This window comes from Nilaparvata lugens, chromosome 13, assembly GCF_014356525.2.
Source record: "Nilaparvata lugens isolate BPH chromosome 13, ASM1435652v1, whole genome shotgun sequence".
In the NCBI taxonomy this organism is placed as follows: Eukaryota; Metazoa; Arthropoda; class Insecta; order Hemiptera; family Delphacidae; genus Nilaparvata; species Nilaparvata lugens.
Window position 1 is genome coordinate 29,521,015 of NC_052516.1, and position 63,918 is coordinate 29,584,932.

Genomic DNA, 63,918 nt, shown 5'->3' on the forward strand with positions numbered 1-63,918 from the left:
CCACACTGCCAAAGGACGCCGTGCTTCTACACTGCAGATGAGAGTCGCGGTGCCTCCGCACTGCAAGGAGACGCTGTGCTTTCACACTGCAAAGGGGACGCCGTGCTTTCGTACTGCAAGAGTCGCCGTGCTTCCACACTGTCAAGGACGCCGTGCTTCCGCACTGCAGGCTAGAGTCGCCATGCTTCTGCACTGCAGGGAGATGCCGTGCTTTCGCACTGCAAAAAGGGGACGCCATGCTTTCGCACTGCAAGAGTCGCCGTGCTTCCGCACTGCCAAGGACGCCGTGCTTCCACACTGCAGGATAGAAGGGTAACACAGAACACAGAAACACACAAAACACAGAGACACACAAAACACAGAAACATAAAACAATACTAAAAATAATAGGCTTCAAGGAGAATCAATTCCCCACGAACATTCTTTCCAAGGACAGTAAAGTACTGAGTGTAAGACAACTCTACATCCAGGCTATCATCATGCGAATGAGGAGAAACAATGAACACATAAGACTGGCAGATCATAACCATCAAACAAGGCAGAGAAATACATATTCAATAGTACCAAGGATGAACACTACATTTGGGCAAAGAAACTACACATATTTGGGACCAAAAATTTATAATTCAATACCAAGTTACATTAGGGAAGAATTCAATAGACACAGGTTCAAGAAAAGTTTATTTTCCTGGTTGGTTGATATTGGAGTGGAAAATTGTGAAAATTTAGTTAGACTGTAAATATTGAAACTATTTATTCTTCATTCCACTCTACTGTTTTTCATTTTTCTAAAAATAACCTTTCTTATTATTATCCTTAATAGAACATTAATATTTATTACTAATTCCATAATTTTGTTTGTTTGTATTATACATTTTTACTAATTTTATTTAAAAAACTTCAATCCCATATCAGTGAATGAAGTTTGTAAATAGTAATTATTACACGCAATAAGCAACTAATTACTATACCCCAACACATATAATATATAGTGGGGTGTATATTTATTCATTGAAATTATCATTCATTCATTGTTGAAACACTGCTGATTTATGTAGTTATATTACAATACTATATTATCAATATTCTAATGTTGCATTCAATCTTCATTTAATAATAAGTTTTCATAATATGTGAATTTGTTGCATAATTGGCTGTTGTACTGTAATTTATTGTAGATTCGTGTATGAACCAGAATGTATTGTAACTTACTTGAATAAATTTGAAATTTGAATTTGAAATTTGAACAGCACCTCTGACTGGCTCTGAGAGCTCAAGTCATCGCAGTGTGTACACGCCTGCTGATTTGCCAGGAAACTGGCCCCTGCTTTTACACTAGGAAACAGAGCTTGTGGTCTGCTGGGGGGCTGTGTTCGCACACAGCGAGGCACGAGGATTTTCGCCCCGTCCAGACAAGCCGTGCTCGCGCACTGCAGGATAAAGAGTAACACAGAACACAAAGCCGGACTTTCGCCCAACAAGCCGTGCTCATGCACTGCATGCCGTGCTTGCGCACTGCGTGCTGTGCTTGCGCACTGCCGCAGTGCTTCCACACCGCGAAGGTGTGCGTCCGCGTAATGACAATCCAGACACACACTGACCGATGTGTCATGTTTGCACACAACGTTCGGATGAGCTAGCAATCTGGCTGCAGTGTTCTCACACTGCTGTGGTCAATCTCGCACACTACCTTTGCCAGGCTTCCGCCCTGCGGGCCGGGTTTTCCCCCTGCATGCCATGCTTGCACAACTGCCTAACTTCGCCATGCTTTCACACTGCATTTGCCGGGCTTGCACCCTGCGCGGCCGTGCTTGCGCAACTGCCAAACTTCGCTGTGCTTGCACACTGCATTTGCCGGGCTTGCGCACTGCCAAACTTCGCCGTGCTTGCGCACTGCATTTGCCGGGCTTGCGCCCTGCGCGGCCGTGCTTGCGCAACTGCCAAACTTCGCTGTGCTTGCGCACTGCATTTGCCGGGCTTGCGCCCTGCATTTGCCGGGCCTGCGCCATGCGCGGCCGTTCTTGCGCAACTGGCCAACTTCGCCATGCTTGTGCACTGCATTTGCCGGGCTTGCACCCGGCGCAGCCGTGCTTGCGCAACTGCCAAACTTTGCCGTGTTTGCGCACTGCATTTGCCAGGCTTGGGCCCTGCGTGGCCGTGCTTGCGCAACTGCCAAACTTCGCCGTGCTTGCGCAACTGCCAAACTTCGCCGTGCTTGCGCACTGCAATTGCCGGGCTTGCGCCCTGCGCGGCCATGCTTGCGCACTGCCAAACTCCGCCGTGGGGCGCTTACGGCTTTACCCAAGCCCGACGTCCATCGGGAAGTCGCACCCTCATCCTAGGGCGCCCGGAGCAAGGGCGCTTTCCAGAGCGGAAGGATTGGTGAGTCACCTTCTTGACCAAAGGTCGGTCCCCAATGGTTACGAGGGCAAGGCCTCGTCCGTGGTCGGCGGCAGTCAGGCGGATGGGCGGTGGAAGCGGAGTCCCTTCCTCCTCGTCCTCGGAGGAAAGTTCCATTATTTCAGGTACTCCATGGTTGGCGGTGGCGGTTGGGCGGGGAGGTGTCGGCGGTTGGCTTCAGGAGGCTGGTAGCCCACCAGCACTCTCAGGAGGTCTGCGTGGTCTGGCGGAGGCTGCCCCCCAAGCCTCGGTGAGGCCCCTCTCCTGAATCCAGCACGGGGCGGGGAGAGTCGGGGTTGCCGGCCGAGTCGAGGTGCAGGGAGGAGTTGTGGGTTGCACAAACTCCTCAGGAGTCGCCGGAGAAATGGAGAAGTTGCCTCCTCCTCCTTCCAGTAGGGCATCCTCATCCTCCGTAGGGATTTCTGGTATCTCCATCAGGGAGCTGGCGGCAGCAGAGGTCGAGGGGAGATGAACCTCGGCTCGGTCTGAGCCAGCAGGGGTTTTGGAAGAAGACAGATCCCCCGTGACCACTACAACGCGGTCGCGTCCCGTTCGCAGAGTGGGGAGGACCTCGAACAATTCGCTTGAGGCAGCTTCCACCAGGGTATCTACAGGAGGGGTTCGACGTTGAAGGAGCCGGAGAAGCTGCTGCCCAATAATCCTCTCGGCTTGCCAGCGGGTCAGGCCTTCTCGGACGTGTTGGAAACACTGAACGTCCCATTCCTGGACGCGTCTAAGTCTTTTAACTTGGCAAAATTTTGCCATGACGGCGTGGACCGCATCATGGTCCTCAGTGGTGGTCCAGTGTCCCGGGTCAAGGATGGTGGTGAGTGCTTCCTTCCGATTCACTAAAGCGAGAGCGATGCCTCCTCGCCGAATCAGAGGAAAACCAAGGAGGGTGTCGTCGCTCCTCAAATTTTTCAATACTTCCCGAAGTCCTTCCGGGGAGCGACCCGCATGCCGAGTACGTAGAGCCTGGAATGGTGAAAACCTTCCCTTCTCGGTCAAGGACAGCCGCTCCATCTCGCGGAGCACTTGGTCGGTGAAAGAGGTGCGGAAAGATTGCATTCTCCACAGGGCAGATTGAGAAAGGAAAACGAAGTAAAATCGAGAGGAAGGTGATAAAAAGAGAAATGAATGGCGCTGAAGAAATGAGGAAGCCGACGAGGGCGGTTATCAATTCAAAGAAAAATACAATACAACTAACTAGGGAGAAATGCAATAGGAAACGAGACAGAGTTTGTATAAGAAGTCGAAGAAAACAGTACAGTGATGAGAGACTCAAAAGAAATATTCAAAAAAAAATCACAGTGTCCAATGATAATAAGCTGCTCTACACTAGCCGGTAACCTGATGTTGACTGCACGGTAGCTCACAACAGACTGACAGAGTGGAGTCGGAGGAGCAACAATAAACAGGAGAAAACAGGAATAATCTGGAATTATTGGCTTGAATAAAATGAAAAACAATGCAAGATCGGACGAGAATAATCTGTATAATAGACAAAACAAGTTGATTATTTTATCTTATCGCAAGCGACGACCGCTCAACAGTCACGTAGCACTGAGATTCAGATTAAACTGGCAGAACTACAGAATAGGATAAACGCCGTTTCCTAATGCTCATTCTAATATGAGAAGATGACAAAGTCTTCTCTTATTAATTTCCTTAATAGAATTGACTTATTGAAGATGAAAATATAGCCACTGAAAATGTCTACAAGCACAGGCCGTGAGAAACTTGGATCCGTCTACCGAACGTGACTAAATCACAATTAGAACAATAGCACAATAGAACTTCGACTACTGCAATACCAATACAGCTCCAGCAATCTTCAAACCGAGATGGAATTGAACGAGTTGAAATAATGAAGATTTTATTTCACTTATTACAGGCCTTCAGGTCTTCTTCATTTCCAATAAAATATTGGAGCAACTGAATCATATTTGAAACCAACAAAAATAAGATTGTAGTGTATCATGACTCCCAATCAAACGCAACTTATTCAATTACTATGAATAATCCATTGCAACATAATTTACTTATATCCACAGAAAAAAAACTCCTGTTATTGACTGCATCGTGATTTACAAATTACCATGGACCCAAGCAATTATCGCCGGTTTCATTCTATGATCATAATAAATATTTAATCCATAACCTCATGGATAAATAATTTTATTCAGGATAATCTGACAACTAATTTACTCCAACGACTTAAATCGTCATACAGTTCACAGGCTGCAATTGACGACATGAAAAAATAAAATAGTACAAATTCCATCTTTTTAACCCGTGCTTGGTAAGGGGAATTGGATTAGGAGTTCCAAGACGACAAAATGGCGATTTTACTGGAGATGAAAGAAAAGAGTAACAAGATTTTTCCGACTTAACAGATAAAGCCCAGAGACTAATTATCTGATTAATTAAACTTAAATGGTGAGTTGCCACTCGCTTAATTTGACTCTGATTAAACAGGACATTTTACTCGGAAAAATTGTTATTATTTTGCTACCTTTAAATATGGGCCTAATATCGATGTATTTCTCACAAACAAGAAATAATTATTTAATCCTCCAATATCACGGCTAGTTTCAACTAGTACCAATGCTATTAATTATCTTGAACCCCATAATTCTGTCGTCCTCGAGTCCGGTGTCCAAAGGGTGATGGATGAGGATGAAGGGTGATGGCCTCCAGGCATCGGGCTAGTGGCGTCAGATCGAAGATCGTCTTTCAGCCCCGCACGGCAAGGTCAGATGTCCGATCACTGGCCATCTCGGTCGGCGAATTCGTAAGCCCTCGTTCGAGAGCAAGGCATATTTACAGCACGATCCTCGAATGAGTATTCAAGAATACACACACACAAAAAAAAACCTGCAACACAAGTCACAACTACTTAGTAATAAAATAACAATATAGAGGAGCAAATAAATGTACAGACGAAACATTTTCTGTTTCTCAGATTACAGAGAACAAACGATTTGGCAACAGTGCTGAGGTGGAAAAGGATTGAGCTATCTGCTTTGTCCAATAACAGACGAAAATAACAATTAACCAATGTTGATCAGGTCCTGACTTGAAAAATTGAATCCCACTACAGTTTATAATGTGTGAAGGAAGTTTGGAATAGTACACTGGTGCTTAGAAATATGAAAATTATGGAGGCGTCGAGCCATATTTACATATTCATAAAAGCTTATTCATTTATTTCATTGATAATCACAAATCATAATCATAATAATATGAAATATGATTGAAAGAAGACCACAGGCATTGCCCAAAACTGTCTCCTCCCAAATTTTTACAAATAAAAGTTTCAAAAAAGAATGAGGTTAAGATTTCACTTTTCACTTCAAAAGGTCCAATTTCCACTTCAAAACTAATGACTAAACTAAATATTTCAAATTATTTATAATAATGATATAGAGGAACAATATAAAAATATTGAGTAGAAGCACTGGTTACTCATAAACTAAAATTTTTAAACTAGAGATATTTCGTCAGAGATATTTCTGGAGAGCAGTGTCCAAGATTGAAAAAGACAGATCAGCTGTCAAAATACTTCCAGTTCAATAATGTAAGTTCATAAGTAGTCTTGTTCTCCATATTAGTGTATTATTCCCTTATATCGTTACTAGCCGTCAGGCTCGCTTCGCTCGCCATATCCGTCTAGCCAGGGGGCTCCGCCCCCTGGACCCCCGACTGGATCGTCTAAGAATGAGATCAGCAGGCTCGCTTCGCTCGCCTGCATTTTTCATTTGAGCATTTTTATCATATGTTAGGACAATCCAGTCGGGGGTCCAGACTAAACGTCTGGCTAAACGCATATGGCGAGCGAAGCCAGCCTGACGGCTAGTAATATAATATTCCCAGGATTGAAGTAGCAGTGCCCAATCAATTTTTCCGCGATAAATGCATTTAAATCTTCAACTTGGTGCCAACCTAACAAAGTCAACTCAACTTAATGCCAACCTGACAAAATTATTATTTAGTTCCAGTTAACACTGTTTCGAAGAGGTACTCTATCTAGATTATAGTTCTATAGTAACATATGATATGGAAAATTCCAATTATAATATTAAGAGATTGGGAGAAGAAGAATATACATGCTAAAAGACGAGCTTTAAACCCTTAAAAACAACCCTTAGAGTTGAAATATTGCCAAAAGATTTCTTAGTGCGCCTCTAAAGGGCCAACTGAACATACTACCAAATTTGAACGTTTTTGGTCCGGTAGAATTTTAGTTATGCGAGTGAGTGAGTGAGTGAGTGAGTGAGTGAGGAGTCAGTCAGTCAGTCAGTGAGTGAGTGCCATTTCGCTTTTATATATATATAGATTATAGAGATTATCATGAACGTATAAGGATGTGTATAGATGGCTCAACCCCTCTTTAATGAACATATTCATCAAGCCTCAGTGCATCATAAACCTTTTCACACATAATATTGTATACTACAGTGAGATTCAAGGTTTAAAGTAGAAACTTGATCAAAATTGGTTTGCTATTTTTGTCTGTCATTGAACAAAGCAGATACTTAATTCTTTTCAACCTCCACACTATTGCAGTATCGTTTGTTAGCTATGAAGAAATATAATCTGATAAACAGAAATAAAAACTACCAAAATATTTCATCGAATTATTCTAAGTTATTATTGAATCATAAATATATGAGTATATTTTCTCGACCAACGAAATATGATTCATCATTATTGACAACAAGCATTTTTGATATTATATCACATATGCAGAGATGGATGAATCATGCAATCTGCTCCAGAAAGCGATGTGAATGATACTTGGCAACCCTATGGTCCTAAACGATGGAAAAACCTTCTTTTTAATCATTAAGAAATTAATTATAATTAATCAAAAATAATAATCAATATCGGGACACTGAGCTTCACTCGTTATTTATATTTATTGATAAACAGAACACAATTCTCTAAAATGATCGTGATTATATTTTACAGCTGGTTATACGTCAGCTTATGAATTTCGGGGATGCGATATTTTGATTTTCCACAGAATCACTCGCTCACTTTTCACTATCCACAGACGACGAAAGACTCAGCTATTTCAGCCAAGGACGAATTATCCTTTTAATGTCGTTCAACGAGGTTTCCCAAGGAAGAGACCTAGTGCAATCGAATCTTTATATCATAAACCTACTATGTTCCAAGTTTCGTGAAAATCGTTAGAGCTATTTTTGAGATCCGTTGAACATAAATAACTATGAATATAAATAAATATAAATAACCAAATATAAAAATATATACAGATATACAGAAATTGCTTGCTTAATATGATATGATTATAATTATCATAGTTGGAATTTGATGTAATGTAATTTTGATGATTGTTGGATCAAAATTGATTTGGGCCAATTCTGTTGTTCCTTCCCAGTCATATTTATATGATTTGTGATTCTGTCCACAAATAAATAAAAGTTTCTTAAAATTTTAGTGCTGATTCGCAATATATTTATCAGTTCGAATTGTATACAAAGAGTTCTCCTCTACCAAGGACAACACCGCAATAGAGAGAGAGAAGCGTAAAGTGAATAAAAAGCTCATATTTGCTTGTGGGCGTCTGGCTATCTCTCAAAATAAATAACAGGATATTTGTATGCACCTTCTCTTTCTATTTTTCTTCTCCTTTTTCTCTCGTTCCCATTATTTACTGTTTTACTATAGTGTAACACAATACTTTCTTTTGAGCCACTAATCCTCCCTGCTCTTTATCCTCTGCTTCGATTATTTTCTTCTTACCCTTCAATTCAGTTTCTTAAACTAATATTTTCTGTTTATTTTCCTCTTCTTTGTCTCTCTCTTTCCCTGCTTTATCTTGCTTACATCCTTGTTCTTCTACTCCTGTATATTCTTCGTTAACTTTACTTCTGTCTGGTTGTTCTCAAAATTCTTTTATTCTCTATTCTTTCCTAATCTCTTCTTTATACCATATTCCCAACATTTTTTTTATTTACTTCCTCACCCTTTTCCAGCTCCTATTTTCTCCTCATTAGTTATCGAACTGTCTTCTTCTCCTTCTTTCTCTTTTATTATGCATCTCCATGATCGTCCTCATTTCTATTATATTATAGGCCTATCTATCCCTTGCATGCCTCCCATTGTCTATCTCCCTTCTTCTTCTTGTCCACCCTAGCAGTTCTCCACACTCACTCCTTCTTCTTAATCTATTATTCCTGTCTTCTATTCCTTTCTCTTCTCTTGTCATCTTAAACACCTCTCTGCATCATCCTTTATCACTTACTCCCCCCTTCCCTCCTCAAACGAATCCTCTCATCTTCTTTCTCTTTCTCCACTTCTGATCTCTTATTCCCTCCTCTCCACTATCTTCCCTCACACACCCTTTCGTCTCCTTCTCGATCATTCCCTTCATCTTCTATTTCTCTCAATCTCTTGCTCTTCTCATCCGTTCTCTCCGCCATCCTATCTCACTCACTCCTCTCTCTTCTTCTCAATCTATTTCTTCCATCTTCTATTTCTCTCCTTTCTCTTGCTCTCCTTTTTCCTTCTCATCTCTATCCTCCCTCACTCTCTTTTTCCTCTTCTTCCTCTTCAACCATCCCTTTCATCTTCTATTTCTCTTCATTCTTCTGTTCTCCTATTCTCAACTGTTCTTCACTATCCTCCCTCACTCATTCCTCTCTCTTTTCAATCCATTCCCTTCACTTTCTATCTCTCTTAATTCTCTTGCTCTCCTTATCCGTTCTCTACATCATCCAATCCCACTCTCTCCTTTCTCTTCCTCTCAATCTATCCTTTTCATCTCCCATTCCTCCCACTTTCCTCTTCTTCTCAATCCATTTCCTATTTCTCTCCCCCCTTGCTCTCCTAATCCGTTCTCTCTCACTCATTCCTCTCTTGGTCTCAATCTTCATCTTATATTTCTCTCCTTTATTTTGCCTACCCTCCTTATCCGTTCTCTCAACTATCCTCTCTTGATTATCCTCTTATCCATTATAAGATTATCCATTATCCTCTCTTTATGTAGATGCATAACAATATTATCTATAGTTATTCCAAATTGCTTTTTCGTATCATGTACAGTTCAATAATTTTATCAGTCTATATTATGTGAATTCATCTATAATTTTGCCTTATCGTGAGTTATTGTATATAAGTGTATAAGCCAGTATATAATGTATAGTTTGTGTAAAACAAGTTGAGACTTGGCCCTCCATCCGAAGAAATTACAGGGTTGCCAAATCGTGTAAAATTGCAACTTTCTCGAATTTCCAATTCAACCTCAGAATTGGATGTATAATATCATTTCCGATATCCTAGTAGTGCTAAAAAGTTTCAGGGTTGAAGGATTAAAAGGAAATTTAATTTTTATGATGAAAACGTCAGATTATGGAAACATCGCGAAGATTTGTTTTTCTTTTGAATATCACTTCTCTCAGAATCATTTAGCGTCGTGAGAAGTAATAATTTTATATCAAATAAACGGGGAGACTGTCTTCATTCTATTGGTGTCTGGATCATTTTTATCTGACCCATAGATATTTTTCAATTAATAATTATGTTCGTCGATGTCGAGACATTTTGAGCAGAAAACATGAAATTTTTGACATGCTGGAAACTTTTTTGTTTCGAAAGATAAGTGGGTAGTGAAAGCGAGGAAGTTTCTCAGAATTAATTGAAATTGTTTTTTCAATTGTCAAAAGTAGTCGGAAGATCGTGTTTTGGTCTCAAAGGAATTTTAAAGTTAGAAGAGTGGCTGCATGGTATGCATTGTGTACCAAATTGTATGCTAAAGGCTGGCAATTTACAAGATTATTATTTGACTGAATTATTTCAAACACAAGCAGCTGAATGCCTCTAGAAAGGCTGTAATGAAACACCGCTTGGATTATTCAAGGCAAGGTTGTCATTTTCACTATTATTATGATCATCTGGCTTGCAGTTGCTGAATTTTTCAATCGTTCTGTATTTTGAATTTGTTGATCCCAGCTATTGATAGCATATGGCGGCACACCATTCAGCCGCTATCCTTGTCCTGAGAGGCCAAAATACGTTCTCCCGAATACGTTTGACAATTGGAATAGTTATTTGTGCAACTAGTGCGCAAAGTGACAGTTTGCTGCACCGAAAGAAACGTTTACGCCCGAGCCGTAGGCGAGGGCGGAATGGTTTCTTGAGTGCAGCAGAGAACTTTGCGCACGTATTCCACATTAAGTTTTTCCTACAGTTACGATTGAATATGAAAAGTGGGTAATTATGGGTGAAATTGTCTGAAATGCATCAAATGTTTTTCTGTGTAATTTTATTATTGATAAAAACCTTAATCCTAAAATCCTAAAGTCCTCGTTGTCCTTGGTTATAATATATAATACTAATAATTAGCGCGTTGTGCTTCGTTGCACCTCTGCTCACTATAGCAGCCACAGCAGTCACTGTTACCAACTCCATTTTGATTTTGCTGCACTGTTGCTTCATATAACCTACTAAGTATTTTGCGTTGCCATGTTGCAAATCTGGAGTGCAGAAAATTTTTCCCGCACTAGAGCGGAAAAGTGATTCTTTGCGTTCTGTAATCAGTGCAGCAATGGCCACTTTTCAACGTAACTGTAGGAAAAAATAATTTCAATTATTTCTGAGAAACTTTCTCGCTTTCACTACCTACTTATCTTTTGAAACATAAACGTTTCTAGCATGTCGAAAATTTCATGTTTTCTGCTCGAAATGTCTCGACATTGACGAACATAATAATTATTAATTGAAAAATAACTATGGGTCGGATGAAAATGATCCAGACACCAATAGAAAGGAGACATCTCCCCGCTATTTTGAAATGAAATTATTACGTATTACGATGCTTCATGTTTCTGAGAGAAGTGATATTCAAAGAAAAACAAATCTTCGCGATGTTTCCAATTTTATCATAAAAGTAGAATTTCTTTTCAATCCTTCAACCCTGAAGCTTTTTTAGTACTACTAGGATATCGAGGATGATATTCTTCATCCAATTCTGATGTTGAATTGGAAATTTGAGAAAGTTGCAATTCTACACAATTTGGCAACCCTGTAATTTCTTCGGATGGAGGGCCAAGTCTCAACTTATTTTACACAAACTATAATCTACATAAATGGAGTACTCAATCAATCAATCAATCAATTTCTCATTCATCGCTCTCCTCTATTTATTCCCTCCATGCTCCATATTTCTCTCCTTTTTTCTTTTCCTGATAATTTTTCTTCAACATCCTCTCTCTCTCACACACACTCCTTCCTTCTCCTTCCGAAAAATTCCCCTGATTCTGTATTCCAGAATGCCAGTCTTGCAGCGAGGCAGCCACCATCAAAACATTCTCAACTGACATCGCTCTCTGTGTTGTTTTCTTTGTTGCTTTTTTGCATGGAATAACATGCGCACAAACATGCAAAACAATAGCGACATCGAAACGGGTTCAAGTGATGAAAAATATAATGCCGGAGGCGTTCTTCGTCACTACAAGCCATTCGCTACTGCTTGATGAATAATATAGGAGGACTGTGATGTCTCTTTTCCTTTTTCCCTTCTTTCCTCCGCTTCACATCTCCTCCTCCTTCTCCTCCTCCTCCTCCTCTTCATCCACCCCCTCCTCCTCATACTCCTCCTCCTCATCCACCACCAACACCCCTCCTTTAGGTCATCCTCCTCCTTTTCATTGATGTCTCCCAATTCATTTTTCCATCCTCTTTTCTAAATTCCAATATCTTCTCTTTTGGCACCTCCTGTTCCTCTCCTCTCACTCTCAGATAATGTTCCTTCACTTTTTTCTTGTTCTTCTTCTCCTCCATCTCCACACCTCATTCTCCTCTTCTCTTATTCATGTCTCACCATTTCTCCATCTTCTTCTTTCCTATTGTAGCTCCTGCTCCTGTTTCAGTTCATGTCTCTTATTCTCCCTGCTAAGAATCTCTTTTCTCCCACTCTTCCTTCTCCACTTTTTCCTTATTTTCTCTCTTCATCGCAATTCTCTGCCCAATTTTATCCCCCATCCTTTCCTATCTTCTCCCTTTTTTACCCTCTCTTACACCTTCTAATGAAATCTTTGTGATTATTTCTTTCATTATGAATATTCCTCCTTCCCCCACTACTAAATTAAAAAAAATCTTATGAATCCTGTTCAGAAATAATTCTTCTTTCATGTGATGTAAGATTCCCCATCATTACTAGAGAGAGATTCAAGTTGTATAGGGTAGAAGTGATAGGTTTGTATAATTTTGAAAAACCCTTAAAAAATACCCCTTTTTTGAAAACTCATAGCTCCGGAACCAAAAATTGTAGAGTCCTGCGCAACCACTCAATTCATTGGAAATTTTATCATCTTTGATTTTATTAGGTTTTTGAGATTAAATGAAAGAATTGAAAAAGTTAGAAATTTTGGGGGTTTTTGAGGTGAAGCCGCCCTCTGGCATGTCAGCAGATTTCAGATTCGAATTCTGCGCCCCAAAATACATAATATGGAACTGTCGAGAAAAATTCTTTCGGGGCTGTTTCCTGAAATACGACCATTTGACTGGACTATTTTTCTATTATCTCTTCTAGAAAATCTCTTTTTCCTACAGATACCCTGAAAAGTGACCATTTGTGCACTGATTGCAGGCTGCAAAGAATCACTTTTCCGCACTAGTGCGCAAAGTGAGTACTTTGCGTACTCCAGATTTGCAGCATGACAACGCAAAATAGTTAGTAGGTTATATGGAGCACCAGTGCAGCAAAATCAAAATGAAGTTGGTAACAGTGACTGCTGTGTCTGCTATAGTGAGCAGAGGTGCAACGAAGCACAACGCGCTAATTATTAAGTAGATATTATAATGGAGGACAACGACAGCACAGTGCCACCACAGCACACACCACACAGCTGCCCCCCGCCATTCAAACACTACTACATTATTCAGCCAATTTTACCCATAATTACCCACTTTTCATATTCATGGTAACTGTAGGAAAACTTTAATGTAAATACGTGCGCAAAGTTCGTTTGCTGCACTCAAGAAACCATTCCGCCCTCGCCTACGGCTCGGGCGTAAACGTTTCTTTCGATGCAGCAAACTGTCACTTTGCGCACTAGTTGCACAAATAACTATTTCTATATCCGTCCTACATCCTCTACCTCAAAAATATTTATTCACTCCTCATTCGCATTTGAAAATCTATTCTCCACACAATCTATTATTCTTCATTTATCGTTGCCTTTATTACATTAATTCTTTCTCTTATGGTTGATTGTACATCTCATCAGTCGTATCTCTTTCTTCTACTGGGAGGGTTGAATTCGAGGAATGAGTGAGAGAGAGCGCCGGCTCCGCTCAAACTCTGCCCTCAGAGGCTTGAAATAAAGGCAGCAGTACAATCCAATTCTATTGGATCTATTCTCTCTCTCTCACTTCACCACCCTCTCACTCAATTTTTTTTCAATTCTTCTTCTCACTCAAACCAACCTCCTCTACAAACCACATTACATTTTCTTTATTCCACGCCCTCTCCCTCCAATCCACCTCACACTCGACCTCCTCCATGTTATCCATTACCCGTTCTTATCTACACCATTTTTCATTTTTCCATTGTTCTTCTTCCACTCGTCTTCCTCCTGCTACTCCTCATCACCATCCTCCTCCTCCTCCTACTCCTCCTCTTCCTCCTCCTCCTATTTATCCTCCTCTTCATTTCCATCCACCACCTCCTCCTCCCCTCTCTTCCTCCTCCTCCTCCTACTCCTCCACCACCTTCTACTCCTATTTCTCATCCTCTTCATTCCCCTCCTCATCCTCATCCTTTCCTCCATTCCTCATCATCCTCCTCCAACTCCTACTTTTCCTCCTCCTCCTCCTCCTCCTCCACCCCTCTCTTCCTCCTCCTCCTCCTCCTCCACCCCTCTCTTCCTCCTCCTCCACCCCACTCTTCCCCCTCCTCTTTCTTCTCCTTCTCCTCTTCACGTCATCAGTTCCTTTTCGTTGCAAAACAATCATACCCACCAAGATTATGTCAAACGATGTGCGAGAGAAAGTGTGAGGGAGATTCTGGAAAGCATTCACTTTGTGACTGTGGTAAAAAGTCTTCTTTAATCATACCAAATCCCAGACGAGTGGAGTTTCTTTTTTATTTGTTTTAATTCTCTCGTTTATGATAGCGGAATAATGATGACGTCAAAAAGATGTTGCTACAGGAGTTGACTGCGAGAGAAGTGAAAAGCATGATCAAAATGTGGAGACCAATCCACAGTCCCTTCTGTTATACGACTGAAACTGTAAATATAACTTATTGACACATACAGCCAAGAAGCTAACATATATCATCAATGATCACTAATATTATAAAGGAGGGAATTGGCTTATATATGTACGAGATAGTAAATACAGTAATGACCCTCATCACTTATAAACTGATTAACTTGCAATTTCACATGAAGTTTCTGAATTCACTGAGAATGGATGTAAGCATATTTCCATTGCTATCAATCATTCTATTTCCAATTTCATGACAAGAGAAAATTAATCCAATTTGTGATTGAAAGTTTACGCTACAGTAAATACTCAACCATTAGAGCTGATCACGTGATTATTAGTACGCACGGCTCATGAATCAAAGGTTGCGGGTTCAGGACCAATCAAATTTTTAACTCTGATGGAGTTTATGCCCATAATTTTAACAAAATGATAAATTTTTTTATGGTTCCCAGACATGGGTAGATTGCATTTCACTACACAGAATTTCCCCCGGTGCGAAGCAAGGGTTACCTGCTAGTTATGAAAAAGAACAAGTACAGTAGAAGATTGGGACAACAGATTGTTGAAAAACCATTAATTCATTCATGGACTTAGCATTTAATGATTGTGTCATTATTGTGGAAGTTCATTGGACCCAACCCTATCATTTTTAAGCAAGGACATTCAGAAACAGCTATCTCTTGCAATTCATGAATAAATGGACTGGAACTGGATTGATATAGAATAGAATAGAATAGAATAGAATGACTGCCTTTATTTTATACCTGGGAGGGCGAAGTTAGGGCGCAGTCGGCCCTCTCTTACACTTAACCCTCCAATACAATACTATATATAGAGATTGAGGGAAAGAAGAGATAGATAAATAGATTAATAGTGGCCCAGATGGAGATAATGTATAGATATAGTGGGAAGAGAAGGATAGATAAATCTAAAACTCACATAGAGAGAGGTAGAAAGAGAACTAGCGAGTGTGTGTTTCAAAAACTAGCAAACCATAGGGAATGGATTCATAATATAATATTTATTCAGACATATAGTATTATAATCTCCCAATTTTCTCTTGATGAATATTCCATATCATATATGTGTGCGGATCATTTATATTTACTTACGATTCCAGCAAGTAAATATTCAATCATTTGAAATATCCTCATTGATTTCATGGTGACTGTTGAAGCATGAAATGTTGTAGGTACGAGTCACGCATGAAGCAGCAGCTCGGTTCACATATTTGTCAAGCAATTCGCGTTCAACATTGATTGATATTGATTAGATATTAATCAGTACTCCACTCAATCTGATTGATCTCAACTCAGCAGTTCACCAACTCCAGTAGTAATCACACATTTCATAGCACTCACTCACTAACTCAAATTCGTACAATGTGAAACTCACATCACGTTTGATTACTAGAATGGCGAATTGCAGCCAAAGTTATAGTATTTGATATACTATAGTTTCCTATTATATAATATAGTCTGCAAGTCGTCATTCTAGTATTACATTTTTTATATGTTTGAATTGGATTGTTTTTTCGATTGATTTCTACAGTTATGCAGGCTTAGAGGGATTGGACTCACATATAATATACTATATTATACAGGGTGATTCACGAGGATATGCGGTAACTTTGAGAGCTCATTCCATATGTAAAAATAATGAAAAAACTTATATAAACTAGGTCCGGAAATGTTTCGTTAGCGAGTTATACAGGGTTAAAGATTTCGCCTGGATTTCAGTTCCGCTGAGTAAATGAAGACTCTCTGAAATTCTGGGAAGTTAAATTTAGGGCAAATGCCATTGTTTCTTATGGTTTTTACCTGAAAAATTGATTAGAACAGGTCCCAGAACTGTAAGATGAGTAGTTTGAGTAATCCAGTGTAAAATGCAAAAACATTGAGTAAAAAAACACAATTTTTACATTTGGCCAGCAATCGCTTTGTTATTTTACCAATAAGCTGATCAAATTTCAGAACAAAACTTGTAGAAAATTTAATTCTAAACAAAACGGTATGATTAAAGTATACAGAAAGTGAACAGATAATCGATTAAAGGAAGTTTTATTGAAAACTGTAATGTAAAGTTATGCAATAAAATTACAGTAAATGCTCAAAAATGTTGCCATTAACATAGTCTGCAGATCGTCATTCAATACTCTGAGCAGCTTCTCTTTGTCTCAGATACAGAGTAACGGCCAGCAACGGTCACAGTTATCATATCGTTATTCAAAAGTATTCTTTGAGTATCTATAGTGGGGTCCACGTTATAATGGCAATGTGTGTGATTTGCAATGGTATTGCTATCCTTGTGTATCATTCAATAAAGCAGATGGCGCTATCTCTTTCACTCATTGCAAGGTTGCCACATCGTTTATCAACAATGTGAAAATTCAACTAATTGAAAAAATAGGGTTAAGGGTGAGGTTTTATTTAGGTTATATTTAATAAGTTTCATAAGGATAGGTAATGTTTTGCTTTGAAATTGCAATATGCTAGAAGGGGCTAGGGTCAAGGTAGAGTTATGTTTTTTGTTGTTTCAAAAGTGGAAGGATAGGTTAGGGGGTTGGGATTTTACTTTGAAATCCAAAGTATTGAATGTGAAAGAGTTAGGGGTTAAATTTTTTTGAGTTAAATATGATAATGTTTCATAAGGGTAGGTTAGGTTTTTGCTTTAAAATTGCAATATGCTAGAAAGGGCTAGGGCACAGGTAGAATTATGGTTTTTGATATTTCAAAGGTGAAAAGATAGGTTAGGAGGTTAGGATTTTGCTTTGAAATTGCAATATGCTGGAAGGGATTACGGGTTTTTAACAAGATTTATGTTTATTGTTGTTTTAAATATAAAAGGGGAGCTTAGGGGGTTAGGTTTTTGCTTAGAAATGACAATATGCTGACTTAGTTATAGTATTTTTTAACATTAGTTAAATAACTACCGTTATATTTTATTAATTATATCATTGGAAAGTACTCTTTCTTTTATTGAATGAAATGATGATATATATTGATTATTATATCGAATTTAATGATAAATCATCTTTGGATAATAATACTATCATCAAAATGGAATAACGAATGGCTCCAGTTACGGTGCTCGGTAACCATCAACAAAGAACGTTACATTCAAAGAACTGACTGAATGGAATGGGGAAAAAACCGTTTCTAACGCATGCGCGATACGGTGCTGTCTGAGACCGAGAGTGGTTGTTAACTCCACCTAGACCTAGCCCCTTCTAGCATATTGCAATTTTAAAGCAAAAACCTAACCTATCCTAATAAAATATTATTAAATATAACCTAAATAAAAACTAACCCCTACTTTTTACATTTGTTGAAGGAGACAAGGATAGCAAACCTATTGCAAATCGTACACTACCATTATAACGTGGACCTCACTATAGATACTCAAAGAATACTTTTGAATAACTGTGACTGTTGCTGGCCGTTACTCTGTTTCTGAGACAAAGAGAAGCTCCTATTTTGTACAGAGTATAACAACTTCTCTTTGTCTCAGAACAGAGTAACGGCCAGCAACAGTCACAGTTATTCAAAGTATTCTTTGAGTATCTATAGTGAGGTCCACGTTATAATGGTAGTGTACGATTTGCTATAGTGTTGCTATCCTTGTCTCCTTCACAAATGTAAAAAGTAAGGGGTTAGTTTTTATTTAGGTTATATTTAATAATATTTTATTAGGATAGGTTAGGTTTTTGCTTTAAAATTGCAATATGCTAGAAGGGGCTAGGATCTAGGTGGAGTTATGTTTTTTGATGTTTCAAGCACAGAATTACAAGGAGTTTTATAGGAGTATTATAGGAGTTTTCTCTGTTCCAAAGGTAAAAGGATAGGTTAGGCGGTTAGGATTTTGCTTTGAATCACATGTTTGTGAACATGTTCATGAAATGAACCACATGCTTGTGAACATGTTCATGAAATGAACCACATGTTTGTTTTGTTCTAAAGATGACAAATAAATCTGATGTATTAAATGTGAAAGGGTTAGAGTTAGGTTTTATTTAGGTTATATTAATAATGTGTTATTAGGATAGGTTAGGTTTTTGCTTTGAAATTGCAATATGCTAGAAGGGGCTAGGTTGCAGTTAGTTTAGTTTTTTGATGTTTCAAATGTGAAAGGATAGGTTAGGGGGTTGGGATTTTACTTTGAGATCCAAAGTATTGAATGTGAAAGGGTTAGGGGTTAGATTTTTTTGAGTAAATATGATAATGTTTCATAAGGGTAGGTTAGGTTTTTGCTTTAAAATTGCAATATGCTAGAAAGGGCTAGGGCACAGGTAGAATTATGGTTTTTGATATTACAAAGGTGAAAAGATAGGTTAGGAGGTTAGGATTTTGCTTTGAAATTGCAATATGCTGGAAGGGATTACGGGTTTTTACCAAGATTTATGTTTATTGTTGTTTTAAATATAAAAGGGGAGCTTAGGGGGTTAGGTTTTTGCTTAGAAATGACAATATGCTGACTTAGTTATAGTATTTTTTAACATTAGTTAAATAACAACCGTTATATTTTATTAATTATATTATTGGAAAGTACTCTTTCTTTTATTGAATGAAATGATGATATATATTGATTATTATATCGAATTTAATGATAAATCATCATTGGATAATAATATTATCATCAAAATGGAATAACGAATGGCTCCAGTTACGGTGCTCGGTAACCATCAACACAAAGAACGTTACATTCAAAGAACTGACTGAATGGAATGGGGAAAAAACCGTTTCTAACGCATGCGCGATACGGTGCTGTCTGAGACCGAGAGTGGTTGTTAACTCCACCTAGACCTAGCCCCTTCTAGCATATTGCAATTTTAAAGCAAAAACCTAACCTATCCTAATAAAATATTATTAAATATAACCTAAATAAAAACTAACCCCTTACTTTTTACATTTGTTGAAGGAGACAAGGATAGCAACACTATTGCAAATCGTACACTACCATTATAACGTGGACCTCACTATAGATACTCAAAGAATACTTTTGAATAACTGTGACTGTTGCTGGCCGTTACTCTGTTTCTGAGACAAAGAGAAGCTCCTATTTTGTACAGAGTATAACAACTTCTCTTTGTCTCAGAACAGAGTAACGGCCAGCAACAGTCACAGTTATTCAAAGTATTCTTTGAGTATCTATAGTGAGGTCCACGTTATAATGGTAGTGTACGATTTGCTATAGTGTTGCTATCCTTGTCTCCTTCACAAATGTAAAAAGTAAGGGGTTAGTTTTTATTTAGGTTATATTTAATAATATTTTATTAGGATAGGTTAGGTTTTTGCTTTAAAATTGCAATATGCTAGAAGGGGCTAGGATCTAGGTGGAGTTATGTTTTTTGATGTTTCAAGCACAGAATTACAAGGAGTTTTATAGGAGTATTATAGGAGTTTTCTCTGTTCCAAAGGTAAAAGGATAGGTTAGGCGGTTAGGATTTTGCTTTGAATCACATGTTTGTGAACATGTTCATGAAATGAACCACATGCTTGTGAACATGTTCATGAAATGAACCACATGTTTGTTTTGTTCTAAAGATGACAAATAAATCTGATGTATTAAATGTGAAAGGGTTAGAGTTAGGTTTTATTTAGGTTATATTTAATAATATTTTATTAGGATAGGTTAGGTTTTTGCTTTGAAATTGCAATATGCTAGAAGGGGCTAGGTTGCAGTTAGTTTAGTTTTTTGATGTTTCAAATGTGAAAGGATAGGTTAGGGGTTAGGATTTTGCTTTGAAATCTAAATTATTAAATGTGAAGGGGTTAGGGGTTAGTGGTTAGGTTTTTTCTGGATTATATTTAATAATGTTCCATAAGGTTAGGTTAGGTTTTTGCTTTTAAATTGCAATATGCTAGAAAGGGCTAGGGTCCAGTAGAATAATGCTTTTTGATATTTCAAAGGTGGAAAGATAGGTTAGGATTTTGCTTTGAAATTGCAATATGCTTGAAGGGAATAGAGGTTTTTCAAATAGTTATGTTTGTTGATGTTTTAAATGTAAAAGGGGAGGTTGAGGGTTCGGTTTTGTTTTGAAATGACAATATGCTGACTTAGTTATACTGTTTTTTAACATCAGTTAAATAACAACTGTTATATTTTATTAATTATATTTTTCAAAGTACTCTTTCTTTTATTAAATAAAATAATAATAAATTGATTATTATATTGAATTTAATGATAAATCATCATGGATAATAATATCTTCATCAAATAGAATGACGATTGGCTCCAGTTACAGTGCTCGGTAACCATCATCACAAAGAACGTTACATTCAAAGATCTGACTGAATGAACGGGAAAAAACCCGTTGCTAACGCATGCGCGATACGGTGCTTTCTGAGACCGGGAGTGGTTTGTTATACTCTGTACCAAATTACTTCTTACTTGGGATGGACATGCGCAGCAGAAGAAGTATACAGCGGGAGGGATACAGAGGCGTGATGTCGCCGTTTTGAAGTGGCCAGCACTCTCCAACTTCTAGTGACTGTTCATGTGCTCATGCTACACATGCGAAGTTCCCTGTCTGAAAGCAGTCAGACGAATGACAAATTAGCAACTACGCTTCTACCTATGACTCTATTAATCACTTTATCTATTGGCTGATCTCCCTCCATTTCTCTGCGCCGCATATTCCTCCAAGTCAGAAGTAATTTTGTACGGAGTATAGTGTTGAAACTGTATTTACATACAGCAGTTAGTAATGGATAAGTAAATTCAAGACTTCTATAACTCGAATAAGCTTCCACAATCTAAAAAATAAAACAAAATGAATCTTGTAGCACCCTTTATTCTTTAATAAACTTTAACTATTTTGAAGTTTATTAAAGAATAAAGGGTGCTACAAGATTTATTTTGTTTTATTAATTTAAAAGCAGCCCATGTCAATAAGTGTTCCACAATCTAATAATAACTCCACGCTGACCTACATCAATCATTAATAATTGATAAATGTTCGAAATTCGGGAAAGAACAGTTTTGGGCTGAGCCTGTTGGTACTTCCCCAATCATTTTAATGATTTGTGTTTTGTGTATCATTGAATAGATGAATAAATAATTATTGTTGTAATAGTTGATGGCAATTAACATGAAATATCAAGCATCGGTCTAAATGACATACGTGTATTCTATTCCCACATGATTATATATTTTATATTACCAGAACAATCTCCATTTGAGTCCCTGCCTTAAGAAGAATGGCAACGTTGCGAAGTACGGGTCAAGCTCGAGTTGAGAACAGTGGAGAGTGGAAATACATAGATTTATTCTGATTAATTCTTATATAACTATTTTCAACTGTTCCGAACTACATTAAATCTGAGACATACATTTGGAGAGGGACAGTTATGGGCATAAGGGTACAACCACACTGAAAGCGGAGCGTGGCGTGCCGTTGAGGAGCGTCGTGAACAATATCATGTTAAGTAATGAGCTAAAACACACTGGAAGCGTCTATTCGCAGAGCGGAGCCACAGAGAAGAAAGAATTAAAAGAAGTAGAAGAATTCCTCCTACTTTGTGGCGGAGCGGAGTGTGGCGTCAAACTTTGGAACAAGCTGGTTTTTTTAGAGCGTCTACAAGCGGAGCGTCAAAGCGTCAACGTGCGAGTGCCCTACTAATGTACATACTATTGTAGTCTACTCTTGTACATAATTCAATTCAATTCAATTCAATTTATTCCACCAAAACACAAAAACTTTACAAAGATGTGACAATCAGAAAAAAAACAATAATTATTATTCTAAATATCTATATCATCTATCTGTAAAATACGGCTGGAGGTGAAGAACTACTGGCATAAGTGAAACACTTGTTCGCCAGTAGGAGTAGAGACTTACCGTAACTGTTTCTAAATCTTAAGCTAATAATTTAAAATGAAATATTTTTATTCAAACAATGGTAAGTATATTTGAAATAAATGCTATTAATTGTGAATCAATCCAGACAATAGTGAATAGTTTTAAAAGCTGAAGAAATTTTTGAACTCATAAAATATTAAGATGGAAATAATAGTTGTGAAGTATCCAGTTTTTAATATTTATTGGTACAAACTTAATAGGTACACCGACGAGCTCGTTCGGGATGCAGTTTACAATCTTTGGAGCGATGTATACCAGCTGCTTACGAATAACCGTTAAATTCGAATCATAAGTAACATATCTATGTATATTGTATCTTGTTCTATGAGTTACATTGATTCTTGAAAATGAGCTTCTATGTTTATTGAAATATTTAAATATGCTAAGCACATAGAGTTGACGGATTGACATGACTCTCAATTCACTGAATGCAATTTTTGAGGGGAACAATATGGGTTTATTCAATATGGTTTTTATGATCATTTTCTGTATAATGAATAGTGGTAACAAAAGAGTGTCATAAGTACCACCCCAAACCGCCAAGCCATAATTTAATAGAGATTGTACAATTGCAAAATAAAGCATTCTCAACTTTGATAAATCAAGTATCGACCTCAACTTATAAAAATTATAGGAGACAAACCTTAGTTTATGGCATAGGTATTCAATATGCCTTCTCCACTTGAATCCCTCCTCGATTATCAAACCCAACTATTTTATTTGACTAGTCCTTTCAATCTCAGGACATCTACAGGGAGCATCGTCTAATAAATTACAATTTAAATGCAATTTAAGTGTACAATTTGTCTCTTCATGTCCAGAGATATTTCTTGAAAAGGCGATATATTTTGTTTTTTCAATATTCAAGCTTAGGGAGTTAACATCTAACCATTTCTTCAGAGTGGAGATGCCTCTGGAGGTGGCTCCATAGACTCTCTGCCAGGTGCTCTCTCCAAACAACAGCACAGTATCGTCAGCAAATGAGAATACCACACCTCCATTCAGGTCTAATCTGAGTATCTCATTTACATGAAGAAGTAATGAGATTGGTGATAAGACTGTTCCCTGAGGGAGACCATAACCGGAGAGAGGCAGATCACTCACACAGTCATCAAGTGTAAGAATTTGTGATCTATGTGCAAGGTAGCTATGGAACAATCTCAGAGTTGTACCTCTGATTCCTGCTCGATCCAGTTTTTTTAGTAGTTGGTTGTGAGCCACAGTATCGAAAGCCTTGGCTAGATCAAGGAAAACCGCAAGAGTTTTCTTTCCCCTATTTAACAAATCTGCCACAGAATTTGAGAAATGGATTAGAGCATCATCAGTACATTTATTTTTTTGAAATCCAAATTGGTGGTCTTCTATTATCCCATGTAAGTCAAAGAATTCAATAATTTGAAATTTTATCACTTTCTCCATTATTTTCGTTAATGAACTAAGCAAACTGATTGGTCTATAGTTCTCAGTGAGTTTTTTATCACCTGATTTGAATAGAGGTTTGATTTTGGCGACCTTGAACAATCATGATAAATAATAATGCAATTGTTTTACTACATTTCCTACCACCTAGTACACTAGTATATTAATTAAATGTTCACCCAGATTCCCCTGTGATGTGTATTATTTGATTATTCAAAAGAGAACATTCATCTATTGCATTTTGGAATCAAAAGTAAGGCTATTCTAATCCATTTCATTCATATTTCAATGATATATGGTTATCTTAGTGTTATTACAAGTTTTACTTAAGCAGATATTGGATTCCTCCCATGAGTGACTTGTTTTTCCAAATCGGGCTTCACTTCGTCAAAATATAATCAAAGGTTGAAGTTGACATTCGTATTTATTTAAAAATTGGGACTCATGCTTTCTTAACACATTAAACAAATAGTGATATTCAACAAATAGTCGACGATTTAATTTAATTTCATTAACTCACTCTGTTCTAGAGTATTAGCTAATATTCAATACTTTAAGTAATTATTCTCACAAAGTAATGTCCGTGCAAAAAAGACAACGCCATTTTCAAGGCCTTTGACGCTTGACGCTCAGACGCTTCGCTTCCTGTGTGTATCATGAACGCTCTGACCACGCCACGCCACGCTTCGCTCTCAGTATGTTTGTACTTGAGTACTTTGCGCATTCCCTTCAGTACACAAATTCGATGGGATAAAATAATATTCGTGATAATTATTCTGAAAATTGTTTCTTCCACCTAATTCCTGTGAGTAGTGTCATAGAGAAACAATAGCATAATTGTTTTTTTATTATTTCTTATGCTATTATTTCTCTATGGTAGTGTACACGTGTTTACTAAATTATCACTTCTGGGAACAATTTTCTTAAATCCATTTGTTAATTCAGAATTCATTCAATCATCTCACAGGCTTAGCAATAATTCAACCTGATCAATCTTAGCAACAATAGTTCGGATCAAATAATGAGGTTGCTAATAAATAGTGAAACCTACTTTCTATTGTGTTCATGGTCAGGCTCGATGATTGTTTGTTGATAAGAAAAGCTTGTTGGGAAAATGGGACAAGAATTTTCCGGTGGGAAAAAGAGGGAAAGGCGTTTTGTCAACTGGAAAAACATTACAAAGACCGGACACACAATTTTCTTTGTGAAAGCCGGCGAATTGCTTTGCTTTGTTCACAATTGAAAATTTCATTTTGTGCCGGTATTCAGGGCTCCCCCTCCCCACAACCACCAACCAGAACTTCCCCCTCCACAGTCATTTCTCAACCCCCCCCCCACCAAACAACGCCTGGATTGACTCAAACCACTGACATAAAGAAGGATCACAACAATCACCTAAAGGCAAGTAATTTTTCTGTCCTTTTATTTTTCGTCCTCCTACATTTATATCTTTCTCACTCTGTGTTCCCTCTCTCTCTTTCTTTTACCAGAAATCTCTCACACTCTCTACCCTTTGTTAATCTTACTTCTCACTTTCAAATTCACATAGCCTATTCAATTCTTATCATCTCATGCACCATTCTCCACCTCATTACTCAAGGACAAATCTTCAGTGTAAATGAAATCATGGACCCATTCAATGTGAAAACGAGTCTTCATACAATCGGAAGTGGGTGGGTCTAGTTTAAAAGTATCGCAAGGCGTGTCTCTATAATCCATGTCAATCATTCAATAAAATTGATCAATGTTATACATTTAAACTAGAGAACTTTGATTGAAACTAACAGAACTATAACTAATATTATATCAAAACTTATATAACAAGATGTGTCTCTATAATCAAAGTTAATCATTCATTAATGTTGTAAATTGAAACTTATAATCAATACACTTCGGAAACAATATAGTACCCGCAAAGAAAAAACTGAGCGCGGATACGAGTTGCTTTTTTCGTACAGCAGTGTGATTTTAGACGTATGATTTTGGATGTGGAGATGAAACTGCAGAAAAAACAGATGAAAGTCAAGTGAAACAAAAACAGAAAAAAAAGACTAACGGAGATTTCAAAACTCTATACACGCGATTCGACAATAGACAAACACACACAAGTGGGATCACCAGTGGGCTCATAAGCCTTTATCCAGTCGTGAAATTCACCAGCCTTATGTTTATCACAGCTAATTTTAATAATATTATCAGGAACTGTTTGTAAGATTTTATTTACTCTAAAATTAATTGACGCCTACAAATTTCTAGGTCAATTCTGTCCTGTTCAACTGTCTGATTTCTGAGATTATATGGAGTTTCACGAATAGTAATTTCAATATTTTCCTTTTTACATGTTGAATTAAACTCTTAATGTATAATTTTTTAATTGCAAAAACATCAAATGTTATGAACAATTCAGCACTCGGGAAACGTCTTTGTTTTCCAAGAGCCGCTCTTATTATATACTTCTGCACAAGAAATAACCCATTTATGTAACAGTTTGCCGCACACCCCAAGCCAGTAATCCATACTGCAAGATGGACTGAACATATGCAGTATATAGCAATTTTGCAATACTCTTATTGTTTATTAAACTGATTCTATGGAATCTGTAAATCAAGTATTTCAACTTCTTACATTTATCATCAATGTGATAGTTCCATCTTAGATGTGCATCAATTATAACTCCAAGGTATTTAGCATGGTCAGTTTCTCCCAGCAATGGACACCGGCACGGGGTAGATGTGGACGAAACACAGGATGAGGCATGTATTTGTAGGTTTATATTTGTGGGTTGAGTACTGATGTTTGGTGAGAAGGTTATGAAATTACTTTTTTATAGTTAAGTGTCAAGGTGTTATTATCTAACCAGGATTTGATAACCTTCAGTCCCTCCACTGCTAGGTCATTCACCTCCTTCCATGACCCACCCGTAAAAGTACTGTGGTATCATCTGCAAATGAAATTAGAGTTCTCTCTTCATTGCTGAACCTGAGTAGATCATTGACATAGATGAGAAATAATATTGGGGAAAGTACAGTTCCCTGTGGTACTCCATAATCTGTTAAGCTAATTTGATGAGATTTATTTCAACAGTAATGACCTGTGCTCTGTTTTTTAGATAATTTTCAAATAATTGCAATTGTTTGTCTCGAATCCTATATTTTCTAGCTTTTTCAACAATTTTCTATGTGGTATTGTGTCGAATGCTTTGGACAAGTCTAGGATACAGTGAGTGTTTTCTTTCTATTAACAAAATTATCCGTTACTATTGATATTAATGTGATATGGCGTCCTGAGTGTTTTTACCAGCCTGAAAGCCATATCGATTTTTATGGAGTATTTTAAAAATGTTTGCAACTATAACTTTATTCTTTATTCATTTATACAATATTACATCATCAAAATGATAGGGAGAGGAAAAAATGGTAACCTTGTGCTACTCCTCTCTCAAATTCAGATAACACATAGTCCGAAATAGGTTAAGTCTTGTAGTTCTTCAATTCACAAATTTTTTAGTCCTCAAGTATTTTCACAAAGTAGATTTTCAAATTTAGATGCTTCAAAACTAAACATAGAAGAAATATTCTACATTATAATAACCAAAATAGGAAATCACTTTCACACAGTAGCCCACAGACACAGTATGCACAGACACTTTCACACATAGCACAGTTTGGGCTACACAGTAGTCTATATAAGCGGGCTACTTGATTGAAATATTTCAAAGTGTTTAATAAAAGGGTACTAGAAGTTTTTATATTGTTTTTTTTTTCAAAAATAGGAAATATTCTCATATTGATTATATAATTTTGAAGAGTTATCGAAAAACAAACCTAATTCAAACTAATGTTCGTTTATAGTATTGAACTTGCCAATTTATGTGGTTATGCTGCAGTCATCTTATTACAGTATTATGTATTTCTAAATTCTTGACTTGAACAACTATTCGATATATTATGATGAATTCTCAAAAACTTTTCCCATAATATGAAAAATCCTGGAGAAATTATTTAGCGATGGAATAGTTATTTGTGCAACTAGTGCGCAAAGTGACAGTTTGCTGCACCGAAAGAAACGTTTACGCCCGAGCCGTAGGCGAGGGCGGAATGGTTTCTTGAGTGCAGCAGAAGAACTTTGCGCACGTATTTCACATTAAGTTTTTCCTACAGTTACCATTGAATATGAAAAGTGGGTAATTATGGGTAAAATTGCCTGAAATGCATCAAATGTTTTTCTGTGTAATTTTATTATTGATAAAAACCTTAATCCTAAAATCCTAAAGTCCTCGTTGTCCTTGGTTATAATATATAATGAATAATAATTTGCGCGTTGTGCTTCGTTGCACCTCTGCTCACTATAGCAGCCACAGCAGTCAATGTTACCAACTTCATTTTGATTTTGCTGCACTGTTGCCTATATAAGCGGACTACTTGATTGAAATATTTCAAAGTGTTAAATAAAACGGTACTAAAAGTTTTTATATTGTTTTTTCAAAAATAGGAAATATTCTCATATCGATTATATAATTTTGAAGAGTTATCGAAAAACAAACCTAATTCAAACTAATGTTCGTTTATAGTATTGAACTCGCCAATTTATGTGGTTATGCTGCAGTCATCTTATTACAGTATTATGTATTTCTAAATTCTTGACTTGAACAACTATTCGATATATTATGATGAATTCTCAAAAACTTTTCCCATAATATGAAAAATCCTGGAGAAATTATTTAGCGATGGAATAGTTATTTGTGCAACTAGTGCGCAAAGTGACAGTTTGCTGCACCGAAAGAAACGTTTACGTCCGAGCCGTAGGCGAGGTCGGAATGGTTTCTTGAGTGCAGCAGAGGAACTTTGCGCACGTATTTCACATTAAGTTTTTCCTACAGTTACCATTGAATATGAAAAGTGGGTAATTATGGGTAAAATTGCCTGAAATGCATCAAATGTTTTTCTGTGTAATTTTATTATTGATAAAAACCTTAATCCTAAAATCCTAAAGTCCTCGTTGTCCTCCATTATAATATCTACTTAATAATTAGCGCGTTGTGCTTGGTTGCACCTCTGCTCACTATAGCAGCCACAGCAGTCACTGTTACCAACTTCATTTTGATTTTGCTGCACTGTTGCTCCATATAACCTACTAAGTATTTTGCGTTGCCATGTTGCAAATCTGGAGTGCAGAAAAATTTTTCCCTCACTAGAGCGGAAAAGTGATTCTTTACGTTCTGTAATCAGTGCAGCAATGGCCACTTTTCAACGTAACTGTAGGAAAAACAAGTTTCACTACAAATTGAGCTTGTTTGTTTATAGACACTCTAACCGAAACATGGTCAGAACTGACCCAAACCGAAACATCCGGTCTCACAGACCGGGTCTTGCTTAAAGTATTTGATATATTTTCTACGTAATATGAATTCAAATATTTTTCATTGGTAAATTTCGATTAGAGTAAAGTATCTATATATATAAAAGCGAAATGGCACTCACTCACTGACTGACTGACTGACTGACTCACTCACTCACTCACTCACTCACTCGCATAACTAAAAATCTACCGGACCAAAAACGTTCAAATTTGGTAGGTATGTTCAGTTGGCCCTTTAGAGGCGCACTAAGAAATCTTTTGGCAATATTTTAACTCTAAGGGTTGTTTTTAAGGGTTTAAAGTTCGTCTTTCAGCATGTATATTCTTCTTCTCCCAATCTCTTAATATTATAATTGAAATTTCCATATCATATGTTACTATAGAACTATAATCTAAATAGAGTACCTCTTCGAAACAGTTGTTAACTGGGAACTAAATTAATAATTTTGTCAGGTTGGCATTAAGTTGAGTTGACTTTGTTAGGTTGGCACCAAGTTGAAGATTTAAATGCATTTATCGCGGAAAAATTGATTGGGCACTGCTACTTCAATCCTGGGAATATTATATTACTAGCCGTCAGGCTGGCTTCGCTCGCCATATGCGTTTAGCCAGACGTTTAGTCTGGACCCCCGACTGGATTGTCCTAACATGATAAAAATGCAGGCGAGCGAAGCGAGCCTGCTAATCTCATCCTTGGACGATCCAGTCGGGGGTCCAGGGGGCGGAGCCCCCTTGCTAGACGGATATGGCGAGCGAAGCGAGCCTGACGGCTAGTAATGTATATTTCAGTTGCAAATTGAGTGATGGAAGGATGGAAAAAAATTGGAAACATTGATATGTAATAACTGTATAATGTTGGATGTAAGAAAACACACAATACAAAAATCCGTGTAAGATATACTATCAGTTACTACTCAGAACAATAATCATGGAGAAATATTTTATCAATATAGGCTTTATAGCAAAACTGAAAGGTAATCATTGAAAATAGTATAATGTTTCTCATTGTTATCAAGAAACTTGTTTGAGCAAACGTTTTCAGCCTCCAGTTTCATTATTAGCAAGAAAAGTTCATAAATAACTATAATGGTCGGAATCATCTATTTTGTGACACTTCATTGTGAAGCATCCTATTGATACAAGCTCCAAAGGTTGGGGCTTGTATGGTTGATAACTCATCCATTGTCATCAATTTTCCTGAACCAACGTTTACTAAATTACAAAAATTAGTTTTTCAAATAAAATACCGAAATAATGAAGAGAAAAACATTAGAAAAAAATTGAATGCTCAAAATATCTGTTAGTCGAAACATCCGGTATTCTAGACGGTCAAAAATAAACGTTATCCGAAAGATCCGTAGCTGAGACCGGTACGTTTCCAATAGATTGATAACCGTGAGTTGGGGACTGACGAGCATTGTTGGAGAATGTTGAGGAATAGTGGGGGAGAAGGTATTAGAGCGGGCAGTAATTTTTGATTCACAATTTTGCCACTATAGAAAAAAAAATTGCCTCTGGTCTCACAGACCGGTGTTTCGGTAAAAGTGTAAAGATTGGGAACAGCAAAACATATAAATTTAAAAATTCGACCAAGTCACTGTCAATGTTGTAGAACCGTTCCATAATGAAATATTTGACAATATATGTGCATTATTAACTCATTAATGGAAATTCATGTAATCCTCGAGTATTGTGAGGAAAACTCTTGTGGGAAACGTCCTCTGATTCTCGTCCAATGAAGAAAATTAGTTTTTCACCGCCCACTTTTCATGTGAGTGGCCAAACTATATTGAGATTCGCATTCGAACTATCAGCATAACTTATATATAATATCAGTGCTTCCCATTTAACCAATGCAGACAATTTCAGTTGAGTCAAACTATGCTGAGATAGTCCACTATAATCTGGAAACTCAATTATCTCATATGGTCACTCAGTCTGGTCCATGAACTCAAGTTATAATGATGAAACTTTGATGTTGCTTCCCATGAGGAAACACTATATAATAGCTTTGTTGTAGTTCTGACACTGTGTTACTTGTAAATAATTGAAAAAAAAAACACTTACTTTTGTTGGAGTATTGAGGAATGCATTTCACTCCTGAGGAGGAGCTTCATCAGCCTGACACCAGGGGCGCTTGTTTCTATGGGTTGGATTGTGATCAGCCTGATCACATTGATCACAATCATGATCACAATCCAACCCATAGAAAGCAAGCGCCCCTGGTGTCAGGCTGATGAAGCTCCTCCTCAGGAGTAAAATGCATACCCCAATTCGCCAAGAAAAGTTAGTGTTTTTTTTCAAATATTTACAAATATATGTAACACAGTGTCTGAACTACAACAAAGATAAAACTTTCCTATGATAGGCCTACAAGCAGAGACAAATAATCTAGGTATCTTCACTAGGTATGATACAGGTAACTATGATCGAAAAGAGGGAATTAAGTATACATTGTTCACTTGGCTATTTAGGGCTACTTAAATGTACAACTAATATTGAAAGCATCACCTTTTCTATATTCATTTTCCACCACATGTTTTGAACATTTCATAGAGTTATTTCACTTTCCTTGCCCTATTTCCTTAGGTAAGGAAAGTATTGCTTTCCAAAAAAATTAAGGTACCCAAATTTCCGAATTTCTATATTTTTAAAGGTTTCCTGGGATCAAAAAAGTGTTTTCTGGGTATTGGCATCGAGAAACAATAGCGTAAGTAGATATCCCATAGTATAGGGCGTTTATGTCGCAACTTTCACTGTTATCTCAAGCCGATTACTGTCGATTATTGTAAATTTTTACTGTTTTGGCCGTGTGAGAGTGTATGAACGGCACAATTTGAGAGACTGCCAGCGTCACATAGCTTCATGGGAAAGGACTACGTGGACTTTCGGCTTGAGATAACAGAAAAAAATACGACATAAACACCCTATACCATGGGACATCTACTTATGCTATTGTTTCTCTATGGTATTGGTCTGTAAAAGTGTGTGTGTGTGTGTGTATGATTGTATGTATGTATGTGTACATGATATCTCATCTCCCAATCAACGGAATGACTTGAAATTTGTAACTTGAGGTCCTTACACTATAAGGATCCAACACGAACAATTTCGATCGATGCAATTCGAGATGGCGGCTAAAATGGCAGAAATGTTGTCAAAAACAAGGTTTTCGCGGTTCTCTCAAAAACAACTCCAATGATTTTGATTAAATTTATACCTGAAATATTATAAAATAATATGCCCTCTCATTTTTTAAGTGTTAATACTTGAAAATTATTCAAAAATATTGTTGTATGAGTAGTACAGTACACATTCTCTTTTCTGTGCTTGATACAATAGATCACATACACTCTGAAACAATCAATTTATTTATAATATAGTTAATGTCCTTCTTTGAGCCACAGGACTTAACGTCACTTCACTACGAAACGGGGTTAAAAAGAAAATCGAAAAGTTGACGATAAATTTTGGTATTTAGATATGGTACGAAACACGACACACGATATAGTAGCTACCGGATACTATTGATATCATTAATTTGTGCAACTGTTATATTTATAATAAACTTTTTGTGTAGTTCAGAAGTTGATATTGTGGTAATTATTCATATTGAATGAAAGATACTAAGAAATTGTCAAAAACCGCAGATTTATTGATACTTAGAAAGACCGGTTTCGGTTATTACACCATTGTCAATCTCTGATAAACTAAAACTGAATATAGAAAAACTAAAACTAAAACTAATACAAGAGCAGCAGAATTTATTCTAGTAGGCGAGTACTGCTATTGGTCAAGGGCATGAACACCTGCCATTGGCCCAGCTAGACAGTCTCCTCCCACTCAACGGTGTGACAAAATGGCGGCTTAAGCAACAGAATCTCCATGATAACAAAAATTTACTTTCAGTACAAAATAAGAACCAAGAAAACAAGTGTGAAAGATAAAAACAAATATGTAAATGGGAAACCTATTGACCAATGTATGCTTACAATTTTATGATAAAACTAAATTCGTAGGTTGAAATGGATCTGGTCATTTTCATTCGATTTATAATATATGGTACATAGATTTATTATTATACTAATTACTCAACCGTTAGTAGCCTACATGAAATTACGTATTACACATGCTATATTTAGCAGTTTTGACGTCATTTCTGAATCTGTGATAAAGTAGGCCTATTGTCTTTTTTTCTTTAGGGCTACTTAAATATAAATAGAAATACAAGTCTCAGTATTATTATAAATTATTTTATCACATCACGCCGTTTTTTTTTTACTTGAAAATGGCAATAATGTCCGAAACATGTTGTGATAAAATAATTTCAAAGGATACTGAGATTTGTATTTCCATTTATAGTAGGCCTATTATATGTTATAATATTATCCAGTCATAAAGTCTGATTATTAGACTATCTGTCATGAGTCTGCCAGCTTGATTCAGGATTTTATGACAGCCTTCCACTTGTTGGAAGACTGCAATTTGACTTTGATGACGCAGTCATTATTTGATTTATGACTCCTGACAGGAAGAGGAACGCTAGAATAGGCTTTGACGCCCAAATCTCAGGCATCAGGCACTCAATGCGTTATTATCAATCACTCTCTCACTCTCACCTGTTCTCTCTCATTTATTCTCTATCTCTCTCATTCTTCCTATCTCTAATCTAATCATCTCCCTCTCACTCTCTCTCATTCACCCTATTTCTAATCTAATCTCTCACACGCTCTCTATCTCTCTCATACTCCTCATCTCTAATCTTATCTCTCTCAATCTCTCTCTGTCTTGCCTTTCACCAAAATTGAGTGCGTCCTATTCAACGGATTATGATCGAATCCACGAGCTTCCCACTAATAATTTCTATGGCCTTTTATCTTTGCTTCCTATTTCCAAACCAGTATCATTCTTTTACTCCTCTATGGTTCACTCAAAACTGAAAGTATTTTATAATACTTGTGGAAACATAACCTATTTTTTGAAAATTTTATTAATTTATCAAAATTTGGGAATGGAATAGATTTGGGCCTAGCCTGTTGTTCCTTCCTAATCATATTTATATGATTTGTGATTCTGTCCACGAATAAATGAATAATGAATAACATTGATTGTATTTTAACGAATAACATGCAACTGATGCCGGAGGTTTAAAAGTTCATTGGGAAGGACATCAGTGTGCTTCAGATTTGGAAAAAATTAGTAGATGAATACATGTCTTATTCTTTTAATTAGTAGAAAATAAAATAATATATATTTAATACAATTAAAAACAATCATAAAATCAAATAAAACAATCATAATTAAATATACAACAATTCATTCATATTTATTCTCCCACCTGAGAGCTCAAACAATGCCATCAGAAATCATTATCAGTATTCAATGAAGATCCTAAAACTATTTCGAGGTGAAATTAATAATATTATCAATTTCAGAAGTTATTTATTCAGCCAAACCAGTTTAGATGCTCTAAGGACATGATTTTCAGCATTTTCATTGGTATTTTTGTGTTGGACTGAGGAAAATAAATAAAGGTTCAGTTGGATGAATGGATTAGTAGATCATCATAAGGCGTGGCAGCATAATATAGAGTAAAAATACGAATCGAAATTAAAAAAAGTGTGATTATATAATGGAAATAAACTTATTAGGTGAATAAAATCAGTAGGTATATCACTATTAGCTCTTCCAGTCTTAAATTGGGTATGAATAAAAACAATCCTTGGATTCAGATTATCTGATTATTTATGCTTGATGATGATTTATTTTTATTTTGTTGTCCGTCTTGTTTTGCCCTTCAATGTAAATCTCAAAATCATAATTCTATATTAGTCTTAAGTATGTAGGGACAATTTCTAGAGTTCACATATTACTGTTATATTACCAATTGATTTTTTGTATGGTCTATATTCTCATTATCATTGATGATTCATTATCACCGATAATTCTGTACCTCAGAGTTAGAAGGGCGTAAGCCTCAAACGGCTCATTTCACAGGAGAGCCCAAAAAGTATTACACTCCCAGCCGGGGCTAAAAGAGCGTAAGTCGAATCAGTATTACAATTACATGTGAATTATTGGACTCACGTTGTTTCAGTTTTGATGCATACTGAGCTTAAGCTCTTTCAGCTCTGGCTATCTTCAAAACAATCAACTGCAGAGGACTTACGTTATCTTACATCTGATGAGTTCGAAAAACTGAACAAGACCCGGCACTAAAAACAAAATTTTGTCAAAAAATGGATTTTCGCTCCTCTAGCTCTGTGGTACAGAATTGATAGCTTGTGTCACTCAATAATTATGGGGTTCCGATTCATATTTGATTATATTCATTATCTATGATTATATATGGTACAATATTATCTTCATTACCATGTTATTTCAAGTGTTGACTCTTTTATGATATTATTATGTTGCCAAACCTGAAGTTAGTCTACAAGAAATATTCTTCATCCATGATCCTCATTCTAACTCAAAAAATTCACTGAAGATGTTGCCCGAAGCAATGATACTATTTTGGTTAGATTAATAAAATGTGGAACTGACAAAATCGTATTCGATATCATTTCACCCTCATATAATAGGATAATTAAACATCGAGTTCCAAGTCTTGAATAAACGTTAAATGAAGTATTGAATATGTTGTGCTTCTATGGAGACGTTCTATAACATCTTTTCGTCAAGTGTAAAAAACTATTTAATAGTCTTGTGTCATATTTGTTCGAAAAATCCTGCTGATTGGCTTTATCTGAATGACGTCTATCTAAATAGTCCTAGATATTTCATTCCCCTACATTTTCCATTTCAGTGTCATTCGGTTTTTTTTTCTTCTGGAAATTGCGGTAAAGTCTCAATGTCAAGTAATAGATTAATTCAACCAGACTCAGAATGCAGAAGCCGTTAGTCAATCCAAGTAGTCCCCCACAAATACCTGAAAAAGAAACGGTGTTCGAGGTGAAAACTGAGTGAAAAATATAATTTCGGCTAAGAATAGGTTACATTCTTCTTCTTTCGTTGAAGGTTTAGGCTCTTGCCTGTTCTGACTCACAACAGTGACTTATATATATTGCAATACATTACACAGTCCATTACAAAATAACTGGAAGAATGGGTTTGTGTATTTTTAATCGAGATTCAAGACATGCACTTTGATATAACCAGAGTCCAAAGATGATTTGTTAATCATTTTTATTAGTTTGATAGAAATAGGCTACCGGTACATTTTTTCAATGGTGAAATGTTTTCTGAAAAGCTTGTACTTTGGACATTGTATTTCAGAAAGTCATTTTTGAAACACAGTGTATAAATACCAAGAAAGCGTTTTATCAAGTGCCTCGTCATGGAAAACAGCATAAATAATTCTGTTATTATCAATTATTTGAGAAGATACTTGAGGACTGAAAATTTTGTGAATTGAAGAACTATAAGACTTGACCTATTTCGGACTATGTGTTATCTAAACCTGGGAGAGGAATAGCACAAGGTTGCCTTATTTCTCCTCTTCCCATTATTTTGATAATGTACTTATTGTATAAATGTAATGAATAAAGTATAATTATTACTGATATTGCGTCCATCTGTCATTTGAGGCACAGTGGAGTGCCACACGCCCACACCAAGAGACAAAGTTTAATATTATTCATGAATCAGGGTTTGTGGAAATGCCCGTTATTTGTACAGGTTTTGTATGTATTATTCCAATAAATGAATGAAGAATACATCGTAGGTACATTGGTTCCAACAAATAATAATGAATAAACAAATGAGAACCAGCAGAGATATCCTAGTTATGGATTACGACAGGACCTCCTATATACTACCGGACCTGAGCCTAGAAAAAAAGTGGCCGCCGTATGTGGTGGTCTTATAGAAATTCTTACTGAGAAAAAAAAACACTAATTTGCTTTTGGAGAGCGTTTCAGTTCGTCCAGTTCTCGTTTGAAATATCAATTTTAAACTGATTTGAAATTACGAACTGAAATTTCGACAAACTGAAACGCTCTCTAACAGCTAATTAGTGTTTTTTTCTCAGTAAGAATTTCTATAAGACCACCACATACGGCGGCTATTTTTCTTTGTAGGCGCAGGTCCGGTATATAGGAAGTCCTGATAACTGCTGCTATAACTCTTATGACATTAGCTGAAATAAATCTTGCTGATTATCTAAGAAGTTCGCTTTAATGAACTTTTATGATCTCTCCACAACTTACCAAGGAAATCAGATAGTCCGTATAAAGCACTACGATGTGTCGCAATGAACTGAGCTTCCTTGAAATTAATGAACAATCTTGAATAGCTGAAAAGGAAAAAGTTGGTGAGTTAATGAAATTCCAATATTTGATATTTAAACGGTGTATAGGTGATATTTATATGGCATAAGTTCATACATGAGCAAAGTTGAACACTTATAGAATTAAACTGAAAAAATATAACACTGGGATCTGGTGCATCCCAGCATATAGACCTATTCTATTATAATAACTGTGAATTTCGATAATTTTCGAAAATGTCATACATAAATCTTCTTTGTTATATTTCAATTGCCTGTTACCACTTACAGAAGAATCTTCCAAGAGTTTTTAATAGCATCTTACGTCACATGGACGGGAAGGGGCCGTTTTGCAGGCGAGAATGACTGTTCCAGTCGAGGCGTCAGCCGAGACTAGAATTTCATTCGAGCACTGCACAAGACATTCACTTACAAGTAACGTACACTACTTTTTGGTCATAATAATAATCTTAGAAAGATTAATTGAGAAATAGAAAACATTACCTGTTTGTGCTGAAGTTATTACATGCAATCTATAAACATACCCTAGTTTACGAATCCCGAATCAGGACTTTTGTGGAAATTGACATAATTTCCACCTGGAGCGCTAAAGGTGGTTTTTTGTATCAGTTTTGCTGTTCCTATTTCAGAACTAGGGAGCATACTCGACTGTAAAGAGAACATATGGTTCCATTACAGTAGAGTATGCTGTAATGAGAATCATATGTTTATTCACGGAGTAAAGAACACTCATTGGTATGTATTCTGTGGCTCATTTGTTCTGCAAACAGCTATATACTGGCTTGATTTCGTGCATGTATAACAGCTGGAATTGAATGAGTATGACATAAATGTATTTTGTCTAGTCTCTTATCTATATCTTGTAGAATGTATTTGTTTGAAAATTGTTATAGTCATTTTTATAATAGGTCAACTATTATTCACATTGATTTGTTTGATATTCTGCTCTGACCGAGTACCAACACACTGAGATTCAGTGCAAATACATGACAATGATGCAAATCGAAATTGAAGTGAAAATTACCAACTCTTTCTTCTAACTGCAATAGAAATGGTTGAGATGTGGTACATCCGAATGTTATGGATGAAGGTTAATTAATTGATAAATTGACAAACCTGTAACCTGCTTTTCTCCATTTTCTAACATCGATAGGTCCTTGAGATGTTTCAGCGTCATATTCAAGTGAGGTGCAAGATTGCAAACAATTGCAGCTTGAGTCAACGCCTACCTCCTTATTCATTGTTGCAAGTGACTCAGTAATCATTTTCCCTGAAATTTTTAACATGATATACAGGCTGACTTCAATAGAGATCAACTCGTGAATCATCTAAGCATGAGAAATAAGTACATAATGAAATTTAATTGTTATAAACAATACAACACTGAAAAGCTATAACTAAAATCGGCATACAAATACGAATTGGAACTGTATTTACTCGAAAACATAAATATTAACACCGAATTAAAATGACACAGAAATTATATTTTAAATCAGAGTTTCTTCATAACTGCTCTAGTTTTAATATTGACAATATCCATTGTGAACCCGGAGGCAAAAAAGAATACGCTTTGGTTCATGGAAAATGCCTAGGTAAAACATTGTAAATCAAATAGCGGGCCAGATAGCCGAGTTGATTAGGCCCCGCACACACACATTGATTTTTGTTCATACGATATTTGGCCGTCCTTATGAATTCTATCACATGAGACGGAACTTGACAAACATCATCTGTTCGAAATCATCTGTTTAATCTGATAGAATTTATAATCAAAATACCGTACGAACAAAAATCGATGTGTCTGTATAGACATATTCCAAACGTTCGATGTGTGTGTGGGGGGCTTAAGGCGTTGCACCCTTCAGTCTGCTAGTGCTACACCTGGTCGCGGGTTCGAATTCCGCCGATTCCCATCAATTAGGCATGGACGTTTGATCATCTCCATAATTCACCCTTGCACTTCCCATTACCCAAGCACAACCAAAAAGCTCATGTGAGCATCATCCGCAAGAAAATAAAATTGACCATGTGCTTGTCTCAAAAAGACACACCAGCTCTGTGGAGAATGTAAGAGTGCTCAGAGGACCAAACTATGACTGATCACTAAATGCTCGAAGCATCCATACTAGAAACCTGGGCCCCAGGTGCAAAAATTGGTCAAGTCATTTTTGAGAAAATCGTGAAAAACATGGTTTTTTAGTCATTATCCGCCATTTTTGTCAAGAATATTACTGAGCTCCTGCAATTTTCCCAGGAATGAGACTCATGTCAGTTGATAGGGCTCATAAATAGCTATCCATGGAATAAATTTGAAGAAAATCATTGGAGCCGTTCTCGAGAAAAACGTGAAAAACATGGTTTTTTAGTCATTATCCGCCATTTTTGTCAAGAATATTACTGAGCTCCTGCAATTTTCCCAGGAATGAGACTCATGTCAGTTGATAGGGCTCATAAATAGCTATCCATGGAATAAATTTGAAGAAAATCATTGGAGCCGTTCTCGTGAAAAACATGGTTTTTTAGTCATTATCCGCCATTTTTGTCAAGAATATTACTGAGCTACTGCAATTTTCCCAGGAATGAGACAGTTGATAGGGCTTATGGATTGGGCTATCCATGGTATGAATTAGAAGAAAATCGTTAGAGCCATTTTCGAGAAAATAAAAATATGGTTTTTTAGTCATTATCCGCCATTTTTCCCGCCATCTTGAATTTAATTTTATTGAATATCTTATTGTTGTATCCTCTTGGTATAAGGACCTTCAGTTTTAAATTTCAAGTCAATCGGTTAATTAGGAATGGAGTTATCGTGTTCACAGACATACACACATACACACACATACACACACACACACACACACACACACACACACACACACACACACACACACACACACACACACACACACACACAGACCGATATCCAAAAATCATGTTTTTGGACTCAGGGTACCTGCGTATAGAAAACCTGAAATTAGGGTACATAATTTTTTTTGGAAAGCAATACATAGGTAAGGACCTATGGTAATAAGGCAAGGAAAGTAAAAATGTTGAAAGGGGGTGGACAAGATAAAACGTGGATAACTTTCATGATGATGGGAAGAGAGAGGAGTTCCAAACGAGGCTGAAGGAGCAGATAGAGGTTGCTAGAGGGCAGTTGCCGAGGACTGTTGATGTGGAAAATGCATAGTGTATCATGGAGGATAACATTAAGAAGATAGCTGAGGATGTCATTGGAAAGAGAAGAGAAGGAAGGAACATTGAGTGTTTTGATGATACGTGTAGGGCTATCATTAAACAGAAAAACCAATACAGACTTGCAATGATTTGAAGAGAGACAAGAATGAAGGTTGAAACATATAGAGATAGTAGAAGGAAAGCTAAGAGACTAATAAGAAGGGAAAAGAGAGAATATCTCAAAAATAAATCTCATAGGTTTTTTCCAAAGTTTGGAGTCTCTTAATATTTGTAATTGGTTTAATTCACTTTTTGTGTAGTTGAGAAGTTGATATTGTGGTAAATGAATAATTACCATTGTCAATCTCTGATAAATGATTATCAGACATGAACATTCATCAGAGATTGACAATGGTGTAATAACCGAGACCGGTCTTTCTAAGTATCAATAAATCTGTGGTTCTTGACAATTTCTTAGTCTTTTTCATTCAATATGATTCAATTAAATTTAGAATTTTTCCAATTTGAAAATGATTTTTGTGTGTTTTGAATAGTAAATTGAGTGTGTAATTGAAGAATGTTGAAGTGACACAGTCATAACCTAGCTACATTTGCACTGTTGTAAAAATTAGAATTATATTTATATTTCATTTATTGTAAAAAGCACTATAATCATAATATATATTATAGGATATATAATTTATTATGGCATTGGAGGAAAAACTAGGCTGAGCCTGTACTATTTCTCTCCAAAAAATTTGATAGAATGTTTATGTTGTCCAAAAGTTAAGGTCATGTGATCACACACTGCTTCGTCACTTGATTTTTGGTCCAGGAATAATTATTTGAGAATTTTGAATTTTGAAGGTTGACGTAATACTCTAAATAAATCACAGAATGTATCACAATAAATTAAAAACTTGAGAAATATTTCACTTATTTAGAAAAATTTGAATACAAAACCACAAACCTACTCACTGAACCGTAATTGGAACAGTTTTGGGCGAAATCCTGTGGTACTTTTCTGTAAGTTGTGTAATTCTGAATGATTGAATAAATAAAAAAAATACATAAATAAGTGAATTGATAAATATCTGGAGAAAAAGTTAGCTCATAACATAGAGCTCAACACAGCCAATGAAGCAAAGAAATTCTACCATGCAGTAGAAGTGATGTATAAGGGATTTCAGTCTGGGAGTATGATATATGAGGGCAATGGAGGAAATTGTTATAGTATAAGGTATTATAAAATATTGGCTGAGGAGCAGGAAGTAATAGGCAGATGGGCAGAGTATTCTGAGGAACTGACTATGAGTGAGGAGCTGGGTAGAGTGGAGGATTGGGAGCCTATGTATCACACACTAGAAGTGGAAATAGTGAAACCTTCAGTCGAGGGAGTGACCGATGCAATTGGAACTGAGTATTTTGAGGAACCAACTATGAGTGAGGAGCCGGATAGAGTGAGGGAATGGGTTCCTAAGTATCACACGCTAGGTCCAGTTTATTTCGGAGATATGGAGGCGTGGCAGACAGTCTCTAGCTGAATGAATACATGAGATGATTGGCCTGGTCTGGGATACATGGGTGATGCCAAAGGATTGTGAGGAAAAGCCTGGTATGTCGTATGTCCTAAGAAAGGAGATGAGCAAGACTGTTGCAACCACAGGGGAATCACACTGCTGGATGTAGCATACAAGATTTTATCTAAAGCCTTGGAGGGCAACACTGAGAGGTGAAATTACCTAATCCTAATATTGGGAATGATGCAGTGGACAGTGTTAGCCCAGAAGAGAAATATTGATTGGAGGCGAATTGTGGAGGAGGCAAAGGTTCTTCATGGAATGTAGCGCCGGGATAAAGTAAGTACACCCGAAGCGCAGTATTAGCGTCCTTGTAAAGAGGCTACAATATGGCCACTGTAATTATTCATCTATCTTAAGTAGCTGTATTTCTTTGAAGCTCAATCGTTGGTCACCTCAAAATGTCCATCACAATAATTCTTTGCTCTCATAATGGAGATAATATATTACAACATTCCCAATTGTTCACATATAATTTAATAAGAATAAGCAATAGGAAATCAACAATAGTTTTGGTGATAGAAATTATACATCAGTGTGAATATGCTTTGATAGAAATATGATGATACTTCAATTTCATAATAGTCCATTAACTCAATTATTGTCCATTGAACGATGTGATAAGAGTTTTAGAAACCGAACATTGGTGTGTTTATAACCCTTTCAAACCCAAATTATGAAGTAGGTCTTCAAATTCTTCTCAAATATAATCTCATATTAATAATCATTCAAAATGAAGCAGTATTAATAATATAATATCAATAATAATTGACATTATCACTGTACTCACTATAAGAACGTTGCAAACAGTAATATTTCTTTGGACCACAGATTGGAGTATCCTTTGCACCTGTAATCAGAAATATTCACAGAATGAGTACTATTTTTTTGATTCACCTCCGGTTTTAAAATTTTCAAATACAAAATATTATAGTCCAGTCAACGAAAGATTATACAGGTAAAAGTTTTGAACACAATTTTTGACCCAGCATCTTTTTTGAGGATAGTTGGGGGTAAACATATCAAAAATTCTCACCCCTACCCCCTGTGCTAAGGGGGTGAGGGTGGTTTGAAAGTACCATATACTACGCCATAAAAGGTGCATTGAAATTTAAATTTATTCACAACACTTGCAATTTATAATTTATTTTCATATTTTTTATTCTTATATTGACTGCTTAGATTGCATATTTAGGTGAGGTGGGACCTTTTCAAAAGGGACTCTTCACTTGCAACAAGCCATTTCAATTCCCTGATTTGATTAAGGAGAATAGAGTGATGAATTAAGTCATGGCAAGAAGCGCGAATGCCAAGTTCACAAACAGGCTCATTCGATTCAGAGCCTGAGAGAAACTACATATTGTATCATGAGTTGTCGAGCACTTAGTTAAGACTACAGAATGCTTTCCGCTCTATAGTCCGTGCAAATTCACTTCAGACTTGGAGGGATATGCAGCGCAGAGAAATGGAGGGGGATCAGCCAATTACTGTGATTAATAGTGATAGGTGGAAGCGCAGTTGCCAATTTGTCAGTCGTCTGACCGCTTTCAGACAGGGAACTTCGCATGGGCACACGAATAATTACTAGAAGTTGGAGATCGCTGGCCGCTTCAAAACGGCAACATCGCGCCTTTGTGTCCCTCCCGCTGTATGCTTTATCTATTGCGCATGTCCATTTCAAGTCTGAAGTAAATTTGCACGGACTATAGTGAGACACCTTCGCGGCCATTGTATCCCTACTTTTCTCTGCTCCGCATATACGGTACCTCCGAGTTGGGAGATGTTCTAATTCCACTGTAGTGGTCGAATATCTAGGCTACAAACCTGCTATAATTGACTGGATTCAGGTAGAATAGATACTCACTTGGCATGTAGAACGCAACACAGCCGCATTCTTTCAAGGTGTGATTGGTCAGGCATTCCAGCTCACAATTTTTCTTAGTGTACACTTTGAAGAAGGCAAGCTCCCTTTCATGCGCAAAATAGCATTGCCGGCGTTCAGGACTGTAGCTCCGGAGATTGCTGCTCGTAGTCATCATGTTGGGTTTCACAGCCAAAAATACTTCTTTATTTATGGGCACATTGTAAAATTGTCTGGAAACAGTAGCAATCTCAGCTGGATTGTGCAACGTTACCTGAAATGATTCATATCGTATATAGGGTAGATAGATAGATTATTGTACAGTATTTTCATTCGTTCTTAAGGGCCGGTTTCCGAGCTCGGGATTCAGCTAAGTCCTAGACTTCAAACAGCTGGAGTCCGAAAATTGGCTTTCCAAAACAGGGCGTAGTCCCAGCTTTTATAACAGTGGTCGTAGTTTTTTTTCTCTTCTCTATAATTGGAAACGTTTTTCCTTGACGAAATTGGACATTCCTAAATAATTCGAAACTTTACACTATTTTCTCTTTATTTTATTTTGTGTTCAATTTTCTAGTTTTTCGAAATTTAATTCAAACGTGACTATGACAATGACTGTGACTACGCCCCGTTTTGGAAAACCAATTTTCTGACTCCAGCTGTTTAAAGTCTAGGATTTAGCTAAATCCTGAGCTCGGAAACCGGCCCTAAAAGTAATGTTGAGGCAATAAAAGAACCTCGAGCCCCGTCTTCTACTCAATCCGCAGTTGAGGTACCAGTATGAAAACAATTTTTTTTCTATGTATCTGTAATCTATGTTTCTATGTATTTTCAACAGTAAATCACTGTTTTTAATTATTCACTCAATATTTGACTGCATGTCCTGTTCAAATACATAGATAAAAGTATGTTAATGCACCGAAGCTCGGAATGGATCAAGAAACCATCACCTTCATGAAAACCATATTTTTCAGTGGAAGGATACTTCTATGAATCATCGGCGGCAGTTAAGTAGTAACAATATTGAAGACATAGGCCCGGTTGCACAAAAGCCGGTTGACTTTAATAGTGGTAAGTCTCACGAGAACCAATCTGAGAAGGCTCTTCTGAAAAAACGGCTTCTCCAATTGGTTCTTGTGGAATCAATCACGATTGAAACTTAACCGGACATAGTCGATTAGAAACTGAAATTTCTTAAAATTCCGATCATTCCGAAAACTTTACATATTTTGAAAAATTGTAACTGAGAATTTATCCAAGATAGAGTACGTTGAATGATATAATTTCATTCAAAATTCTGTCAGCTTGGGAAAAGGCGGGAGTGATTTCTCAGTCTGATGACCAGATTTAGCATAAAACTGGAAAAGGAATCGAAAATACTAGGTTTTTGGGGCACTCTGTAAGATGGTCCAGGGCTGAATACGGAAATGCAAGTTATCTGATACGCCAGAATTTTTGATGTGACAATGTCTTATAAATTGGTTTGCCGGGTGACACTTCAAGAAACTGCGTTACGTTCCCACGTTATGCGCTCACAATGAGAGCGAGTGAGAGCGTTCGTTTCGGTTCACGGTCGTCTGGAAAGAGCACGAATAGGAGCAGTAGCGAGCAACGCAGCCGAAGGCATTCACCTGGAGAGAGAGTGAAACGGAGCAATCTCCTGCGACTCCGCCACTACTGAGTGAATAGGTTATGTGAATAAGTATAAGTGAATAGGTATAAGTGTAAGTATAATTATAGGTATAAGTGAATAGGTTATGTTGTAGTAATCACAATGTTGTGGTAGTTTTCAATCACAAAAGTAGTATAAATCGTTTCTCAGCCAATAATAATTTGTTTAACTTGAAAAAATGAGCGCGACTTGCTATGTAAAAAATTGAATGGAGCACAGTTAGCCCGCCTAAGAGCGAGAGAGACAGTGATTTTGTTGATGATGTGTGAAGGTAAAAATAAAATTTTGTTAATATGAAATTCAGTGCGAGATTCTTTGTATAAATTAATGTTTTAAATATAATTCTTTGTATAAATAAATGTTTTAAATTGTTACTATTATTTCATCCTTCTTCCTACTATGGGAATGAATATTCACATTAAAATTATTTTTGTACAAAAAATTCAGCTTGGTCGGAATTATTGATCCCCCAAACGGCCCTTTCACAGTTATTGGTGAGTAGACTATTCCTGAACCTCTAGAGCCTGAAGATTTTTGAAAACAGTATTTTTCTTGAATGAATGAATATTTCTATAAATAATGTTTCTCATTAAATGAATTTGCTCAAATGATCTTTTTTCAGTTGGCCTACCTTTTGACTGCACTATCAGTTGAACCTCTGGATGCATATTAAGGAATAATTCATACTATAATGAAGGAAAGAACTATCTTATACGTGAACGGGATAGGAAATTCACGTATGACCCTTCATCACGTCTGAACTACTGGACTGATTAACTTGAAATTTTACATTTATAGGTTCTCAATTTACAGAGGATGGTTAAACTCAAAAATTTTTATGATTTCAGTGGGTCAAGTTCCTAAATGGACCCTTTCGGAGCATGGGTTACCTACTAACATTCTAAATACATTACTCTTACTGTAACTCATTAGACAAACCAGTACAAATAACAAGTTCACTGAACGAAATATACATTATTATGTAAATAGAGATAAAAATGAAAATCTCAGTACATTTTTGTCATTTTTGAAAATGGCATCAATTTTGGAACATGTTGTGATAAAATAATTCAAAAAAAGGGTGCTGAGATTTTTATTTGTATTTATATTCATATTACAAGTAGCCCTATACGGAAAAGAGACATTATTATGTATTTAATGTGATATTGTTTATGTTTTTAGTACCTTGAATCCCCGTGAATCACCGGAACACATTTGGTCGAAGTCACTTTCACCTTGAACCATGTTAATAATGAGGCTGAACTCCAGTCCAGGTCCAATGGCCCTGCGAGGGTGATAATCTTTGAAAGCATAATTGTCTTTGTAGCCATTCTCCAAGTCCCATTCGCTGGCATTTGGAAGTAACTTCAGATATTTGGAGTTCAACCTGCAATCAATACAATTTTTCATATATAATTTAAGATACATGATAAAATATAATTCTCAAAATCCTCTCCTATCATTATCTCGATAATAGATACCTCTATAGTGGTTCCTCGTTATAATGACAGTGAAAAAAGATAGGAGAACAATGTTGCTGATCCTCTGTCTTGTCAATGGCTTCTATAGACGGCTTCTATAGATGGCTTGTCAATGGCTTCTATAGACGGTAGCTGATACAGGTTTATTGATGTAATATTAACTGTTCATCATCGTTTATTTTTTCCCTTTATTGTATAAAACACCATAATGATAATACAATTATGACATTGGAGGAAAAACTAGGCTGAACCTGTACAATTTCTCTCCAAACTTTTTTCGTTTAAATTTTATTAAGGAAGAAATCGTATATTTTAATAATTTCTCAATGAAGATGAAATATTTTGTTAATAAATTATTATTTCTACATTGTTAAATAATGATCGAGGAAGAGATAGAGCTATCTGCTTTGTTGATAGACAAGGATAGCAATACTGTCATTATAACGTAGACCTCTCTATAGGACCCATGCTCATGAGAATGTTTTTCTCTATACAGATGTGAGAAAACACCTCATGGGAAGTCTGTCGGTTTATTCTAGGAACACCCTTCACATTGAATACACATTTCCAAGATTGATTCCAAAATCATCAATAAGTATTATGAGTGTAATGTATTAAAAATATTGAATTTAAAATATCTATTCTTGAACATTTCTGTATGAATAAATTCATATATATTGACGGGCTGATGAGCAATTGGCGACAAAGAGTAGTCTCAGGTGTTAAAATTGGGCAGGGAGTCTTCCTCAACTCTCTCATGTTTGCTGACGATACAGTGATAGTTCAGGAGAGTAAGGATAAGCTACAGATGTCAATTCATGAGCTTCAAGCTGTAAGTACAGATTTCAGTACTATTATATCAGCTCAGAAATCAAAAGTAACGGCATTTCGGGGCAAGTGGCCCTTGTGTTCCAAAATAGTTCTGAATAATATAAAAATAGAACAGGTGAGCAAATTTAAATATCTCGGCTGTGATGTATCCTATGACAGAAAATGTGATATACCTCAGAAAATAGGAAGGTTAACTCAATTTGTGGAGTCATTCACCGAAAATTAAAGGGTAATGCCAGAAAAGAGACTGAGATTAAGTTCTATAGGACAATGGCCATCCCTTTAATGACATACGGTAGTGAGTTATGGACAAAGACCAAGAATGATGACTCACGAATTCAGGCAACAGGGATGAAGTTTCTGCGCAGCATTCAGGGATACACAAGACAAGACCACATAAGAATAAATAAAACAATTCGTAGTGAGTGCAATGTGCAATCACTAACAGCAATCATTTAAAATCTGGTGTGGCGCACTCACACAACTTTCCTTGCCGTTATGAGAATTGATCACCTGACGCTAGTGTTCTCGCGCATATCAAGTCTACTTATAAACAAAGATCTGAGCCAGCTGGTGACAGGACAATAACGTTGGAGACATACGAGGTCTGCTATCTCTTCATAGTGAATAATTTAATAGAATCAACAGTTGCCAACAGTTTGCGATTGGATAATCACATTTTCTCGAATTCAGTGCTTATTTTAAATTTTAGGTGAAAATGTTTCTGAACATTAGTTGTAGAGATTCTCATACTGAATCTTTTCCACTCGAATTTTTCCGTTTAAATTGTATCTGAAGCCTGATAATTGAGAATCTAAAATCAAACTTAGATGGGCGGAGCTCCTGAAATTTTTACAGATATAGGACTTGTGGCAGTTGATAGAACTTATCGATGACTATTCCAGGTATAACTTTAATCGAAATCGTTGGAGCCGTTTTCGAGAAAATCGCGAAAAACCCTGTTTTTGACAACATTTTCGCCATTTTAGCCGCCATCTTGAATCGCATTTGATCGAAATTGTTCGTGTCGGATCCTTATATTGAAAGTACCTTACGTTCCAAATTTCAAGTCATTCCGTTAATTGGGAGATGAGATATCGTGTACACAGACGCACATACTGTACACTCATACACACACACACACACACACACACACACACACACACACACACACACCACACACACACACACACACACACACACACACACACACACACACACATACAGACCAATACCTAAAAACCACTTTTTTGGATTCAGGGGACCTTGAAGCGTATAGAAATTTAGAAATTGGGGTACCTTAATTTTTTTCGGAAAGCAATACTTTCCTTACCTATGGTAATATACAGATTGAAGTGGACAAATCACCTGCGTCGTATGCCACCAACTCGTCTTCCACTACAAGCTTGGAAGTTGCAGTTGGATGGGTAAAGGGACGTCGGAAGACCGAGGGAGCAGTGAACAGCGGAACAGGCTTTACAAGCCTAGTCCATGATGGATGATGATGATGATGATGATAAATTCATATGAATAAATAAATTCATTGTTGGTTCATGAATGGAAATAAGCTCGGTTCGTAAAAGAACCGATTTACTTACCCATCTTTATGATAAATGTCAGAATGACTAAGTGAGTTTGAAGTGAAGCAGTAACCGTCATCAGTCATTATTCGAGTGAAATTAAGAAAATCAGTACATAATGTGAAGATACCATTAGATTGCCATTCGCAATTAACTAGAAAATGATCTGTAACCTGGAAACAGATAGTTTTTCATTATTATCTTGAAATCAATTACATTAGTAATTGAACAACATGATAAAACCGGAGAAGGAATTAATACTATAGTGAGGTCCACGTTATAATGGCAGTGGATAAAGATAGAAGAATAGCGATGCCGATTCTCTGCATTAATTAATTATATTCCTACACTATTAAATACATAATTGGCATCGTTGTGGACCTAGCAAAGGATAGTACCACCGGCTTTGTCGAATGATAGACAAGGATAGCAAAACCAAAGTTGATCAAATACTGTCATTATAACGTGGACCTCACTATAGACTTGATTATGTTCTTGAGATCGGGGATCATCAAATAAGCTTTCAGAAGATGTTTACTGAACGAAATTTCTTTTATTTTCTGTGAATAGAAATCTAGTCGAGCATTATTTCAAACAAGAAATCCAAAGTGTAACCGGGCCTAAGCACTACCTCCGTAAACAAAGCCGTAGTGCATTCGTGTGACGTCAGCACAGGTGGGGCTCCTACACCTTAGACCAATTATAGAATAGACACGCCCCATTGTATATTCATATTGAAAGTCGATGAAGCCAACATCTACTGCCATATCGCCCCATCGTGACGTCAGCATCGTATAGAAAACTTTTCTGTAGAGTTTGTAAATTAGATAGATCTTATCTTTCTGTGTTGAGACCTGAAGCTGTGATATTTTACGAATTTGCTAAGAGAACAAAAAGAGACAGTTACTTAAAGTAACTACTCTTAGTAGTTTATTAATCTTGAAAACAAAAACTATTATCTATCTGTTCGAACTATTATCAGACATCTTATATGCTGTACAAAATATACATGTTTTATGATTATATTCGTACTACTAAGGTATTTTGTTCAATTCATTTGCCATAAAATTCAAGACAAGCAACCCTACAAAATGAAACTAGAGTTAAACTACAAATTTGAAATAGATCGCCAGCAGCAAGTTCTTTAAAAATACTTATTTAATTTTAATTCTTAATATATAATTATAAGTTCTTAATTATTATATAATTATAGTTCTTTAATAATTATTTACTGCCACCTGAAATAGACACAATCTGCTATGGAAAACAATGTAAATAAACTCTACAGAAAAGTTTTCTATATGATGCTGACGTCACGATGGGGCGATATGGCAGTAGATGTTGGCTTCATCGACTTTCAGTATGGGGCGTGTCTATTCTATAACTGGTCCAAGTCCTACACCAATAGAAATTCTTTGATTTCAGCTGATCTATATCAGCTAGTGTTTTTATTGGTGTAGGAGCCCTACCTGTGCTGACGTCACACGAATGCGCTACGGCTTTGTTTACGAAGGTAGTGGCCTAAGAGCGTAGAGCGCCACTTTGTTACTTGAACAAGATAGTTAATTGAAAATGAGGTGGTAGGTTTGTGATAGATACAGAGAAACTCACACTCCAATATCAGCCTACATACAATTTCTCACATAAACGTGATCGTGGATTGAAATGAACAAAGCGACATAAATTCATCAAAGTATTACTTGTGTCACCAACTAGTAATAGAATTCATCCACTAAAATGGTGAAAGAAAATACAAAAATAACGCAATCACACAAATGTAGACATTTTTGTCAAAAAATAAAAGATGACGGTTCAAAGAATAATCTCTAAAATACAGTAGAAATTTGAAGATGGTGTGTGGAAGAAAGAGGTTGATATGATTGGAAGCACATAAAAATGATAGTTCAGCAATTTTATATGACTCCCAACATAATAAATAAGGGTAGAACTCTGAAAGTAGCACTCCAAATTTCCGAATCAATTGGGACCAATAAACCCCATTCGTTTACTCAAATATGAGGATAATTTTTGTAGTTTCACAGAGAAATTGGAAATTCAGGGGAGAAACCTCAATGTTATATAGGCCTATCAATGAAGTATTATTCATCTAAATTATGACCGATTCTACTGTTTAAATTTTACTTTCAGTGTTAATAATTCTTTTCGAACATCTCTGTAATTTGCGGAAATTAGTGGAAGTGAAGGTTAGTTCCACCTACTTTCTTCTAAATATGCGATTTGGATAATAATTCAAGTTTGGTGTAGAAGAATATTATAATTAGTCCGACTCACCTCTTCTAGAAGGTCTATCCTTGATTTATCGACCTGTGACACAACTTCATTATGAATTCCACACAGCAATCCAACGACAGAAAGTCTTTCAATCCTGAAATTGTACATGAGAGTACCGGTATGTTTTTTTATTGTCAAAACATAGATTCACTGTAACATCTTTTCTAGACATATTATTTTCTGTTGGTAGGCTCATGATTATTTCAATTCCAAATTCCATTGATAATGAATGAATAATGATAATGATAATAAATCTATGTCAGACTAGGACCATCCAAGAAATGTGTTTACGTTATAAATAATATCGGGGCAACGATCTTCGCTCGTTATTTATCATTTATTGATAAACAGAACACAATCATTCTTTAAAATGATTGGGAAAGGACTTACAGGCACAGCCCAAAACTGTTTCTTCCCCGAATTTTGATTTATACACTATAAATAGTCAAAAAAGTACGTTATGCTCCATACACTTGAATTCAGGTCTAATTTCCAGTCCAAACATTTGAAAACAGAAGAGTTTCAATTTAAATTGTTTACAAACCAAATTAAAAAAAAATAACACTCACTGGTCACTTAGAACTGTAAAATAATGATTAAGTTTAAAAATTATGATATACTCTTATTTAGAATGATATACCATGTCATGTCAACAAATCAGATTATTTTGATCAAGTCGATTAAAATTTCTAGATTATATTTATCGTGAGATAAGCTGATTGATTGTAAATAGTTCAACAGCTGAACATAATACTGTCTTTCTCCCACATAGGCACTCCCATCTTCCGTTATCAACAGACGACGAAATTATCATGACTTGTGTTTCTCCAAGGATGAATAATTATTATTCTTTTCATGTAGTTCAGCGAGTTTTACCAGGGATGAGACCTAGAGCAATCGAATTCTTTTATCATAAACCCACTATGTTTCAAATTTCGTGAAAATCGTTAGAGCCGTTTTCCAGAGATCCGTTGGACATAAATAACCATATTAATAACCAAATTTATGAATATAATTATACAGAAATTGCTCTCTTAATAGGATTTTGTCATGAATGAATACTAAGAAGTAAGTAGTCTAGAGCTTCTTTCCCTCATCCCTTTGTCACTTATTCCTTTCTCCTCTTATTCACTTCATCTCATATTCTCTCTTTCCTTTGTTCTCTTCTTCCCTGAAGCCGCCCTAATTACATCTCTATCCATTATTTATTATTCATTGTCTCGTTGTTTTGAGGCATGTCGATTTCGCGTACAGACAGTCAATGCGATCGTGTGTAATACATTAGACTAGTGACACCCTGGCGTTGGCGTAGAACCTGGAGGGACACGGGGAACGCGTCCCCACCAGTATTTTATGGTGTATGCTATGTCCCCCGGAAAAATTTATTGAAGATTCAAATTATGGCTGGTAATCAAAACAAACAATACAACTTATTCTGTTCTATTATGCAGGTTTTTTTTTGTAAATAATAATTATTATTTAGTAAAACTTGAAATTAACTCAGAATTTCATTTATTCACCCACTAATTTACCACTGCCAAATGAGAGGATTCAAAACGGATTTGAAGTGAAATATTCTTTAACAATCACAATTTTAATAAGCTATTTTTCAAAAAATCTTTGACTCTTCAGTACGTCCCCCCCAATGTCAAACAGCAATCCACGCCAATACACCCTGGGTTGGAGAACTCGCTCATGAGCCGTTGTATTGATCTTCGGAATCCGCAACTTGTAATCATACAGAGTTGGTGAGAATTATGGAAATAGCTACATATTTCTTTTACAAGGATAATTTCACTGTAGGTTTCATGGGGATCCTATCCGAATTGTAAAACTACTTTTCTGTTGCTTCAGAACTCTTGTCCGCCATCTTGGTGAGGATCAAACTTAATTTTTTCAAATGGAAACTTAAACATGTGATTCCGATGATTTCGACACAGAATTTCAAGAGAAAATTAATTGCGAAACCCACACATCGAGATTTCAAACATTTTCAATAATTTTCACATTATTAAAATATACCAATAAATCATACAAAAATGAAATAGAGGAAATTGCTACATTGAAAATCAAGTGTTGGTGAACACTACTACTCACTACTACTATTAGTAATTCCTACTCACAAAAGAAATGAAATTTTTTTACGAAAAGTCTTTCTGAAAATTTTAGATAGCATGAAAAATAAACACAGCAAATAATTAAATGAAAATATGAAAATGAAATGAAATGAAAAATAAAAGTTTCTACGATTATACAGAAGTTATTACCATCAGATAATACTATACAGAATATTATACAGAATTAATACCATTAAATAATAATACCAGAATTAATATTATACAGAATTATTACCATCGGACTATCTTCGTACGGTTGACTATAGTGAGTAGGCTCAATGATGTAAACATTCAATTTCTGTCAATCAAAGTTTTTATTAGTATGAAGAACTTCTTTATTATTAATAATTTTCCTGAGTCGTGATTTTCACGAGTTAGCTTTAATGTCAAAGGAATAGATAGAAGTAATTTTCATATAGATTAGCTTTCTAGGGTCAATGCTCCAATACTAAAGCTGATAATTTCCAATTCTATTGAATCTGAATGTGTATTGAAGATTTGGAGAAGTGAAATAATCGTAGAATATTTCTGAGAACTTGAGACCTGGTTGCACAAAAGTCTTTCAACTTCTAATTCTGATCAAATGCCTCGAGAACCAATCAGAGGAGTCTTCTCCTCATAAAACCTTCTCTGATTGGTTCCCGTGGAAATTGATCATGATCGAAATTTGATGAAAAAAGAATTTTCATTCCATCAATATTTGACAAGCGTGTATAGTTTTATCTTGATGATATACTCACTCGTCCTCCGCGAGTTCACCCTGAGAGTTCTTATAGACATACTTAGTGAAGTTGAAGACCGATTGTTTCACTTTGTTCTTGCTGCATATGGTAACAGCAGGAAAAGGGATTTCCCAAACAGAAGTTGGTTTTTGTGCAAAGGATACTATAACAGGATTCCATTTGACCCACAACTCTTGAATCAGGTAGAAACTCAGCAGGAAACTGCACAGAATCACCAACATCCACCAAACTCTGTGAAAGAAAATGATTGAATGAACAAAATGTTGAGGTGCACATTTTATTCATTTACTATGCGAATGACACTAATGCAATAACATTATAGAAGATAAAATAATAAGGTAGTCCTTGTTCTATTTTTCTTCCAAATTTATAGGTGACGAAGTCCAAGATAAGGTTAGAATTTCACGTGTACAGTTTTTATAAAATTTTAGTCTAAAATAAACATAAAAACCATAAATTTTGAATTGAGATGACTATAATTTGATATTTAATTGATAAGTAATATTTCACTCAATACCTCTTGAAACTAATACTATTGAGTTATTTTTAAAAAATTAAACATGGTTTGACTGAATAGAATACTTAGGCCAAAATTCACCAAAAACAAAAACTAGGTTTGAACGGCAGTTGGTTCTAAGTCAGAAATTTTGTATTGGTTTTGTGATATGATTTTTTTTTCATTTAGAATCAACTGACGCTTTAACCAAGATTTCGTTTTGGTGAATTCGGTCCTTAGCAGTAAAACTCAAAAAGTAGTCCAGTTCATTCAGCAGTTGAAGGAGATCCTACACGTACAATATTCATAAATATGTTACCATCAATGAGTCATGCAATAAAGGCGTAAAGAATTTACTGACCTTTCGAATAGTGGCCTGCCTTTAGCGACAACATATTTGACACCAACCAAAGATGATTCTTCACAAAAGTCTTCAATGTGTCGTCTTATGGATCCCCTCGTTTGCTGTTGAGTTCTCCTAATGAAAAGACATTAACATTATTATCACTACACAGTTGTATATTATGGAATAGTATATTTCGCACCTAGGGCCGAAAATGAGACTTTTCCGGCTTGAAATCGGTTTTCAAGTCCGAGGCCGTAGGCCGAGGACTAGAAAAGTTTGAGAGCCGGAAAAACATTTTTGCCCGTGGCGCGAACGCTATTTTTCGCCACACAGAAAAATAAACAATATATAATATGAGAAAAATTGTTTAGTAAGCACTTCCGAAAGCAGAAGTGGAAGCTCATAGCTCTAGCAAATCTGAATATCAAGAAATTGTCCAAGTATTTTTATTTTTTATTCTGATTTGTCTAAAAAACCTAAAAGATTATGTTCAATTATGTGGGAAGTTGAGTTTATACTTTTTTATTCTTTCAAATGACAATTAGATGATATTATTATAAATGTTTTAATTATTGAATAATAAACACAAATAATGAAAAGTTTTTGATCAGCTGTTTTAGCACACTTGAAATTTGGCCAATCTGAATGTCAACGGAAGTTTAGGTTAGAAGTTCTATCTTACTCTGAAAATCAAATTTGAATAGTTTATAATATATATCTCATCTGTATTTCATTCATTCAAATAAAATGATAGTATAGCAGAATACTTTATCCAATACTAGAAGCATAAACTGATTCCGTTTATCCACCATGTTTCGTGATAAACGCAGTACTAGGAGGTTTGAGGTTAGATTCTATTATACTCTGAAAATTGAATTTGAATAGTTTATAATATCTCATTTGTATTTCATTCATCCAAATGAAATGATAGTATCTTATTGCAAAATACTTTATTCAATTCTAGAAGCATAAACAGATTCCGTTTCATAGACTATTTTGTAAACACGTTCACATCAAATCAGAATCAGCTGACTTCAAGGTTATTTTACAGCCCTAGGGCCGTAAAAATTATCGGCCTGGTCAGAAAACAATCATTTTCGGCCTCCATATGACGCACGAAAACCAGCTCATTACATCCAGGTGGGGCGAAAAAACATATTATACAGAGTTGTTGAGATAAGGGAACGGCCTAATATTACTTTCTAGTGAGACTTGTAGCTGAATAATAATACTCTTTCTAATCGTTTAGGCCCATATTGTCGAGTATCAATGCCTGAAACGACTCATATAAATCAATGCGTTTGCTCATCATCAGATTTCGGAAATCTTATTTTGGGCAACACCAAATCTGATGCTATGGTAGGGTATGCGATAGGTGTGTCAGCCCTCTTATCTCCACTATTATTTAATTGATAAATAATTCTTCCATTGTATTTATTCATCTCATTCATCAATATAACTAGTGACCCCTGGGTTGGAGAACTCACTCTAGAACTGTTGTAATGTAATCTTTGAAACCTGCAACTTTCAATTACACAGAGCTGATGAAAATTATGGAAGTAGCTGAATATTTCTTTTACAAGCATAATTTGACAGTAGGTTTCATTTGAGATCCTACTTGAAATGACAAATTACTGTAGGCTACTCTTCAAAAATCACTCTATCGCTTCAATATCTTTGTCCCTCATATGAATCCATACTCATTTTTTTTAATGAGTAGGTGCTCATGTGACACATAATTTCGGTACAGAGTTCCAAGAAAAAATGAAGGGCGAAAACCGCACATTGATATCTCAACCCGTATCAGATTGTTGATGTAAAAGTTGTAAATTATGTTGTATATTAACCAGCTGAAATCATGTGTCAGCGTATGAAGGTCTGTGATAGCTCCAAGTAGCCTCAGCAGCCTGATGTTATGCTATTATATTAAGCGAGCAATTTCTGTATTTTTATGATATCTGGTTATTTATGTTTATATCTGGTTATTTATGTTCAACGGATCTCGAAAACGGCTCTAACGATTTTCACGAAATTTGGAACATAGTAGGTTTATGATACGAGAATTCGATTGCACTAGGTCTCATCCTTGGGAAAACTTGCTGAACGACATTAAAAGGATAATTCATCAATGGCTGAAACAGCTGTGGATAGTAAAAAGTGAGTGAGCGAGTGAGTATGTGAAAAATCAAAATATCGCATCCCCGAAATTCATAAGATGACGTATTTTTGACTTATTTTCATAAGATCTAAATCATTTTAGAGAATTGTGTTCTGTTTATCAATAGATAAAAATAACGAACGAAGATCGGTGCTCCGGTATTGAATGAATTAATAGAAAAACTGTTGTAATTGCATGCAACAAATTCTGCAGCTAACTAATTGATAAATCAAAACAAATTTTTATGTTAGTAGAATAATTGATGGTGATGTTGTGAAATCTCTCCATAATAAGAAAACAAAGATATTGTCAAATTTCACTAAAAATTTATTAAAAACTTTAAAACAGCTGTATCCTCATTCCTCAGTACAGCTGATGATGCGTTGGTTAACTACGTGAAACCATGGTTCTGTTTTAAAGTTTTTAATAAATTTTTAGTGAAATTTGACAATATCTTTGTTTTCTTAAAATTTTTATGTACTTTTGATGTATATCCTGAAAAAGGGTGAAGAAGTGAGTCAACTCAGTCTGTTATCCAACAAACTTGACCTGTAAAAAGGTTCGAAGAATACGTGTTCAAAATTTGAAGCTGATTGATCAATTCTCTCTAAAGCTATTGTAGAACATACAAACAGACGGACAACGACTTCGGCCTTCAGTAAGAAAGTGAGAACTCGCTAACGCTCGTTCAATTACAAATCATTTATAGCAATATGATTTCACACATGAAACATTGGAAGCAGGTTGGTACCTCTTATCAGTTTTCAATTAAACTCATGTACAGCTTTGGCTCTTTTCGGCTCTCTTACAATTGATGACAGTTTGTGATACAGCTTTATATAAAAGTTTTCAGCAATTTTCGGATTTTCAATGCTTTTTAGAAGGTTATAGACATTTGGCAAACGAGTAAACAATAATTGTTGCTCTTTTTCCTGTGTGCAATGTTATTGATTATTCTAAATTATCATTCATTTCGACAAATTTTCAAGGGAAAACAATACAAAATTTCCCATCTTGAAAATGACAAAGCATACAATAAATCAATCAGTCAATTATCACAAAATATGGACGATATTACAAAAATTCGATCCCAACCTTTTCAACAAACAACTTTTATGATAAGCTAATTCTTTTGTAGAGATAAGATATCTTGGGTAGTTTTTTGATATACTTTTTTAAGAATGGATGCCTAGCGGTTCAAACCTCCACTAATTCGTGTAGATCCAGACAATATTATATCATAATAGTTTCAATAATTGATGAATTTCATCTCCAATATTTCAATATTCAAACTAACTTCCTTTACTTTATTAGAAAGTGTGCTATGTTGTAGATGTGGACCATTATGTGGATTATCCTGTGCTAAGTGGAAGGGAGGGCTCTTATTGCCCCAACTTCGCCCACATGACTTGTAGTATTTTCAAGAATACTACTCATTTGATTAATTTTCAATTATTACCAACGGACTATTTCCGTACGGTTGAATATAGTGAGTAGGCCTAATGATGTTAAGTTTCCTGAGTCGTGATTTTTACTGGTAAATAGCTTCAATTTCAAAGCGAATTTTTAGATAGATAATTTAAAGGTAATTGAAGGGTAATAGATGAAGGTATCGTAGATAGATTAGCTTTCTAGGGTCAGTGTTTCAATACTAAAGCTGATAATTTCCAATTGTATTGAATCTGAATGTATATTGAAGATAATGGAGAAGTAAAATAATCGTAGAATATTTTTGAGAACTTGAGACCCGGTTGCACAAAAATCTTTCAACTTCCAATCCTGATCAAATGCCTCGAGAACCAATCAGAGGAGCCTTCTTCTCATAAAACCTTCTCTGATTGGTTCCCGTGGAATTTAATCACAAATAAGTGTGATAAATGAAGGTAATTATCAATATGCGTATAAGTATGTATGGGCTATATTGTGATTAGCATAAATAAAAAGTAGTTCAATCAATGAATACTCACTCATTCTCCGACATCTTGTCCGATGTAGGCCTACTAGTCAACTATGCAATAACTTGCAATGAAAATGAAATAGATCTATTCAATAATATAGCCTGCAGGTGTGGTGCGATAGCATTGTCTCCTAAGGTCCAGTCATTGTTTCTGCTAAACTTCGAAAGAGTTGTGTCGATTGAACTCCGGTAAAAACAACTTGCCGATAATAATTTATCAGATAAACTCTATCAAACCGCTCAGTAAGCATGCGCGAGTGACAAGATTAGGAGAGAAGTTTTCAGTACCGTAATGAGAACGTGCAGAAATGCAACATTCAAATGCAATCAACATAATCAAAAAAAAAAAAAAAAAAAACATCCGGGTGGAAGGGTGGATCTTTGCTGGCTGATTGGTTGCAAATGATTATAATATCATGTTTGTTCGGAAACTATTGAGAAAGAAAAATTAAAATTGACCAACCTTTTTTTTCTCATACACAGTCTCTCGCTCCCTCCCTCTCAAACATGCTCACTCTCTCTCACTCACTCTCTCTCTCTCTCTCTCTCTCTCTCTCATCCTCCATCTCTCTCGTTCACTCTATCACTAATATAATCTCTCTCTGTCTTCCCACTTACCTAAGTTGAATGCATACTATTCAACGTATTATTGTTTCACAAGCCTCTCACTATAATAATCTATACTATCTTCTTCTATACAGGGTGTACACGAGCTCCCTAAGTACCCATACTTAAGGGCACTGTTCCTGGATAAAAACATATCTTGATAGCATATTTAAATTGTCCAGAAGTCTTCAGTAAGCCTACTCACACAGCGGCCATTTCGCATTTTTCACTTATTATTTTTTCTTATAAATAATGGTTGAACATACGGAATTGGAACTTTGCTCAATCATTTATAACAGCTAAACAAAGCTACAAAAAAATGATCATTTTTCAAACTCCTAAAACGAAATGGCGGCCATTTCAAATTCTGTTTCTTAAAAAACTCAGAAACCGATGGTTTTACAAAAACTTTACAAGAATAACTTTTTTTTAGTAAACTCAATTGCCTATCGAATGGTAACAAATCTTTTGAAATTATTATCTTAGATAAGACAGCCTTGGTGATGGGTTACCACTGAAAGTTTGTTGCAGTGCAAACCAAGGCATGCTAATAGAGTCGCCTCAAGCCTTAGTGGTTGGTGACCCACCTTTAGATGGTTAAGTAACGTTATTTTTCTGTTTTGAAGTGACCTAAAATCGCTTACAATTAACAAGCATTGCAAATAGAGATTGTTGAATCATTGAAGCGACTCTATTAGCATGCCTTGGTTTGCACTGCAACAAACTACCAGTGGTCACCTATCACCAAGGCTGTCATATCTCAGTTAATATTGATCCAATCTTGAAAAATTTGGCACCAATCGATAGATAATTGAATTTACTAAAACAAGTTATTCCTGTATTTTTTTTGTAAAACCAACGATTCTTGAGTTATTCAAGAAACAGAATTTTAAATGGTCGCCCTTAAAAATAAATTTAATGAATAATAGGTTTAATGAATTTGAAAAATTATCATTATTTTTTGTAGCTTTGTTTAGTTGTTATAAATGATTGTTCGGAGTTCCGATTTTGTATGTTCAACCATTATTGAGAAGAAAATAATAAGTGAAAAAAGCAAAATGGCCGCTGTAAGTCCTAAGAGTACCTAACTAAAGACTTCCGAATAATTTAAATATGATATTTAGATATTATGTGTCTTCACCCAGGAACAATGCCCTAGGTGGGGAGCTCGTAAACACTCTGTATATACAGAGTGAGTCATATGTATGAGAACCCTTCAATAAATTGAAGACTGTTGTAGATATAATACTGTAACTTTCAGGTTAAGTTATTTGTCAAATACTCTACCTTATGACGTGCAACTGAATTTCAACTCCTCATAAGGGGGTGTCTTAGGGGTTATAGCTTGAATATTTCAAATATAAATACCCATTGTGTGGTACATCATTCCAAAGGAATTTTTAAAACAAAAAAGATGGCATCTATAAAAATGTTCTATGATACTTGTATCTATAATGACGGCTGATTGAGGTTTTAGATTGTAAAGAAATGAGGGGTTGTAACTCAAATATTTTGAATGAAAACACCAAATGTGTCATAGATAATTTTCAAGGCATTTTCAAGACGAGGAAGATTACATCAATAAAAAGTGATTTATGATACTTTTATCCAATATGGCGGCTGATTGAACTTTATCAATGATTTCATTGAAAACTAAAACTTCAATCAGCCGCCATTTAGGATAAAAGTATCATAGAACACTTTTATTGATGTTATCTTCCTTGTTTTAAAAAAGCCTTTGAAATAATGTACCACACAATAGGTGTTTACATTCAAAATATTCGAGTTATAACGCCTAATTCACCCCCTTATGGGGGGTTGAAGTTCAGTTGTACGTCATATGGTAGAGTATTTGACCAATAACCTATTCTGAAAGTTACAGTATTATATCTACATGTCATTTGAAATATTCGAGTTACAACCACTAAGTCACCCTCTTATGAGGGGTTGAAATTCAATTGTACGTCAAAAGGTAGAGTATTCGATCAAGAACTTGTCCTGAAAGTTACAGTATTCTATCCACAAAAGTCTCCAATTTCTCGAAGGGTTCCCAAACATATGACTCACTCTGTATAAAAATGAAAGTCCGTGTATTTTTTTGTGTAGTTGAGAAGTTGATATTCTGGTTATTATTCATATTGACTGGAAAAGACTAAGAAATTGTCAAAAAACCACTGATTTATTGATAATTAGAAAGACCAGTTTCGATTATTAGACCCTTGTCAATCTCTGATAAACTAAAACTATATACAAGAGCAGCAGAATTTATACTAGTAGGCGAGTACTGCTATTGGTCGAGGGCATGAACGCCTGCCATTGGCCTAGCTAGACAGTCTCCTCCCACTCAACGGTGTGACAAAGAGGCGGCTTAAGCAACAGAATCGCCATGATAATAAAATTTACTCTCAGTACAAAATAAGAACCAAGAAAACAAGTGTGAAAGATAATAAAACAAGTGTGAAAGATAATAAAACAAATATGTAAATGGAAAAACTATTGAATAATGTATGCTTACAATTTTATGATAAAACTAAATTCGTAGTGTTGTATTGGTTGAAATGAATCTGGTCATTTAAACTATACTGGGAATTCTCCTTAATTACTCTTGTTATTTATAAAGCCTCTCTAGAATACTCAAAGATTTTGTTTATTAACATGCAGAAACTCAACATTCTCCTTAACTGTGAACTTGTGATTATTTGTTATCAAATGTTCTGCAAAGTTAGATGCCCCATTTTGTTAATTCCAATCTCTGATGTGTTCTTTAATTCTACTTTTGAAACTTCTACCAGTCTGACCCACATAACAAGCATTACAATCATCACATTTAAGTTTGTACACCCCGCTTTTATCCCAAATATCAATTTTGTCTTTACTCCAGCTAAATAGACTATTCAAAATCGGTTTGGTCTTGAAAGCAACATGAAATCCATTCCTTTTCAATTCCCTACCTATCTTATCAGATACAAGGCCTAAATATGGGATTGTTATCCAAGTCTCCTCCTCACAGTTTGAGCCTACAATGCTAGAATTGATTGAAATTTGTCTATTAATTTTACTCAATAATCTGTCCACCATACTTTCTTCATACCCATTTGTGACAGCTATCTGTTTAATGAACGGTATGAAACTTTGGGAATATGATGTGTGAGTATCAAGGATGGTTTCTGACCAGAAATTTCAATAGGGAGGCTAATAATAATTATTCATTTATCCATTTTGCATACCCATGTTTTCGAATTTGTCGCCAAATGGCTACCGAAGATCGGAAAGATGATCATGATTCAAGATCATATTGTGATAATATGATTCAGCATTGTGACATCTTAAAATTATTGAGACCATGAAATAAAATAAATCTAAGTAATAGAAGATATTATTATTGTCAGAGGCTAGGAAGAGTATCAAATGTACTGTTACCTGATAGCAATGAAGATGACACTTATCAACAGT

General features: G+C 35.9%; 1 protein-coding gene across 2 annotated transcripts; it reads right to left on the minus strand.

Annotated features, from left to right (window-relative positions):
* Positions 1-34,489: 34,489 nt before the first annotated feature.
* On the minus strand, positions 34,490-60,049 carry LOC111056083 (pickpocket protein 28). Of its 2 annotated transcripts, none has more exons than XM_039440278.1 (11): positions 59,870-60,049; positions 55,760-55,876; positions 54,900-55,133; positions 52,043-52,136; positions 49,769-49,923; positions 47,044-47,245; positions 44,193-44,463; positions 43,119-43,178; positions 38,688-38,841; positions 37,492-37,577; positions 34,490-36,212 (listed from the first exon to the last, which is right to left on the minus strand). In XM_039440278.1, exons 1-11 carry the CDS (start codon positions 59,881-59,883, stop codon positions 36,064-36,066), a joined length of 1,536 nt encoding a protein of 511 aa, XP_039296212.1. In that variant the 5' UTR covers positions 59,884-60,049; the 3' UTR covers positions 34,490-36,063. The 2 variants fall into 2 exon arrangements, with proteins under 2 accessions (XP_039296212.1, XP_039296213.1); XM_039440279.1 differs by having other exon boundaries at positions 34,582-36,212; positions 55,760-55,873.
* Between the last annotated feature and the right edge of the window lie 3,869 nt (positions 60,050-63,918).

What these genes read in the sequence shown, in the direction of transcription:
- LOC111056083 (XM_039440278.1), bottom strand. An exon ending in GACATTTATCATAAAGATGG is followed by an intron (nt 47,246 to 49,768) that starts GTAAGTAAATCG and finishes TATTGATTGCAG; the next exon opens with GTTGAACTCCAAATATCTGA. An exon ending in GTGATTCACGGGGATTCAAG is followed by an intron (nt 44,464 to 47,043) that starts GTACTAAAAACA and finishes GAATCATTTCAG; the next exon opens with GTAACGTTGCACAATCCAGC.